The sequence below is a fragment of the Cetorhinus maximus genome, chromosome 15 (assembly GCF_964194155.1).
Source record: "Cetorhinus maximus chromosome 15, sCetMax3.hap1.1, whole genome shotgun sequence".
Classification (NCBI taxonomy): domain Eukaryota; kingdom Metazoa; phylum Chordata; class Chondrichthyes; order Lamniformes; family Cetorhinidae; genus Cetorhinus; species Cetorhinus maximus.
In genome coordinates this window covers 70681150-70733589 of record NC_135893.1, presented here as the reverse complement: position 1 = coordinate 70733589, position 52440 = coordinate 70681150, and the positions used below count along the sequence as shown (strand labels likewise).

Here is a 52440-nt window from a genome sequence, read left to right as displayed (position 1 = left end):
CTATTTTTTTTAGAATGTTATGGATTGTTTTATTTAGAATGTTGCTAATTGCTCTAGAATATTGTGGACGTCTCAGCTGCTTTAGTAGAATTTTCACAATTGTCAAAATGTGAGCAGAGTTTTCAGAGCAGATTGTTGGATGTAGATTGGCCTGAAGTCTCCTCAGCGAGATGGAAGCTCTTAATAAAAAAAAATCTTTTTTCAGCTTTGTAGCTATGGAGTGTCAGCCAGGCAGGGAAAAGCCTCAGGGAAGAGCTGCGTCATTACGTTGAGTTAACACAGCTTGGTGAGTTATGCGCTCTAATGAGTCCCCTCTTCATTTGTGATTTATGCGTCCATAGAATACTTTACTATTTCTTGTAATAGTCCTCTATAATTTAATTTTATAATTCCTCCTTGCTCCCTTAATTGTTTTTGATTTCTTTCCTAACATCTTCGTATTCCCAACTTTTCTAATCATCATTCCTTAACCTATCATTTTTAGTGATTTTCTTTTTTATTATGTATCTACTTTTCAGATCCAATTTTGCACTTATCTTTTATTCAACCATGTTTCATTATTGCTTAATGTGTTTTTGTTTTTTTTTAGCAGTATATGTTTCTCTCAAACCATATTGACCACATTTTAATTAATTCTCAGTGCTATCTCTTTGTCAGCCATTTTTTTCCAGTTTATCTTCCTCAGTTCCATACTTATCCCTGCAAAGTGAGAAATCTTTCCAATCTATTTCTTTGGTCTTTGTCTTACTTGTGTCTTTCTCAATCATCACTTTAAAGATTATGTTGTCATCACTATTGTTGAGGTGCTCCCCACGCACTTATTTATTTTATCCATTCTGGTTAATTTCTATTACTGAATCCACAAGTGATTTTTCTGTCATTGGGCTTATGTTATGGTAAAAAATAGATCCCTGAGTGCAACAATAATATTACATTTCCTTTTCTCTTTACTTATATTTAGAAAAGATTGGGAAGGAAGAATCCAGGGAAGTGAGGGTAGGGGAGTTGTTAGATCTATTTTAATGGTGGTAGAAAATAGGGACATTACTAAAATTGAGATTGAATTTTGTGAGATGGCATCAGAAATAATTACCATGGTCATGAAAACTCAACTTGTTTGACAACGTCCTTAAAGAAATTTGGCATTGATTATCCACTTAGATTCTCAATTGGTGGTGGGGCAGGAAGGCCATCCAGAGGCCTTCCCACCACGGACTTAATCAGGATGAAGGCAGGAAGGTGGTGGGGTTCCCATCCATCACCCTCCTGCCTGATTAAATGCCCCTGTGCCACAGAGGAGGAGGACATTAAATTCTGCTCATTGTTTCTGAAGGCTTTCCCACCACTGAGGTTAAACATACAAACTGGCCTGTAGTTGCTAGGCTTATCCTTACACCCTTTTTTAACAGGGTGTAATATTTGCAATTCTCCAACCCTCTGTACCTAAGGAGAATTGGAAGATTATGGTCACTGCCTCCTCAATTTCCACCCATACTCCCTTCAGCATCCTTGGATGCATCTCATCTGATCTTGGTGACTTGTCCACTTTAAGTACAGCCAGCCTATCCAATAATTTTTGTCCCATCCAGTGTCTCAATTATCTCCTCTTTCACTATGGCCTGAATCTTCCGTTGCGGGGGACACGTTGACGTGTAAAATGACACGCGGTGACGTCAGGCATGCGTCCCGATGTCACCGTGCGTCATTCCAATCTTCAGTCCGGCGGGCGCACACCAGATTTGGCTGCGCATCCACCAAACTGTCAAAGGCCTATTAAGGCTATTATTAAACTAATTGAGGTACTTGCCTGGGCTGCCCATCCAACCTTAAGGTTGGCGGGCAGCGAAGAGCCCTGGCGGCCTTCGCATTTATCATGGAACCTCATCCACGGGCGGGATGAGGCTTCATGAAGGGTTCATAAGCTTAATAAAAATTTTTTATTAAAATTCATTGGCATGTCCCAGCTCATGTGACACTGTCACATGAGGGGACGTCTGAAATTTAAAAAAGATTCTTTTATCCAACTTTTCATAATCAAAGTAATCTACCTGAGGCAGTCATGCGTGAAAGAGTGCAGGCCCTGAATCTCCCTCCTCCCCCTGCCCACACAGGTAGCGCTAAGCGCTTCTGGGTAAACGCCACGCTGGGCGGGCCTTAATTGGCTCGCCCACCCAAAATGGCAGCGCGCAGCCGATCGCCGCCCACCCGCACCCACGCCCAAAACACCCACCCGACGGGGAGAAAATTCTCCCCTATGATTTGCACAGTATCTTCTTCCTTGATTGTACATCAACATCTAAATAATTAATATGGCCTTGACAGCATTATCTACATCGTGAGTGCAGTTAGAAAAGATTAATTATTCCTATTTTCATAATCACATGTTGGAGAACAGAAGGTCCTCACCTCAACAACATTGAGTATTTTCAGGTTGTATATGGATGGCTGACCAGATTAATATCTGTAGTACATTTATATTTTTATTGATTTTTTTTTACACAAAGGAACAAGGCACAATAAATCAATAGGTGCATATTACAATAAATTTAATAAATATGTTATGTAAGAAAGCTGCAAGGTAGGACATCAAGTGACGTAAACATCCAATAATAATGGCACTGGATACTGTTTAACATAGAGAATATACAAACAAGGCAACTGCTTAACCTAATATATCTTTTTCACCAAATTTATTCGTTTTCACTCTTGGAGGTGCCAACTCTGACTGGAATATTGTGCTGGCAACCTTTGCCCAATGGCTGTTCTGTATCATGAATGTTATCAATTCCATGACTGAGCAGGACACTGTTTTAAGTTTGCTAGAGACAGACAATGACACTGTTCAATTGTGAAGCACACCACAGCTCAGTCTGAGGCTGGAGATGGCAACAAGCACTTTGGTAACGAGGTAAAGATCAGGGGCAGGAACTCTAAATGTATTTTCTATTCCTTTCAGTTCCAAATCACTAAGATAAACCTTCACACCCCAACTGCTGTTGCATTGAGATGAGCAGAGTTAACAAAGACCAGCTCTGAACTACAGGCTGCATCAAGAGCCACAGCCTTTACTTAAGAGGCCTCTGGCAGTGCACAAAATGTGACAATATTCAAACAATTTTGTGATATATAAATAGATATATAAACCTTGAGCCTTAAAAATAAACCTACATTTTTATGACCAACAGGCTTCCTTGGGCCTCCAGAGCTGGTGAACCAGCAGATGCAGGTAGTGGTGGCGATGTCATGATAAAACAGTGACACGCCACAGAATCAGAGAATTGTTACAATGTAGAAGGATTCAGCCCATCATGTCTGCACCAGCTCTCCAAATGAGCATTCTCCTGTCTTTTCCTCATAACCCTGCACATTGTTTTGATTTAAATAATTACCTAATGCCCTCTTGAATGCCTCGATTGAACCTGCCTCTGCCACACTTCCAGGCAGTGCATTCAGACCCGAACAACTCGCTGTGTGAAAATGTTTTTTCTCACATCACATTTACTCCTTTTGCAAATCACTTTAAATCTGTGCCCTCTCGTTCTCAATCCTTTTACAAGCAGGAACAGTTTCTCCCTTTCTACTCTATCCAGCTCCCTGTAATTTTGAACATCTCTATCAAATCTCCTCTAAGCCTGCTCCTCACCAAGGAGAACAGGCCCAACCTCTCCAATCAATCGTCATAACTCAAGTTTCTCATCCCGAAACCATTCTTGTAAAGCCCTTCTGCACTCTCTCCAATGTGTTCACATCCTTCCTATAGTGTGGCACCCAGAACTGTACACAGTACTCCAGCTGAGGTCTAACCAGTGTCTTAAATAAGCTGATCATAACCTCCCTGCTCATGAACTCTATGCCCCTATTAATAAAGCTCAGGATGCTATATGCTTTATTAACTGCTTTCTCCACCTGTCCTGCCACCTTCAATGATCTATGCATATATACACCCAGATTCTACATCTGCACTGATGGAGACTCACAACACTACCTTACAGGAGAACTGTGCATACAAAGATAAGTGTGTAAGATTGCTTCCTCTCGCAATATCCAGAACATGTTAGAAATACAGCTCAAGGTACTAGTTACAAGTCTGTACAATCAAGTTGGAATTTTATTCATTCTATAAAGATTCTGTGAAAACAAAAATTAAGAAAGGTTATACTGCAAAATTTGGTAAATAGTAAAAGTGTAACACTTTACCCACTGCTACTAGGTTGTCATCATTCTGGTGGCAAACCAATTCAGTCACTATAATATTACGTTTCACACTTGAGCAGAACATTGTCTAGAATCTGGCTTAAAGTCGGTCCAAAATGGATCATTACAAGCAGATTTCACTTTGCATGTACTGAGCTTATTAAACCTTCATTAATATCCATCAGGGAACTCTGATGCTTTCCATTTAACAGCAAAAAGCACAGACTGGCTGACAGTTTATCAGAGGTATTGCAATGTGATTCCCATCACAGCGATGCAGGTGGAAAGCAGCAGGCTGTAGCTGTTGACTGAAGCAGAATCTGGCACTGGAAAATAAAATGAAATAAAGAAAATCATTGTGAATTATTTTCCTCGACAGCATCCTTTAAACATTTACAAGCCAGAATTGGTTTTAGTTTTTAAACAGCTTTTTTTTTACAAAATCACTTCACACTGAAGTGCAGAGAATTCACTTTTCAAATTGTGATCTTTATTACACTTTATTTTGTTACGTTCTTCTAGTTGTGCACAATAACCTATGTTGCTGGTTGATTCTGTGCACCATTCTATGTGATTATGTGTGGATGGAAGTGATTATGATTCTGTGTAGGTTAACCGCTATGTCAGTTTTGAGGCTGTATGTTCGGACATATGTATAAACCTCTGGACAACACAGCTTTCAAATAAAATATTTCCGCCTTGCTCCCATGATGGTGTCAACCAGTCCTAGATACTATCCAATGTTCTTGTCATTGTGGAGAATAACAGATGTAAAATGCCACTTACGTTCCTTAAAGGAAAAGATTCCAAGTCCAGCAGGTGATATTCCTCCTTGAAGTCCAATTCCTAGACTCATAACCTCACCTACTGTGTGTGAGTTAACCCAACGCCGCACTAGTTTGTGATTTTCATTTTCTTTAAGAGAATTCAGGTTTATTCCAAGCAGATCTCGTATGTTCTGAGCAGTGAGTTTCTGAGAGAGATAAAATGGTCACAATACAATGATAACATTATCCTCACTCTTGGTTCCACGTTGTTCACAAAAACAGGCCGAAATGGCCTGAACGTGTTATGTTGCCCGTGACCATACATGCAAGTAATCATAATCACCATCCCTGTTTGCAGGTCCCTTCAACCCATCTTCTTCAGCGATCTACCCAATTGAATCATGAGTGTTAACGTAGTTTCTGCCTCAACATTTTCAGTTTCTTATATCTGCTAATAACACGACTCAGATGGATTTAACTCCAATATTGACCTCACTCCCTTCCATTAAGCAGAACTGTGAAGCTCTAGCTGAGCGATTCCATAAATTGTCTCTTTAAATGGAAATGGTGTTGAGCATTAACACAATTGGGCAATAGTGAATTAGCTGTCTGTTGTTCACTTCCATTATGGACATAGAAATGAATGACAGCTGAAAATCTATAATGACATCCTTTGCTTAATAACAGGCAAGAAGTCTGAGTTCATACAGTCCGACTTTAAACCTGCTTCAAATACAAAGAACTTCTTGTTATCCTCACTTCTTCACAACTGAGAACATGATTATTCCCCTTGCAGTTTCTAGTCTAGGTAAGCTGTATTAAATATAGCAGTTGTGTGACAATGATGGTGATTAATGCGCAATGGATTGAATTAATGACTGTTTTCGGGCACTGTATCTAATATCTGGTTCATACGTATTGCAGTAAAACACTGAATGGCATTGCAATCCTGCACTGATACCTACTTCTACTTCCACTGGATTGAGTCTGCTGAATGTCTGGAAGTCCATGTTGATGTTGCCAGCAGCTAAACTCTGTAAATCAGCTGCTCGTGCACCACCTTTTAGAGAGTAGAAAAAACTGTCTGTTTAACACAGAAATTGCAATGTTCTGAAAACAAACTGTGTCTTTGAATAACTCTTCAAATAATCATCAAACCAGATTGGCATATTACTTACCAACATACGGCTTGAGTTGATTAAAATAGGCTTTGGGATCACCAGCTTGATCCTGGAATGCAACTTTAGCGATCCCAAAAATTATGTCTTTCTTTGCCTGAATACATGTGGCAATATTAAGTGGCTTGGCTTTTCTGTAACATAATAGTTGTGCTGTTATACTGTAGGTAACATTAACACTTTTAGGACTTTGATGGTCTGTATTCATTGACAAGATTGTCATTCCACTTTGCCTTATTTAAACAGAAAATCCCTGTTCACAAAGTAGTCCCTTGGACTGTTAGAGGCTTCCTGGACCATTACTGAGGCAGTTTAACTGCAGGTTTGGATACTGTCTGGGTTGCACTGAAGATGGTGCCCTCAAATTGTTTTCTTCTTTCAGTTTTGCCTTTCAAATCCAACATCTGTGGACAAGCAGCTTGAACACATATTGTTCAATTTACATAGCACAGACCGCAATGGACGCTCAGCTAGTTTTGCTGCCTCTGCCCAGCAGATTGTTCAATTGTTTTCTTCAGAAAGTACCTGCATTTGCAATACATGCAAAAATATTTGTCTCTACACCATGCGCCACATTTATCTTTATAGACATGAGTGTATGAAATGTCATACATGTAACTGAAAGACTAGATTAACAGAGTGGTCCTTGGGATTTCTGTATGTTTGCTGGGTCACTGCTGAGGCAACTAGAATGTCATACATTTAAATAAAACAATAGATTCGCAGAGTGGCTTCAGGGAATCTGACACTCACTTAAGTTCACTGGGAAGGATGGTTCTAAGGTTCTCTTCACTCAGACTACACAATATTGGACTACCAATAGCATCCAATGCAGCGGCATTTAGTGACCCAGATCTCTGCAGGTAATTTGCAATAATTGTATTGGTCTGAAATGAAAGAAAACAGTGAAAGCTCGCTTTATTAACTATTGCTTCACACACATATAAACTCAGAATATTTTCTAATGGCATATCATTTTTGAACTACTTGAAAAAATATGTGAGGGTCTAACTATTGAAATAACAGAAATTACACATGATAAGGTGAGCTTACTGGAAATCTGGAATCGAAACAGAAAACAATAAAGTGTCAAAACAGAACACAAAGCTCCTTCAGCTATTGATCTTCATTTCCAACACTCTCGATTGTCACCACCGTCCAAGTAGGTTTTGCCAGAATCACGTTTTGGATGCATTTTATTCTCTAATAAAAATCTTCCCTTATTTAGTAATCTTGCTGTCACCAGGAAGCATCAATCAGAAACAGGGGCTCCCTTTGCCTCAGAGAAGATATTTAATGGAGAATATTTTACCAAGTCTTCTGAAGCAAACTAATTCCAGTTTATTCCTAGCTCTTGTCATCACTCAACACAGCACAAACAACACTTAGCAGGAAGGTATAACACATGATCTTTAAGAAAGTCATAGGCCGGAATTTTCCAGCACCCACCCCCACCCCCCACAACCACACGGCGGGTTTCCCTGCAGCGGGGCCAGCAGCCATTGTAATCCCCATTCATCTCAGTGGGACCAGGAGATCCCACTGGTGTGAGGGGCTGGAAAATTCCGGCCACAGAGTCAGAAGCCTGCTGCTGATCCATACCGTGTTGATACTTGGGCTATTCTCTATAACAAGTGCAAGGGTATCTGCACTTGTTATGTTCCAAGTGCTGATTTCCTCAGGGCCGTACACCGTAATAATGAATCCCAACTGTTGTATCTGTTCTTCTGGCAGTCCATTTGTGTAGATCTGTTCCAAAATAACAAAAATATATATTCAGTCAGGTTACAGAGCACAAGTTCCAAAAACTACATTTTCAACATTTCCCTGTAACTCCTGGTTCTCTTATATGGCTGTGTAATGGGATTTCTCTTTCTTCTGTCTTTTCTACAAGAGAAATTAACGGTGGAACTTCCCAAGACTGCACGCTACTAAGTGGGGCTTTTTAGTGGGTCACTCTCCTGGTGTCAATTTTAATATTGTTGACCCCATGTCTTCCCCATTCAGTCTATTCAAACCCTTCATTGCTTCTTATTGTGTCTTTCTGGAGTAACTCAATGTAGGAAACTTGACTGGTTAAAATCTCTCAAAGTCCAACCACTCCCCTCACCACCGAGAGAAAAAACATGACATCCTAGGTGTGTAACTGAATGGAGCAATTAACCCAGCGCTAAAGCTGCAATCTAATGTTCTTTAAGGTGCACCAGGATTTTAAAGACAGCTTTTATTTGGGATCCATGGACCATTAGGCTTTACAAAGTGAGCTGCCAGTAATACATGGATGGTCAGCAGGTCTGATAGCATCAGTAGAGAGAGAAACAGAGCTGATGTTTCGAGTCCCTATGACCTTTCTTCAGAGCTAAAGAGCGGAACTCAACTCTCTTTACCTCTGAAGAAGGCCATATGGACTCGAAACGTCAACTCTGTTTCTCTCTCCACAGATGCTGTCAGACCTGCTGAGTTTTTCCAGCATTTTCTGTTTTTGTTTCAGATTTCCGGCATTCGCAATATTTTGCTTTTATTATAATGCATAGATGGTTCCTGGTAGTCAGTTGCTTTGGGTACTGGAGGTATTCTGCAAGAAAACCTTATCCTCAAATCTTACAGGCTTACCTCTCCCAGTTTCCTTTTCAGAATAAGAAGTTGGTCTCTGCTAAAAGCTATATGCCCCAGTTCAGTGAGGTTTGCCATTAGCACACTATTGTTCAAACAGGCGTCTAACTGGGCAGCAGAATAAAATGCAGGCAACAATGAATTCTTGGTCATTTCTCTTGTAATGAAGCCCTCGGTACAACCTGTGAACATAAACACATTTGTTGTGTGAAAATCGTGCAAATGCCAATTTTCTAAAAAATGAAGAATGAAACCAATATATGTTAGTAACGCACAAAGTATACCTGAACTTTGAGCACGCTGCAGGGAAAGGAACACTCTTGAACCAATGTTACTTTACATTGGATATCAAAATGCTGCCATGTTCACCTGATAATCAGCACTTTGTTCAGAATGAAAGGACCGAGGGAAAACAGAATAAGAAAAGGTCATTCAACCCATCACTCTCACCTCATCTAATGTCTATTTATTATTGTTCTGTGATGAGTATGTTAGTGAGGATGTGTCCTTAAAACTGCAGTTTTATTACTCATTGCATTAGCATTCACTTGCTAAGAATAAATGGTGGGAACTGGTTATAAACCTTTCGTAAGGCACTTAGAAGGAGGAAATCTAAAAGCTGAATGCTAAAGCAATATCTCCCTATCTATATCATGTTATAGGCATATATTCCTGTAATTCCCATTGGGTTTCTTCTTTTTTCTCACAGTAACTTCAACGGAAATCAATGGAAAGGTCAATTGGGCAGTTATCAATTTAAATGATACGCAAGAAATAGATAGGATAATCCAGCCAGTAATTAATCACTGGAAGAATGGATATGAATGGAACTCAACTATTCCAAGCCTCAAAAAGGAATTGAATTTGCTCACATCATATAATTCTATTGTATTTTTATATTGATATTAAACATCACAAATAATAGGGACAGCCTTCATCCCACCTCCCTGTATTGCATGAAACATCAAGGGCTGAATTTTGCCGTCGGCGAGCAGGGGGCGGAATCCCCGACGTCTTCCTGCCCCATTTAAATTTTCAGGAAGGCAGAGGCACAGCCAAATCAGTTTTGCACCCGCCGACCTGTCAATGGCCAATTGAGGCCATTGACAGGATCATTAAAACAATTAAAGGTCCTGCCCGTCCAACCTTAAGGTTGCCAGGCAGGTCAGGAGTCCCGGCGGGCAATAGAAAAAACATGAAACCTCTTCCAGTGGCGGGATGAGGTTTCATGCAGGGTTATAAACATTTTAATAAAGTTAGTATGTATATTATGAACATGTCCCATCTCATGTGATATTGTCACATGAGAGGGACATGTTAGGGAATTTTTTTCTTTCTATTTTTAACATTTTTCAGAGTGTAAGCGATCTCCCTGAGGCAGCACTTAGCCTCAGGGAGATGTGCACTCTTTCGTGTGCATGCGCGAAAGAGCGCACTCTCGCTTTTGGTGAATCCCCCCCCCACCAGCACAGGAAGCGCATAGCGCTTCCCACCGGATGTCACGTTGGGCGGGCCTTAATTGGCCAGCTCACGTAAAATGACAGCGGGGTCCGCTTCTCCGGTGAGGATCAGCTCCCCGCCCGCCAGAGATTGGGTCGGGCCTGCCCACCCAGCAGGCAGAAAATTCTGCCCCAAGTAACAGAGCACTATCTTCATAAGTTAAGTGTTTGGCAATTTTTTCCTCAGAAAGGTTAGAAGCGTTATATAACTTTTGAGCTATTCTAATTTCAAAGATTATATAACTCTTTTAACCTTTCTGCGGAAAAAAAAATTGCCAACCACTTACTTCATGAAGATAGTGTTTTGTCACTTTATGTGTTAAGCAACACAGGGCGATGAGGTGAACGTTGTAGTGTTCAATGGTTTGACTGATCCAGGTTTGACTATGTTAGTCAGGTAACTTGTAACTATACTTGATTGCTCAAGCCTGTGGGTAGAGCTAGATAACCAAGAAATCTGAGAATGTTCCAGAAAGGATCTGGGCTCTGAGCTGTGAACACGTGTGTACAAATCTTGTAAGTTTTGAGATGTGTTGAAGTTCTCTAAATAAACCTGTTTGGATTTACAACTAGAGTAATTTCTACAATAAGTGCAACTCATGCTTAAAGTGGAAACATTTTGCAAAGATCTGTAGGTCGTTGGAGAAGAAAACGTCATCGGTTTGAAAATGGAAGATGCTCCTCCTGTCAGTGAGGTATGACATGCATATATCATCACAAAAGGCAAAGGACCAGGTAATTTTAAGGAGTGCTGAGTTGAGATCGTGGGCATCTCAGTGTCACTTCTTATTTATGTTGACATGAAAGTATCTATGTTGAGTAACAAACTATACCATCAGTATTTTTTGCAATTCTCTCTCACTGCTGTGACAGACACTCTCCCAGCCTAAGACGGCTCTGTCGTTCCAGTTTTGGGAACAATCACAGTTCCAGTCCACTACAAAGTATCACCCTAGGCAGGTTCACATTCTTCGTAGTCAAAGACTGAAGCCTAATAGGAGTAAACCTTTTTGATAGGCTTGGATTCAAACTTGAAGACCCCTCCAGTGCATGCATTAATGTGATTGATGATGTAGACTATACACGTCGGTATCCTTCCTTATTTACTGGATTTGAGAAGATGAAGGAGTAATGTAATGCCCTTTGCATTTACACATCAATTCCATCAGCTTCACAAAATTTGAGATGTTTGACATTTGCAATCTGTGCCAAAGTGTCACAGGAGCTGGAACAACTAGAAGCAGATGGTGTAATTGAGCAAATCAACTCATTGCTATGGATATCAAATCTAGTCATTGCACAGTGAAAAATGGCAAGCTTAGTCTATGTGTCGACCTTAAGGTGGTCAATGAAAGCTCTCATTAGAGTCAAGTATCCATTCCTTACAATCCAAGAACTGTCAGCATCATTTCATGACTCCACAGTCTTCACAAAGCTCAATATCTTACCCCTGGAAGAGCAAACCCAATATTTTACAGCTTTTGTTACTCATGAAAGTGTGATTCAGTACCGCAGAATGCCCTTTGGACTAAGTTCAACACCTACCACATTCCGGAAGATTGTTTCTTCAGTCGTCAGACATTGAGGGGAAGCTCAACCTACTTTATGACGTCATTGTCCATGGAATGGACAAATCAGAACATGATCAGTGATTCTCAGCAATGCTCACTCAATTTACAAAACACAATATGATGTTCAACAAGGACAAGTGCACATTTGCGGCACCCAGTGTTGACTTTCTAGGGTACAGAGTGACAGCAGCTGGAGTAAAGCCTACACATGACAGCGCCAAAGCCATTCATGTGCTTCTGATACCAACTAATGTGAAAGAGTTGGCACATTTCTCGGTACTACCAACTTTTATCACAAATTTGGGTCTAAGTATGCAGAAATTGAGATCCTCTTTGGAAAGGTGCACAATGGGAATGGACGCTTGCATAGCAAACAGTGTTTGAAACCTTAAAGGCGAAGGTAACATCCCTGCCAGTCCTCATGCATTTCAGCCCACATGTGGAAATGTATGTCATAACTGCTGCATCGGGAACTGCAATCAGAGCTATACTCTCACAGCATATTGAAGGAAGCAAATGACCTGTTGTTGGAAATTGAATGAAAATACTCTACCAGAGATTTGAGATGCACTAGCCAACATCTACGCATGTGAACATTGGCACATGTATAGGAAGTTCACTCTCCGCACCAATCAACAAGCACTAACTACATTGTTAGCTACATCAGGACCTGAGCATTGATCTCTACACATCTACAGATGGTGAGGTCATCATCTTCTTTGAGGTTGAGTATTTTGTAGGTTCGCACAACCAAGTAGATGATATGCTGAGCCATACTACAATCACAGATAGCGTTGGCGATAGCGAAGCAGCTTGTGACGTTGAAGACTATCCTAGTGATTTTGCTTGCAACTGCCAATCTGTTACACAAGAGGAGTGGGAGGCAGAATCATGATGGACAGCACACTGAAGGAAGTAAACCAGTACCTAATAACTGAGTGGCCTCATGACATAGGGAAAGAACTGATCCTGTACTACAGAGTACACAATGAACTCACATTGTTTGGTGATGACTATATTGCATGAGGAACTCTAACAGTTATTCCAAAAGTGCTACAGCAACGTGTAAAAGCCAACCACATTGCTGTGAGTCTGGAGCCAGATGTAGGCCAGATCAGGTAAGGACGGCAGATTTCCTTCCCAAAAGGGGCATTAATGTTTTTACAACAATCAACAATGGTTTCATGGTCAACATTGCTGAGACTAGGGGGGAATTTTCTCCCCGTCGCGGGGGTTGTGCGGGAACAGCACGTGGGCGTGCGTGCAGCCAATCGCCACCTGCAATCGGCTGGGCGTCGCCATTTTACGTGGGCGGGCCAATTAAGCGCGCCCGGAAGTGCTGAGCACTACTTGTGTGGGTGGGAGGGGTTGCCTGAGTCAGGGCACAAAGCTGCCTCAGGGAGGTTAGTTTAAGTTTAAAAAATTTTAATAAAAGGGAAAAAAAAATTTTTTAGGACATGTCCCGTCATGTGAAACTGTCACACGAGCTGGGATATGTCTATGAATGTTATGAAAAATTTTTTCAAACCTTTAAAAACCTTCATGAAACCTCATCCCACATAAAAAATGCGAAGGCCGCCTGGGCTCTTTGCCTGCCCACCAACCTTAAGGTTGGACAGGCAGATCAGTTTATTGTTTTAATTGATAGTTAACCGGCCTTAATAGGCCTTTGACAGTTCGGCGGGCACGCAGCCGACTCAAGTGCGCACCCGCTGAACTGAAAATCTGAATAACACACGGTGACGTCGGGATGCATGCCCGATGTCACCCTTGTCATTTCATGCCTCAGTGAGAGGGCCCCACCCGCACTCGCCAAGCCAAAGATTCTGCCCTAGCTTTTAATTCCAGATTTAATCACAAAGGGCATACGAAATAGGAACAGAAGTAGGTCATTCGGCCCCTCAAGCTTGCTCCACCATTCAATAGAATCAAGGCTGATCTGTTTGTGTTTCGAATTCCACAGTCCTATCTAACCCCGATAACCTTTGATTCCCTTGCCTAACAAGACTCTATCTACCTCCACCTTAAAAATATTCATTGACCCCACCCCCCACCACCTTCGGAGGCAGAGAGTTCCAAAATCGCACAACCCTATGAGAGAAAAAATATCTCTTCATCTCTGTCCTAAAAGGGAGACCCCTAATTTTAAAACAGTGCCCCCTAGCTTTGGACTCACCCAAAAGAGGAAACATCCTTTCCACGTCCACCTTGTCAATACCATTTAGGATCTCATATACTTCCATCTGTCACAGATGCACGTGTCCATGACAGTATTGGTAGGAATGACAACCGTGCGATGTCCCATCTTCACAATGGCGATATCCTCCATTGTGTTGAGTTGTACTGTCACCATGCTAACTGGGATAGATTTTGAATAGACCTGGCAACTCAAAACTGGGGTCATCAGCAGTAGCAGAATTGTACTGAACCACAATCTGTGACTTCATGGCCCAGCTTATCCCCAATCCACCATTACCATCAAGTCAGGGGATCAACCCTGGGTCAATAAAGAGTGCAGGAGGGCATGCCAGGAGCAGCACCAGGCATACCTGAATATGAAATGTCAACTTGGTGAAGGTATACACAGGATTACTTGCATGCCAAACAGTGGAAGCAGGATATGATAGACAGAGCTAAGAAATTCCACAACCAACGGATCAGATCTAAGCTCTGTAGTCCTGCCACGTCCAGCCATGAATGGTGTTTGACAATTAAACAACTAACTAGAGGAGGAAGCTTCACAAATATCCCCATTCTCAATGATGGTGGAGCCCAGCACATGAGAGGGTACAGAGAGATCTGGGTGTCCTGGTATATGAATCACAATAAGTTAGCATGCAGGTCCAACAAGTGATTAGGAAGGCAAATGGAATATTGCTGTTTATTGCAAGGGGAATGGAACATAGGAACATAGAAGTAAGAGTAGGCCTTTTGACCCTTCGAGCCTGCTCCGTCATTCAATAAGATCATGGCTGATCTGGTTGGGGTCTCAGCTCCACTTTCCTGTCTGACCCCCCCATAACCCTTGACTCCATCGCCTAACAAAAATCTATCTAACTCAACCTTGAATACATTTCAAGGCCCAGCCTCCACTACTTTCTGCAAAGAGGATTCCACACACCGACAACTCTTTGGGAGAAAAAATTTCTCCTCATCTCTGTCTTAAAGGGAGTTATCTTATTTTTAAACTATGTCCCCTATTTTAATCTCCCCCATAAAAGGAAACATCCTCCCTATCAAGTCCCCTCAGGATCTTATACGTTTCAATAAATAATATAAAAATGCTAATATTATATTATAATATTAGTTTTGGTCTCATTATTTGAAAAAAGATTAAAATGCATTAAAAGTCATTCAGAGAAGGTTCACTCAACTCATTCCTGGGATGAGGGGCTTATTTTATGAAGAAAGATTGAACAGATTAGGCCTATAGCAATTGGAGTTTAGAAGAGTGAAAGGTGATCATATTAAAACAGATAAGATCCTGAGGGGACTGGATAAAGTGGATACTGGAAAGATGTTTCCTCTTGTAGGAGAGGCTAGAAATAGAGGACACTGCTTAAAAATAAGAGGTCTTCCTTTTAATCTGGAGATGAGGAGAAAATTTTTCTCTCAGAGGGTCATTAGCCTGTGGAATTCTCTTCCTCAGGATGCAGTGGAGGCTGAGTTTTTGAATTTATTCAAGGGGGAGTTGGAAGGATCTTGGATAGACAAGAAAGTCGAGGGTTATGAGGAGTAAACAGGAAAGCGGAGTTGAGACCACAATCAGATCAGCCATGATCTTATCGAATGCCAGAGTGAGCTCGAAGGATTGAATGGCCTACTCCTGCTCCTAAATCCTCTGTTCATATGTTCCTATAAGTGCAAAAGACAAGGCTGAAGCATTTGCAACCATCTTCAGCCAGAAATGTCGAGTGGATGATCCATCTCAGCCTCCTCCTGAGGTCCCTAGGTCACAGATGCCAGTCTTCAGCCAATTTGATTCATTCCACATGATATCAAGAAAGGCACTGGATACTGCAAAGGCTATGAGCCCTGACAACATCCTGGCAATAATAGTGAAGACTTATGCTTCAGAACTTGCCGCGCCCCTAGCCAAGCTGTTCCAGCACAGCTACAACACTGGCATCAACCCAGCAATGTGGAAAATTGTCCAGATATGTCCTGTACACAAAAAGCAGGACAAGTCCAACCCAGCCAAATATCGCCCCATCAATCTACTCTCGATCATCAGTAAAGTAATGGAAGGGGATGTCGACAGTGCTATCAAGCGGTACATACTCAGTGACAACCTGCTCACTGACGCTTAGTTTGGGTTCTGCCAGGGCCACTCAGCTCCTGACCTCATTACAGCCTTGGTTCAAACATGGACAAAAGAGCTGAACTCCAGAGTGGAAGTGTGAGTGACTGCCCTTGACATCAAGGCAGCATTTGGCCGAGTGTGGCATCAAGAAGATGATATGGAATCAGGGGAAAGCTCTCCACTGGTTGGAGTCATACCTAGCACAAAAGAAGATGGTTGTGGTTGTTGGAGGCCAATCATCTCAGTTCCAGGGCATCACTGCAGGAGTTCCTCAGGGTAGTGTCCTAGGCCCAACCATCTTCAGCTGCTTCATCAATGACCCTCCTTCCATCATAAGGCCAGAAGTGAGGATGCTCATGGATGATTACGCAATGTTCAGCATCATTTGCAATTCCTCAGATACTGAGCAGTCTATGTCCAAATGCAGCAAGACCTGGACAACATTCAGGCTTGGCTGATAAGTGGCAAGTAACATTCATGCCACAAAAGTGCCAGGCAATGACCATCTGCAATAAGAGAGAATCCAACCATCACCCCTTGACATTTAATGGCATTACCATCCACGAATCCCCCACTATCAACATCCTGGGGGTTACTATTGAGAAGAAACTGAACTGGACTAGCCATATAAATACTGTAGTTACAAGAGCAGGTCAGAGGCTAGGGATCTGGTGGTGAGTAACTCACCTCCTCATTCCCCAAAGCCTGTTCACCACCTACAAGGCACAAGTCAGGAGTGTGGCTCTCCATTTGCCTATACAAGTACAGGTCCAACAACAATCAAGAAGCTGGACACCATCCAGGACAAAACAGCCCGCTTGATTGGCCACCAATCCACCACCTTAAACATTTACTCCCTCCACCACCGACACACAGTTGCAGAAGTATGTACCAAGAAGTGCTGCAACAACTCACTAATGCTACTTTGACTGTCCTTCCAAACCCCCATGACCTCTAACACCTAGAAGGACAAGGGCAGCAGATGCATGGGAACAACACTACCTGCAATTTCCCCTTCAAGCCACACACCATCGTGACTTGGAAATATATCGCCATTCCTTCCCTGTCACTGGGTCAAGGTCCTGGAACTCCCTCCCTAACAGCACTGTGGGTATATCTACACCACATGGACTGCCATAGTTCAAGAAGGCAGCTCACCACCACCTACTCAAGGGCAATAAATGTTGGCCCAGCCAATGACATCCACATCCCGTGAACAAATGAAAAAAAATCACAAATAGACAAGGCAAAGCAAAAGCATACTTTGACAAACAACCAGGCGCAAGGGAACCACAATTTGAGGTTGGAGATTAGGTTTGAATCAAATGGCCAAATTGCGACCACAAATTTGCAGCATCTCTACCAAATCCAAAGCAGATCAAAGCAGTTGCTTGGTACCAATGCTTATCCATTGGATGGCAACACCAAGTGGAATACAAGGCACTTGATAATGAGCAGGCCAGGATATTTCAAGGACAATGATTATGAGGTTACATTTCCTTTTCCTATGAGTGATGTTGATCATCTGCCTTATCATGTCGATCACACAGAACCATAACATCAGATATGTAGATCTAATCGCAGATTGAACTGACCTTTGTATCTCAAAGGCTATTTCCATACTTAGAGAAAACAGACAAGTTGAACTCTAAGAAACGACTTGATGTGTATATATTTGTTGTTTCAAATGATTTAATTCAGAAGAAGATCTTTAATTAAAAAGGGGTAAATATGTCGTGTTCAATGGTTTGATTGATTTGCATTTGATTATGTTAGTTTGCTAACAGATCCTTGTAACTATACTTGATTGCTTAAGCCTGTGGGTGGAGTTAGAGAGCCGAGAAATCTGAGAAAATTCCAGAAAGGATCTGGGCTCTGAGCTGTAAACATGTGAGTACAAATCCTGTAAGTTCTGAGACGTTTTAAAGTTCTTTTAGTAAACCTGTTTGGATATAGAGCTAGAGTAATCTCTGCATTGTTCTGAGATAAATCAGATACCTAAGATATACATCAAACCAGTGAATTATATTACAAGCCAGTTACTATAACATCTGTGAAGGGTTGTAGACTCTCGGTAGAGTGGAACTATGCCCGATGTGTAGGGCTGACTAACTCTTACTCAGCAATTTGACTTGGAGAGCACCAAAATGTGGAGCAGCAATCTTGTAATTAATTGTTAAAATCTTGTGAACTGCTCAAGGGATGTTAATATTTGCCCTGTTGCCTCACTTGGACATCCAGTCAGGTATACATCAATAGATACTTGGTTTCATTGTGTGTTACTTACCAGTGGCACGTCTCACTCTTTTAAATAACAATTGGCTGGGTCTTTGTGATTCTTCCTTGCCAAGAACCTGTAGAGTGGGAAATAATGTTCGAAATCTGTTTCTGTGATACAATTTAAATGAACAATTAACTCAAAAAGTAGCTAACAGTAAACATTTATCAAGTAGATTATACACAGCCAGTCAACATTTGGTACAAATGAGTTTGATGTTTTAATTGGATTCTGTTGCTTTTATAAACACTATGAGGGCAACATTGTTTTAGGCCCAATATCAGGTGCAGGGATTGCAAATAACCCACCCACGGTCCCATTGAAATGGGCAGCATCTAAATTTTGTGCTGCCTGCTCATTTAAATGATTTATCGTGCAGCCCACTGAACCATGGCCACACCTCAGCAGGTGTCCCAGTTATATGTCTGGCTAGCACATTGCGCAGCTAGTCTCAGTCTCTTAAGGGCAGCCTCCTCTTAAAGAGGAGCTGCACTCATTAAATAGAAGCTGCTGTGGCCTTCTCTAGAAGGCTGGGTTAGAAGGTAAAATATAGAAAATTGAGCAATAGGCCAGTGTGAGGCCTCCCTGGTTTTTCAGATGTGGTGCTGGAGGCAGTAGTGATGGAGGTGCGATTTCCACAGAGGAAAACAAGCCTAAGGCTCACCCTGAGAAGGGAAGGGGAGCATATGGTCAGGGAAGTCAGTTCTCAGAGTCTGGCCCTGAGGACCTGGCTGCAGTGCTTGAAAAAGTTCACACAAGTGGTCAAAGTCAGTGATCCAACTTCAAAGAACATCTCCGAACCTCCACATCACTAATTTCTCACACTGCTCAATGCACCACACTTTCATTGCTTTAGATTCTCCACCTCACTATCACACACCTTCTAATGTTGCCAGCCTGGCACCCACCTCTCACCGCTTCCACAGAACTCCGGCTATTCTGCTGTGGCAGGCACATTACCCAAACACATTGCAACGCACTCACTGATGTTCTACCCCTTTTTCCTGCCAGACAAGGTGGCCCACAACTGAAAGGATCAGCATAAAACCACGAAGAGACAGGCATACCTGCCCCACCTGAGCCCTCAGGAGGAGACTGTGCTCCACATTGTGAAGCTGGCTATGACTGAAGCCATTGCACCTGGTGTCATTGAGAACGTTCAGGATTATGGTATGTTTCTGCCTTACACATCTTCTCAAATCCCACTTCACACTCATCCCGCTCTATGGCACGAAGTGCAAATTGCAGATGGTGTGACCTTGGACCTCTTGCTTTCCACCCCACCCTCCCCCTTTGCTTTTCTGCTTTCAGATAACGAAGAAAGCCACCTAGCCAATCAGCACAGCCTCAGTATGAGGCCTGAGAACAGCACTCAACGTCTGGTGAAGAAGCACCACAAGTTGATCTGATACTGACGGTCACCAGCACAGATTGGCACTGCACAAACTTTAGAGAGTAATATTAAATCAGGTTCAGCATGTTGTGAGTCACGGGGCACAAGCGAGCTTCGGCTGACCAGGGGGAATGGATAGTTTATGGTGCCAGAGGACCGGAGGATGAGATCACAGACGTATTCTGAAGCTGCAGACTCAATGGTACAGGAGGAGTTTGATAGAAATGCACGTCGAGGTGCTTATTACATTGGCAGGCCTGCCACAGAGCCTCGTGTCACTGTCAAGGAGCTGGGAGGATTTAGCTCCAATTTGGCTAGGGCTCTGCTCAGAACTTGGAACTCATCCTTTTCAACATAGAAATGATGGCTGACTCCAGGACAGCAGCTACGGATCCACCCGTGATGCAACGTCTTGTGGCTGATGTCTCAGCTTCCACTGCAGCACAGGCAGCGGCCACTCAGTGCTACATAGGAAACTCTGTCTGAGGTCATGAGAACCATATTTATTTCCATGCAGGTCCAGCTTGCTGCCATGCAGGCTCAGACTGCTTTTGTCATAGCTACGGATACCAGTGTTCAAAGGGGCAGTCGGGCTTTTACCATGGCCCAGATCGTTGTGCTCTAGCACATTGGTAGGATTGCTGAAGCATCGCACTAGGGGAGTGACAGTAGCTCCATGGTTCACGACTGCTGTCCTCTCTCAGGATGACAATGTTCATGCTTCTAGCACTGCCACTCTGCCAGTGCCTTTGCTGTCAGCCAGCCAGCCCAGACTACTACTGCCCCTGTCGAGGAGGAACAGTCTGAAGCCAGGCCCTCAAGGCCAAGAGCAGCTTGAGCTGATCCTGAAAGTTCATCTGCTAGACTCCCCCAGTGAAAGCCAGCAGCCTTCCACCAGCCATGCTGCAGCCACTGAGCTAGCACTGGGTAGGAGCACTAGGCCAGCCATGGGCACACGTAAGACAGACACTGAGGGAAAGCATCAAGTTCAGTTTTGCATGTATTATTGGAAGTATTGGTGTATAAAGTTGTTGTTAAATGTTTTTTGGGGTTTCTTTCACTTACCGGCTGAGCATTCAAAATGGTCAGAAAAAATCCTAAAAGAAAATATCAGAACAATATATTAAAGGAAATTCCCACAAATTGTTTGTTAATAAAAACACACACACTTCATAAATCAATACAGTGTCTAATTGCTCGTACTTTGACAAGTCAAAAAGGAAGATTCAGGTTCCCTAACCCAGCAATTGGCAAATAAACGTTGCACAACATCAGTGATGGAGAAAAGTAATGGATCAACCTCCTATGAAAGGAGAGTTATTTAGCTATATAAATATCTGGTATTACACGGCGGGTGCTATTGCGATACTCAGAGTGAATCACGTGACGCCACTACAAAGCCATGTAAATGCTTCAGCAACTTTTAAGTGCAAGACATTGGAGGCATGACATTTTATGTTTAGTACATTATTCCTGCCAAATTTTCCAGTGATGTTTTTTGTAACAGACACAAGTGAAAGAATTTTGGACCAGTGAACTCTTCAATATATTCAAGAATCTCAGGTATCGAATTCCACAAATTAAATTCCTCTGATGGTAGTTTTGAATTACAATGCTTTTATTTGTGCCAGTTGTACCAAGTTCTAAGCGCAGGATTTTCCAAGCCAGCTGAAAACTAAATATAAAAACTGTCAGGACTCATTGAGCCTGGCTGCTGAGACGGCCCTTTCCCACTGAGTTTTCGCAGGGCTCTTGGCCTGTCCAGCAGCTGTTATTTGGACTGTAAGCGGCTGCACAATGTTCTCTGCTCAGGGAAGCCGGTATTACGAACGCAATCTAAAAATGCGTTTCTTTTATTTCACTGGCTTTTCACATTTGTAACCTGCATTAGGTTACGGGTATTTCTGGAGTTGAACAACAATAAAACAATAACCATGTCAATAAAAGAATTGACTTACCAATGACAATGACTGTCAGAAGTTTCATTGACATGGTGCACTTGGACAATGCTGTATTTCTCATCTTTGCTGGTCAAACGTGACACTTTCCAAACCTAAAACAACTTAGACTTTTCCTGCCAAAACAGAGCAAGGATCATAAATATCATAGGCAAGTAAAATGTAATGTCCTTGGTTTTCAAAGACCCAAAAAAACATGATTGAGAAGCCAGTGGACCATGAGTGGGTGCAGCATTTTGTGTTTCTATTTCTTTTTGCCCTATTATGACTATCCGAAGGCTATGTTAAGAAAAGGTGCTGTCAATCTTGAATCCTAACACCACTTCCAGCTTTGTTGGCCAATACAACTTTCAAAAAACCATTGGAATTTCCGGCTTTCTTTACTGAATACTCTTGAATGAAGATTTGTTTCTAAGTTAACAATCATAATGCAATTGATTGGTTCTGACTTCCTCCACCTCCACTGAGGTTTTAGCACTCACTAGGTCAGGCTAATTTGATATAGACTGAATCAGCTCCATCACTGTATACCAGGTGCTCTTTCATTAAGAGGTGTTCATAACAATTCGACTGAAAACAATAACTGGAACTGAAAGAACAACATGACCCAAGTAGTTCGCTGCCAGTCAGTTTATTGCCAAAATATTTTTTTTAAAACTTTACAGGGATAAAATCAAAACACTGATGGAAATGCACAACAGAACAGGCAACTTCAGTGAGGAGAGAGGACAAACTGACATTTTGAGCCTGGTTTAAAATGTGTTCAAGTGGGTGAAATTTGAATAAATTAAAATCTCACCATTCGTGTGTACCTTTCATCTGGTCTCATAAATATTTAACATCCAAAATGGAAACTTGTTATTTATCTGGGATTATTATTAATTTAATATGGTGTTATGACTAGGTCATAGTAATGAGTAATGAGCTGGCTCTTCTTTTTATTCAACTCCCCTTGGTTGGTCACAACAAAGGTTTGTTTAAAATTCTTTCCCTGTGGATACCTTTACCCAGTCCAAATGTATTTACTTTTTAACAAGGAGCCAATCAAACCAGGTTTTCCTGAGTCAAAGAAAGAGTAAGTTTATTAGTCACTAAAACCCGAGGAAAAATAATAAGAGGCAGCACACATTCACACAGATCAGAAAAGAAAGTTAAGAGCCCAAATAAAAGTTAAGAATATACAAATAAGTTCTTGGCTTCTCCGTGAGGCATAGATGGTGGTACGTTGTAGCCATTAGTTAGTTGCTTTCGGTGGAACTCTGGAGCTGACTTAGCAGTTTCGTGGTCTGTTGGAGACCCTTGTTGGTTCCTCCCCAGAGGGAGAGATAACCTGCTCGTCTCTGCAAGGGTGACTGAGGAGGCTGTCCTGTTTCTTCCTGCTTGCTGCCTCTTTCTGCTAAACAACTTCTCTCCAACAAGTGACCGAGAGCGATCCTGTTGTTGTTCTTTCCTCTGCCACTGCCTACACTAGTCTTCAGAGCCAGTTTTAACCCATTTCTTTCTGTATTCCCAGGAGGAGGAATAGGCAGGTCTTGCATTCAATGGCCATTTTGTTTTCATCTTGGAAACTTTTGGACATTCTGAGATATAGCTCAACAGGAGATGGGTTTTTGTATGTCTGATGGGATGTAATGGCTAGGGAGAGTTTCCATAATCTTCACCAACACAGGAGATTAAAGTCCAGCCTTTTGCATTTTCCATGCCTTCCTTTCAAAAGTCTCTGTTTGAAATGGGCCTTGACACCTCTTCAGCTGCGAAATTCCATGTCCCCTCAGGACAGGTCTGTCCGTGTAACCCCCATGGGAATTTTCTAGAAAGTGGTCACTTTACAGTGTCAGCCATCTTTTGATCAGTGTCTTTACTTGTATTTTTTAAAAAACATATCTCCTTTAAACAGTTCAATATGCCCATAATTAGTTGGTGAAGCTGTAGGTGGCTCTCACTCTGCTATCATATCCATTTCATGATATTGGATCAAGTATTTCATACCAACGTTAAAAGCAAACATTTCAAAACATCAGACTCCCAATCTTTAAGCTTTCTTAACAGTGTAAGGCGATAAGTATGTTGGAGCCATGATAACCTCCATGTGGGAGATTTACTTAATGCTTGTTTATTTAATAATTGCAAAACTATGTGGTACAGAATGTTCTGTTCTGGGTGTTCTGGTGCATGAATCTCAAAATGTTAGTCTGCAGGTACAGCAAGTGATTAGGAAGACAAATGGAATGTTGCCGTTTATTGCAAAGGGAATGGAATATAAAAGTAGGGAAGTTTTGCTACAATTGTATACTGTGTTGGTAGACCACATCTGGGGTATTGTGTACAATTTTGGTCTCCTTACTTGAGTAAGAATATAATTTCGTTACAAGCAGTTCAGAGAAGGTTCACTCAACTGGTGCCTGGAGTGAAGGGGTTACCTTATGAGGAAAGGTTGGACAGGTTGGGCCGATATCCAGCGGAGTTTAGAAGAATGAGAGGTGATCTTATGGAAATATATAAGATCCTGAGGGGATTTGACAGGATGGACGCTGAAAAGATGTTTCCCTTGGGGGAAGAGACTAGAAGTAGGGTACACAGTTTAAATATAAGGGGTGTCCCATTTAAGATGGAGATGAGGAAAAATTGTTTTTCTCAGAGGGTCATTGATCTGTGGAATTCTCTTCCCCAGAGAGCAGTGGAGGCTGGGTCACTGAATATTTTTAAGGCTGAGTTAGATAGGTTCTTGATTAACAATGGAGTCAAAAGGTATAGGAGGTAGATAGGAAAGAGTCGAGACCACAATTAGATCAGCCATGATCTTATCAAATGGCGGAGCAGGCTCATGGGACAGAATGGCCTACTCCTGCTCCTAATTCATATGTTTGTATGCTTGCACATTGAGCATCCCATCATGCACTGGCTGATGTTCCTTCCAATAAAATTAATGGAGGTAAAATCAGCCAGTTCTATAAGAGATGTGCAAAACCCCGACCAGATTTTCGATTCTGTGCTTGGTTAATGCGATGCTTAGTGCCCAGATGATAAAAAGGAACATTCACCCCTTTATATACTGCAGCCCAGTGTCCTAGATCAATATAGGGCAATTGAAGCCCTCACATAAGCACTTTAACACTCACTGTAACTTCTCAAACTAACTAAGGTTATCTTTTCCACGCTTTGTGCTGAATATGTTTTAACCATACACGAAAAATAATAATGATTCATTGTGCAGTTCTGCAAGCATGAGTTTGCAGCAAATAACTATCTTTGGAGAGGCATAATCATACAAGTGGAGATTGACAAGGGAGTATTGGTGGAGATTAAGTTTCCACTTGCTCCAGTCAGTGGGAGATCTGTGCTAGTACACTGAGGTGCATGTGAACCACCTGAAAAATGTTGAAGTTCAGCTCCATTTAAGTCATATCAAAGTCAGCCTGAAAATGAAATAATATGCGTCTGACGCCAATGCGATGTGAACATTTTCTCATTAATTTCAAAATATTTTCCCAAAGTAAATTCTGCATTTATTAACTTTTTAAAAAATTAAAATAGTCTTAAATAGATAGAAAGTAAATCAAATCTTGAAAACTTACCTCCTGTCTTGTGAGCACCCTGCTGAGCACTGTATAGAGAGAGAGCGAAAAGAACACTGAGGACTTGTAATTATAGCTGCCCTCTTACAGCTTCTCTTTGTGCTAAAATCCAGGTGTGGCTCCTACGTCTTTACTCACGCAGTCTAAACTTTAGAGCACTCGAGATAGCAGTGATGTTCACATTGACATCTAAAGGGATGGTTTATGCTCTGAGGCTATTTGGCATTTTTAGCGTCCAGAGTAGAACAGGCCTAATAATTTCAATTTGAGGTAAGTAAATGTCACATTTTATTCTCTGTAGTCACTCTATTTTGTTACTTTTCTCATCTTTAGTTCCCATGGCAACGAACATGCACAATGCCAAGGGCACAGCTGACCTTCTATCAGATCACCTCTAAAAACACTCCCTTCAGTCCCTTAAGTTTCCATTGCATTTAGTGCACCGAGTTACATCAACTCTAAGACACACAAGCAGGCCATTTGGTCCAACTGGCCTATGTAAGTACTTATGCTGTGCATGACCCACCTTCCCCCTCCCTGACCCCATTGACATATCCTTCTATTCCTTCCCCCCTCATGTGTTTATCTAGCTTCCCTTTAAACATGTCTACGCTACTTACCTCAGTGACTCCTTGCGACAGCAAGTTTTGAATTTTTTGTGTAAATTAGTTTTTGTTTAATTCAATATTTAATTTATTAGTGACTATCTTATATTTATGACACACTGAGGATCATTGTGTTGGGACATTAATTCATTAGCTCCAAAACTGAGGATCATTCTGTTGTGACATTAATGCTCTAACTTCCAAACTGGGAGTTATTGGGCTACAAATTGGACGGTGTCAGTTTTTGGGCCTGGAGTTTGTGATGTCTGCTCATCACCATGATTGCAGCTTGCACCCCAGACTGGATACAATCTCAGCGAGAGGCCAAGTGTGTGCAGTCTGTGTGTGCAGTCTGTGTGGTTAGCACAAGTTAAAGCCACCCTGCCCTTAAAGCTAGCCTGCATCTCTTAAAGGAGAGGAGCAAGTGTGGAACTATCTCCAAAAGTGTTTCTGAGAAAGAATAAAGAGTATCAATGGAGCAGCAGGCCAGGGCGAGAGCTACCAAATTCTCTGATAGGGTGCAGGAAGCCTTGGTCCAGGAGATGGAAAGGAGGAGAGTCCATCATGGGTTGAATTTTTAAATGGACCTGGAGGCGGGACTGGGGGCAGATGAAGCCGCAATGTCCTGATGTTAGCTCATGTGCCGGTCTCCTGCCAAGGTCCTGCCTCTGGGCCATTTTCGTTCTAGGACAAGTGGGAGGTGACGGTATCATCACTTGACCTCTCATATTTGCAGCCACCAGTGGCACTGTGCAAACTTTAGAGGGTAACATGGAGGCAGAATCTGTATATGATGAATCGCCAGGCACAAGCGGGGTGTAGCTAGGCTAGGGGTAAAGATAACATGTGTCAGTTCATTGGAGGATGAGGCCACAGACGGGGGTTCTAGAGGGTTCAGATGAGGATTCTGATGCACAGAAAAAAGCACACGTAGATACTTGGTACATTGGCAGGCCTGCCAGAGAGCCTGTTTCACTGTCGAGTTGTATGGTGAAGTCGAAACCAGCAGATTATTAAGATTGCTGAGGCCCTGCCCAGGGGTGTGGTTGTGGCTCCAGTAGTGCACAAACCCTCTGCCTGGCAGTGCCGTTGCTGTTGCCAGCCAGTCCAGAATGCTGCCACCAACGACAAGTGGTGCACCCTGAAGCCAGGCCCTCAAGGCCCAGAGCTGCTCGAGATCAACCTGCAAGGCCATCTGCAGAAAGTCAGCAGCCATGCTGCAGTCAGTGGAGTAGCACAGTGTAGGAGCACTAGGCCAGGCAAGGTCATACAGCCACAAGGATAAAATTGTTATGGAATAGTTTTCCGATGGTGTCTTTTGTCTCAGGACTTTGGCCAAGAGGACTCTGGGATGTAACAGAGGGATGGAAAGCAATAGAAAGGTGGGGAATTGTTGGGAAACAGTGATTTGGGGATGACATTTTAGGGCAATCAGAGTCTGAATAGCTTCTCATGACAGCCCTTCTGAAATAAAGGGATCCCTTCTTCTTCCCCTGGATATTTTAAGTGAATTTTAAATGTCTACAGAATGCTGATTCACCGGAATGATACCGGGGCTGGAAGACAGGAGTTATGAGGATGTGGCAAGTGCTTATATACACTTTACATAAGCATGGAAAGTTCTTTTACTGTGGGGAATTTGGGGGATTTGTGGTTGGGATATGCTCTTTATTTTTATTCTTTCACAGGACATGGACATCACTGGCTAGGCCAGCACTTTTATTGACCATCCCTAATTGCCCTTGAGAAGGTGGTGGTGAGCTGCCTTCTTGAACTGCTGCAGTCCATGTGGTGTAGGCCCCACAGTGCTGTTAGGGAGGGTGTTCCAGGATTTTGACCCAGCAACAGTGAAGGAACGGCAATATATTTCCAAGTCAGGATCGTGAGTGACCTGGAGGGGAACTTCCAGGTGATGGTGTTCCTATCAATCTGCTGCCCTTGTCCTTCTAGTGATAGAGGTCATGTGTTTGGAAGGTGTTGTTGAAGGAAGTGTGATGGCAACAGAGGAAGCATAAGCAAAGATTAGGGGAAAGGAATCACTGAGCAAGATCCAAGTATGGCACTATCAGACCAGCGGGAACACAATCATTTTCCTTTTGCCTTTTGTGTCAGTGGAGCAGCTCAACTCCATAACTTGGATGGCTCCATGCAGAAGGCACCAGCTTCAGCTGTTTAATCTGTGTTACCAGTGTGTAGCATTCATTTTACAAGCAAAAGAACTTACTTCCTTATGCTTTCAAGGTGAAAGAGAATTAATCCAACAACAACAGCAACTGCATTTGTATAGCACCTTGAACATAGCAAAACGTCCCAAGATGCTTAACAAGAACGTTATCAATAAACTTTTTGACACCGCACCTCATATGGAGCTCCCAGACAAGATAATTAAAAGCTTGGCTAAAAAGGTAAGTTTTAAGGAGCATCTTAAAGGAAGAGAGACAGGTAGCGGGGAAAGAGATTTTAAGAGAGGGAATTTGCAAGCTTATAGGGCCAAGGCAACTGACTGACTGCATGGCCACCAATTGTGGAGTGATTAATGTCAGGGATGTGCAAGCTGTCAGGATTGGAGGAATGCAGACATTTTGCTAAACTGGAGAAGATTATAGAGATGGGTGGAGAGTAGGAGTGGTTGCGAGGGCCACAGGGAGATTTGAAAACAGTTGAGAATTATAAAACTGAGCTCGTGCCTACTGGCGAATTTCACTAAATTGTTCCAAGCCAGCATGTCAATTGGATGACTTGGGAGAATTTAAATGCGAGTTTCAGAGGAATTTCGTGCACTGTGACAAATAGAAAGATGAGCTGGCCTCGAATCATCCTTGATCACAAAGAAGAGATAGTGAAAGTAAATGTGGGTTGCTTGGAGGCATAGACAGGAGAAATTAATTGGGAAAAGGAAATGGCAGAGACATTAGACAAGTTTCTTGTGCCTGTCTTCACAGTAGAAGACACTAAAAACATACCAGGAATTATGGGGAAGCTTAAGTGTTTAATGAGAGTGAGGAACCTAAAATAATTAATATTAGTAAAGTAAAAGTGCTGAAGAAACTAATGGGGCTAAAGGTTGACACATTCCCTGGGCCCCATTTTGAAAGAGGTGGCTGCAGAGAAAGTAGTTTGATCTTCCAGAATTCCCTAGAGTCTATAATGGTCTCTGTGGATCGGAAGGTAGTAAATGAAACCTTGTTATTCAAGAAAGGAGGGAGAGAGAAAACAGGGAACAATCGGCCAGTTAGCCTGAAATCAGTAGTAGAGAAAGTGCTAGAACCTATTATTAAGCACTTAATAGTAGAGCAGTTGAAAAATTAATATATGATCAGGCAGAATCAATGTGCTCTTATGAAAGGGAACTCACATTTGACAGATCTATTAAAGTTTTTTTTGAGGGTGGAACTAACAGAAGAGTCCGTGGTTGCCAAAGCCCCCTTGGAGCACATGATACCTGGAGGAGGAGGAGGAAACTAGAAGACATTCATTAAGGTGCCACACAAGAGATCATTACACAAATTAAGGGTTCATTGGATTGGGGATTAAGGATATATCAGCGTGGATTGAGGCCAGGTTAACAGACAGATAAGAGAGTAGGAATAAACGGGGCATTTTCAGGATGGCAAGATACAACCAAAGTGGAATAATGCACGAATCCATGCTTGGGCCTCAACTATTTCCAATACATGTCAATGGCTTAGATGAGGGCACTGAGTGTAATATATCCAAGATTGCTAATGTTACCAAGCTAGGTGTGAGGGTCCTTCTACATGAATCGCAAAATATTAACATGAAGGTACAGCAAGCGATTAAGAAGGCAAATAGTATAAACATTGGTTTATAAGAGTAATGAAATGTTGATAGAATTATATAGGGCTTTGTTGATACCACAGCTGGAGTACAGTATACAGATTTGGTCTCCCTACCTAAGGAAGAATATGTTTGCTTTAGAGGAGATGCAACAAAGGTTCACTAGATTGATTTCTGGGATGGGAGAGCTGTCCTTATGAGGACATAGTGAGTAAGTAAATAGTAATAGTAAATAGTAAGCCCATTAACCTACATTCTCTTAAGTTTAGAAGAATAAAAGGTTATCTCACTAAAAATGTATGAAATTCTTTAGAGGACTTGACAGAGTAAAAGCTGAAAGGCTGTTTCCCCTGGCTAAAGAATCTATAACTTGGGGTCATAGTCTCAGGATAAGGGGCCAGTCATTTAGGAGGAGATGAGAAGAGCTTGGTTCATTCAGAGGGTTGTGAATCTTTGGGATCCTCCACCCCAGAGGACTGTGGATGATCAGTCAATGTGTATATTTAGGACTCAGATTCTTAGACTTTTGAGCACTAAGGTATCAGGAGATATGGAGAGAAGGGCAGGAAAGTGGATTTGATGTAAAAGTGTTAACCATGTTCAAAGGCCATATCGCCTACTCCTACTTCTATTTCTTATATTCATATGTTATTGTAACAACTGCAAATCTCAGCAGGGAGCCTCATGCCCCTACACTGTCTGACCTACATTGTCTCTGCCCAGATTTTCAGTACAATGGAGACCCTCTCCATCATGGTGAAAATCCAGGAAATGGCTGAAGTTTCTAAATCCTGCCCCTGAACCCGGATTCTCCCACCTTCATGGGGTGCGTGGTGGAGGTGGTGGGGCGAGAGTGGAGTTGGGCCGGTGTTTATGCATGCATGAATTGCAGAGGCAGCTTGTCATTTAAATTAGCAGATGCCTCCACAAGTTGGATTTTTGAACTCTAACTATGTGAATCTGGGAGTGCACAGATTAAACCAGGTAACAGGAGATCTGAACCTAGTGGATTCTTCGATTAACCATGGTACCTCTTTGGAGAGGTAAGGCACCCCTTTGGATAGGGTGCTAGGACACCTTTAGGATTATTAAAATTAAATATGATTATGTACTTTTTGCACACAAACTCATTGAAACTGTCAAGGAACTGTCCAGCTGTCAAAGAACTGTCCACTTGTCAAAGCTGTCAAGAAACTGTGCAAGGATACTAGGTGAGTTGGCAAAGGCTGGTGGGTGGGGGTCATGAGTGGGCATGAGTTGGCATTAAGTTGGCATGGGTATGAGGAGCCATGAGGGGCGGGTGGAGGCATGTGTTGGCATGGATGGGGCCTAGGTAGTGTATTGGGGGAGTGGTTGAGGGGTGTGCGCTGAGGGATGTTTTTGTGTTTTTTTGTTTAAACGTTTCTGGAGGCCAGAGGCAGGCCTTGCACCCTTCCCACCTCTGCACCTGGCAGCCTTCACGTTTGTTCAGGGTTGTTCACCCGACTCCTGTTTGAGCCCATCCACCCCCACCCAACCCCCACCAAAAATCCGACCTGTGAGCAGCGATTTTTAAAGGTCAGTTGCACAGAGCCAGGAAATGTTCCAACTCTGTGCACCCGACCCCAGGACAAAAATCTGGGCCTCTGAGTCTACCCCAATTTTCATTGACTCTGAATGCCCTTTGAAACGGGCCAGTTGTATAAACAAATGTTACTTGAAAGCTCACCATCCCCTAAATAATCAATGTGAAATTGTCAGCACTAGCTACCTCCTGAGAGAAATTTGTTTCTGCAAAATATGACTGATTCCTGTTTTCCACAATTACATCTTGGAGAACAGAATTTAAGACTCTCGCCTCAACACTGACTATGTATTTTTACATTATGTATTTGTGTTCGACAGGAATGACCAAGCTCATGTACAATTCATTAGATCTTTTTTATTGAAAATATAAATATAATTTGTATTTTGAACACGTTAAGACAAACAATGCAAAATAAATCAGGTGTGTATTATATAAATACATTGGCAAGCAGCAAGATATATACATATATAATGATAATGGGACTGTTGACTGTTTAATATAGAGAACATACAAGTAATGTGACTGCTTAAAATCTAATATATGTTGTGTCCCAGATTCCTCCCTTCAGTCTTGCTGATTTTGGATGAAATATAGTGCAGGCAGCACTGCCCATCAGTGCCTTTCCCCATTAGCCATTCTGTACCATGGCTGTTATCAGGTCCATGACTGTGGGGAGGTTGGTTAAGTTAGTCAGAATCAGAGAAAAGCACTCCAGCCCAGCCCGAGGCTGAAATCTGGCCGGGCAATTGCCAAAATACTAACAGTGCTTTTCCCACTTCCTGCCCCAAAACACTGAGACAAACTGTTGTACTGTATTTGCTGATGCACTGAGATGAGCTAATTTGCACTGTGGCCCACTTTCAATTAACCAGACATTGGGTGCGTGCAATGCATACTCCATCCACTCGCACCTCACAAATGATTTGGGGTTCTGGAACAGGAGAAAGATCCCAAAATGCTTATAAGTAAGGCTCTCACCTGATAAAAGTTGGCATCAGCTCAGCACATGTACAGGCTCCAAAGAAAATGCCGACCAGTACATCAGGAGTGGGAAAAGGATGGCAAGTGAGTTTTGGGGCACTGCTGCTCTGTTCTTGGTCAAAAATGGGGACAGAAATCTTGCCCGTCATTTCTCTGCTCCCAAGCTCTCTTTGGATTTTGTCTTCCATTTTGTGGGTTTTGCACAGCCAATGGCTGCATCAAAATCAAGCTAACTAGCACCAGGCCCCTGTTATAAAATTAGCTCAAGTTACGAACAGTGCCTGTAAAAGTAAGTTGGAATTTTATTCCCATCTTCATTAGGAACATAGGATTATGGGTACAGGAGGCAGCCCAATGAGCTCGTTCCATCATTCAACGAGATTGTGGTTAATCTGTAACATTACTCCATGGACCCACCTTTGTCTCCTATCCCTTAATATCTTTGGCAAATAAAAATTTATCAACCTCAGTTTCAAAATTAACAATTGATCTAGCATTAATTTGTGCGAGAGTTCCAAGTTTGTATCGCTTTCATTCTACAAGGAGTCAGTGAACGGAAAATTAATAAATATTGCTGTGCAAGATTTGGTAGGCAGCAAAAAGATAATTCTTTACTAACTGCTATTAGATTTGTCAGCATTCCAGTGACAAACCAAAGTTGTTCCTAAATTATTGTTTTACACTTGATCAGCACAATGTCTAGAAAGCTAGTTTAAAGTCAGTCCAAAGTAGATTGTTGGAAGCAGATATCAGTCTAAAAGCGCTGAGTTTGTTAAACTTTTAATATCCATCATTTGATACCGGGATCTCTGGTTCTTTCCACTTAATATGACAGACGGCTGGCTGAATCCTAATTTATCAAAAGTATTGCAATGTGATTCCCATCACAGAGATGCAGATGGAAAGCAACAGACTGTAGCTGTTGAGTGAAGCAGAATCGTGCACTGGAAAATAAAATGAAATAAAGAAACACATTGTTTATAGTTATCCTCCTGAATTAACCTTTCACAAATGGGCATCTTTCACAAATGCTACTTCATACGGGAGGGCTGCACTTTCATTTTTCAAACAGTCATTTCCTTTAAAACTACATTGTTAAATTTGTCTAGTTGTGCACAATAACATGCTGTTAGCTGGTTTTGGTGCACCATTATGTCTGAATGGAAGTGATTGTGACTCTAGAGTAACCACATTGTTAGTTTTGAGTCTTTTTATATAAAGTATATATATGCATCCTCAAGGACGGCCTAGCTTTCAAAGAAACAGATGTAAAATGCCACTTACATTCCTTAAAGGAAAAGATTCCAAGTCCAGCAGGTGATATTCCCCCTTGAAGTCCAATTCCTAGACTCATAACCTCACCTACTGTGTGTGAGTTAACCCAACGCCGCACTAGTTCATGATTTTCATTTTCTTTAAGAGAATTCAGGTTTATTCCAAGTAGGTCTCGTATGTTTTGAGCAGTGAGTTTCTGAAAGATAAGTTGGTTGTAATGTAACAACAGGATAACGCTCGTTCTTGCTTCCATGTAGTTCTATAATAATATGTCCGAAAGAGCAACACACCATTGAAGCAGTAACATATATAGAAAAAACATAAAAAGACAACACAGAAACAGGTCGATCAATCCAAATTGTTTGTGTTGTCATTTGCAATCTGTGCAAGTAAATAATCTTAATCATGAATTTACCAGCCCTGTTCCCAGATCCCTTCAACCCCATCTCCTATCTACATATTCAATTTGATCTTGAGTCTTCGCATGGTCTCTGTCTCAACCTTTTCAGTCTCTTACATCTGCTAACAACACAACTCAGATGGATTTAACTCCAGCCCTGGTCTGACTCCCTCCCATCAATTGGGGATTGGTGGGAGAGAGATGGTGATGTAATGGTAATGTCAGTAGATTAATAATCCAGAGGCACAGGCTAATACTGTAGGGAGATGGGTTCAAATCACACCATGGCAGCTGGTGGAATTTAAATTCAATTAAATAAATCTGGAATATAAAGCTAGTCTCAATAATGTTTCCCATGGAACCACCCTCTATTGTTATAAAAAAAAATCTGATTCACTAATGTCTTTTTTGTCCTTACCTGGTCTGGCTTACAAGTGACTCCAGATCCACAGTAATGTGGTTGACTCTGAAATGGCTTAGCAAGCCACTCAGTTCAGTTACCAATGGGCAACAAATGCTGGCCTTGCCAGTGATACCCGTATCTCATGAAATAATAAATACAAAGAAAAATCGGAACTGTGAAACTCTAGCTGAATGGTTCTATAAATTGTCTCTTGAAATGGAAATATTGAGAGTGAAATGGTGTTGAACATTAACACAATAAAGCAATAGTGAATCGGCTGTCTGTTGTTGATCCCGCACCATTTCATTTTCATTATGGACATGGACATGGAAATGAACAGCTCAAAATCTATTATGACATCCTTTGCTTAATAACAGGCAAGAAGTCTGAGTCCATACAGTCCGACTTTAAGCTTGCTTCAAATACGAAGAACTTCTTGTTATTCTCTTTTCCTCACAGCTGAGAACATAATGTTCTCCTTGCAGTTTCTAGTCTAGGTAAGCTGTATTAAATATAGCAGTTGTGTGACAATGATGGTAATTAATGCACAATAGATTTGACTGTTTTCGGGCACTGTATCTAATATCTGGGTTCAGACGTATTGCAGTAAAACACTGAATGGCATTGCAATCCTCCATTGATACCTACTTCTACTTCCACTGGATTGAGTCCGCTGAATGTCTGGAAGTCCATGTTGATGTTGCCAGCAGCTAAACTCTGTAAATCAGCTGCTCGTGCACCACCTTTTAGAGAATATAAAAAACTGTCTGTTTAACACAGAAATTGCAATGTTCTGAAAACAAACTGTGTCTTTGAATAACTCTTCAAATAATCATCAAACCAGTTTGTCATATTACTTACCAACATACGGCGTGAGTTGATTAAAATAGGCTTTGGGATCACCAGCTTGATCCTGGAATGCAACTTTAGCGATCCCAAAAATTATGTCTTTCTTTGCCTGAGTACATGTGGCAATATTAAGTGGCTTGGCTTTTCTGTAACAGAATAGTTCTGCTGTTACGTTTTAGTTAATATTAACACTTTTAGGACTTTATATTCTGTGTTGATTGACAAGGTCATCATTTCACTTTGCCTTTATTTAAACAGAAAATCCCTGTTCACAAAGTGGTCCTCGGGATTTCCGTATGTTTGCTGGGTCACTGCTGAGGCAACTAGAATGTTATACACTTAAATAAAACAATAGATTCGCAGAGTGGCTTCAGGGAATCTGACACTCACTTTAGTTCACTGGGAAGGATGGTTCTAAGGTTCTCTTCACTCAGACTACACAATATTGGACTACCAATAGCATCCAATGCAACGGCATTTAGTGGCCCAGATCTCTGCAGGTAATTTGCAAAAATTGTATTGGTCTGAAATGAAAGGAAAAGTTCAGTTTATTAACTTTTGCTCTACACACAGTATAAACTCAATATTTTCAAATTATATATTCATTCCATTCACATTTTTGAACTGCTTTAATAATATGTGAGGGCCTAACTATTGAAATAGGAGAGAACGCAACATTAGCTTGCTGGAAATCCATATCTGTGCCAATAACATGGGCGGAAAGGGATCCTGGAGGCAGATATTAGGAGCTAAGAAAGAATGAGCAAAAGGGCCTCAATGGTAGTAATCTCCAAATTACTCTCGGAGCCACACACTAGTGAGTATAAGTAGAAGGAGATAATAGATGAATATGTGACTGGAGAAATGATGCAAGGAGGATGACTTTAGCTTTCTAGGACTTTGAGAGCTGTTCTAGGGGAGATGGAACCTGTACAGGCCAGACAGGTTGCAGCTCAACAGAGTGTTACCGAATTACCAAATCACTGGAAGCAATAAAGTTCCATCTTATTTCTAGCTCGCTATCTTTCATCACAGCACAAACAGCATTTACTGAGAGGATATAACATAAGATCTTTAAGAAAGACACATGTTAAAGCTTTTTGTCTTGCACTCATCAGGACAATCGCAAGACTAGCAAATGTAAAGGGAGTAGCAATTTATACTTCAAGAAGAGAATGCTGGGTTGGTTGGCAAGCAATCTCATGAAGTACAAGTTGTTGTTCCATTTACATTTCCTGCAAGACAAAAAGCTTCAACATGTGTCTTTTTTCAGTGATTCTCAAGTCCTGTACTACCAAATTACTATCTTTAATGGTCAGAAGCCTGCTGCTAATCCATACCATGTTAATATTTGGGCTATTCTGTATAACAAGTGCAAGAGTATCCGAGTTTGTTATGTTCCATGTGCTGATTTCCTCAGGGCCGTATACCGTAATAATGAATCCCAGCTGTTGTATCTGTTCTTCTGGCAGTCCATTTGTGTAGATCTGTTCCAAAATATATATTCAGTTAGACTAAAGTGCACAAGTTCCAAAAGCTACATTTTCAACATTTCCCTGTAACCCCTGGTTCTCTTGTATGGTTGTGTAATGGGATTTCTCTTTCTTTTGTCATATCTACAAGAGAATTTAATGGTAAAACTTCCCAAGACTGCACGCCACTAAGTGGGGCTTTGTAGTAGATCATTCTCTTAGTGATAATTTGGTGACCCCTTGCCTTGTTCAGTCACTCAATTCAAACCCTTCATTGCTTGTTATTGGTTCTACCTGGAGTATATCAAGGTCAGGAATGTGACAGGTTAAAGTCACTGAAGAGCCAGCCATCCACTTCACCACTGAGAGGGGAAAAGTGACAATGTAGAACCACAGAACCATAGAAAAGTTACAGCACAGAAAGAGGCCATTCAGCCCGTCATGTCTACGCTGCCCAAAAAAAGAAAACTAGCTGCCCGTAAAATCCCGCCTTCCAGCGTCTGACTGTAGCCTTGCAGGTTACAGCACTTTAGCTGCAGATCCAGGTACCTTTTAAAAAAGAGTTGAGGGTTTCTGCCTCCACCACCGAGCCAGGCAACGAATTCCAAACACGCACCACCCTCTAGGTGAAGACGTTTTTCCTCATGACCTTGCTAATCTTCACCTTAAATCTATGCCCCATGGTAATTGACCTCTCCGCTAGGGGAAACAGGACATCCCTGTCTACTCCATCTAGGCCCCTCATAATCGTGTACCCATCAATCAGGTCACCCCTCAACCTCCTCAGTTCCAAGGAAAACAACCCCAGCCGACTCAACATTTCCTCATAGCTGCAATTTTCAAGCCCTAGCAACTTCTTGTAAATCTCCTAGGTGTGTAACTGAATCAAGCAATTCCCACAGCACTAAAACAACATTCTTTAAGGTGCACCAGGATTTTAAAGACAGCATTTATTTGGTGTGCATTGATAATTAACCTTTACAAAATGAGCTGCCAGCATTACATTTGGAACTCACTACCAGAGGGAGTGGTTAAAATGAATAATATAGATGCATCTAAGGGGAAGCTAGACTAGCATTTGAGGGAGAATGGACTAGGGAATAATTTTGATAGATTTAGACAAGGAATATTGAGAGGAAGGCTGGGTGGAGTATGAATATTAGAATGGACTGGTTGGGCCAAATGGGAAAAGCTTATCCTCAGATCTTGCAGACTTACCTCTTCCAGTTTCCTTTTTAGAATAAGAAGCTGGTCTCTGCTAAAAGCTATGTGTCCCAGTTCAGTGAGGTTTGCCTTCAGCACACTATTGTTCAAACATGCATCTAACTGGGCAACAGAATAAAGTGCAGGCAACAATGAATTCTTGGTCATTCCTTGTTCAATAAAGCCCTTGGTACAATCTGTGAACACAAAACACATTTGTACTAGAATCGTGCAGAGGCCAATTTTCCAAAGAATGTAGAATGAAACCAATGTAACATTCAACGTACACCTGAAGTTTACTGGGAATGGAACACTCTGATCCTGAGTTATGTTTACATAGGACACAAAAATGCTTCAGTGTTCACTGCTAATCAGCACTTTGATCACAACATAAGGACACATGAAAATCCTGTGAGAAAAGGCCATTCTGCCCATCACACTCATCCCATTTGGAGTCCATGTATCATTATTTTGTGATGGGCTTGTATCTCTAAATGTAGATCTCAGTACATCTTACTCATTGCATCCAGGAGTGAATGGAGGAAAATCATTATAAACCTTGCAAGGCATCTATAGGAAAGAAATCCAAATAGTGATTGCTATGGCAATTTCTCCCTATCTAAGTTGTGTTGCCTGAAATTTCCTGTCTACTAGCTACAAATTCAGTAGAAATTAATGGAATTTATAATAGGGCAGCTTTAATTGTTTTAAATGACTTAAAGATAATACATTGGATAATTCAATACAAGATTAAATATAGGAGAATGGGTATGAATGGCATTTAACTTTTCCAAACCTCCAAAGGAACTCTATTTACCCACATCATATAATCCTCTTAGAGGCAGACGCCACAAGACCTCCGAGCCTGAAGCTCCAGGTTCAAATCCCACTCCAGGACTTGATTCCTAAGGAAGGTGCTTTCATAATGTGGCCAGATGAGTTGATTGTCAACCTACAAACCCTTCCAACATGCCAATGGGAGGTGGTAAGAGAGGAGGGACTCCTGATCAATCATGCTTGACATGGAGTGGTGCCCATCAAGCTATAGCCTCTGGTTTCAGGCCAGAGACCTGTACCAGGGAAAACAAGCTATGGAAACAGACATAAGCAATTGCTTTGTCTGTCTCGTGTGTCTCTAGATGTGTGAAGTCGTCTTTGTCTAAATTCTGTCACATTATTGATACTAAATATCACAAAAAGAGGCACAATGGGATTGTTTCACATCACTGGAACTGTTTTTAAAAGTTACACAACTCTTTTCTGTGCTTTCGGAGGCAAAGAATTGACATGCTTTAATGTTCTGTTAGATGCTGTCTTAAACAGAGAGAGATGGGGTGAAGGCTGTCTCTATATCATTTGACGAAAGGCCATAGTCTGTTGGCAGAGTGCAACACTGCCTGATTTGTAGAGCTGCCTAGCTCTTATTCAGTGCTTCAATTGAGGAGACACAGAAGTGTGGAGCAGCGATATTGTAGCTAAGGGTTAATGTCTACTGAACTGCTCAAGGGGTGTTCATAACTTTCATGAAGTTTAAAGACCCTCATTTGCATATGCAGTCTGGTTTCTAACACCAAAAACTTGCATTTAGATAGCACCTTTACCATAGGAAATGTCCCAAGGCACAGGGGTGTTATCCAAGGAAGTTTGACATTGTGTCACCTAAGGTGATAGGGAAGATGACCTAAAGTTTGGTCATAGAGGTGGGTTATAAAGGCTATCTTAAAGGAGAAAAGAGATAGCGAGGCAGAGAAATTTAGGGAGGAAATTCCAAAACTTAGGGCCTTGGTAGCTGAAGGCATGATTGCCCATGGTGGAGGGATTGAAACTGGGAATGCTGAAGATGCCATAATTCGGGGTGCACAGATCACTCAGAGGGTTGTAGGCTAGAGGAGACTACAGAGATCGGGAGGGGTGAGGCTATTGAGGGATTTGAAAATAAGGAAAAGGGTTTTAAAATGGAGGCAGAACCCAACCTTGACTACGTATGGTCAGTGAGCACAAGGTTGATGCATGAACAGGACCTGGTGCAAATTAGGATATGAGCAGCAGAGTTTTGGATGAGCATATGGTGAGTGGAAGATGGGATGCTGACCAGAAGTGGATTGAAATGGTCAAGTCAACAGAAAATAAAAGGCATGGATGAGGGTTTCAACAGCCGATGAGCTGTTGCAGGGACAGAGTCAGGCAATGTAACAGAGTTAGAAGTCTACATCAATAAATACTTTGCCTCGTTGCTCATTACTTACCAGCGGCACGTCTCACTCTTCTTTTAGTTAACATCTGTCTGAGTCTTTGTGAGCCTTTCTCACCAAGAGCCTGTCGAGGGTCAGATAATACACTAATTCTTTTATTTATTTACATCATACAGTTTAAACAAATAATTAACTAAATGGCCATACAGCTCAATGTAAATGCTTATTGACTGAGTTACACACAAGTGGGCATGTGGCTTGAAATGTCTTTGCTATTATTTGATGGTTCCTGCTGTTTTTTTAAACATTATATCATTATTCATGTACAGGGACACAGGGGCCACTTTCTCAGGTTCTTTCACCGCCCTGTGCTGCACTTATCAAATTGCCCATTAATTATTATATAATAAGTTTAATCAGACTGATTGGAATTGCTATGAACTTTTTAATTTATCACTGAATTATATTTACAATTGAACCATGATATGCAAAAGATGTCAAATTTCTCTTACCCACTGAGCATTCAAAATGGTCAGAAAGAGACCTAAAGGAAAATACCAGAATGATCTGTTAAAAACAAGTCCTAGAAATCATTTGTTAATCAAAATGCACACACATGCCTCAATACAGTGCCTGAGTTGGAACAAGCCAAAGGGGAAAAGACACTGAATCAGGTCCTCTAATCCTACACACTGACAATGGAACATTGAGCACCACCGATGATGGAGAAGGTCACCTTGTGGATGAACCTCCTACTAACGGAGAGCTATTTAGTAAAAGAAGTATCTGGTATTAGGATATGGGCAGCAGAGTTTCGGATGAGCATATGGTGGGTGGAAGATGGGAGGCTAACAAGAAGTGTATTGAAATCTGGCGGGTGCTATTGCACTGCTCAGAGTGAATCAGTTGAAGACAATACAAAGCCATGTAAATGCTTCAGCAACCTCAAGTGCAAGACATTGGAGGCATGACACCACTTTATATTTAGTACATTCATTCTCCAAAATTTTCCACTGATGTATTTTGTAACAGTCACAAGTGAAAGAATCTTGCACCAGTGAACTCTTCAGTATGTTCAAGAAATCTGAGGTATCGAATTCCACAAATTAAATTGTTCTGATGACAGTTTTGAATTACAATGCTTTTAATTATACCGAGTGCTAAGCATAGGATTTGTTCAGGCAGTTGAAAAGCAAATATAAAAATACTGCCAGGAATAAGGACTCATTCCGGCTGCTGAGAAGACCCTTTTCTATCAGGGCTCTTGGTCTGTCCAGCAGTTGTACATTTGGCCTGTAGGCGGCTGCAAAATGTCCTCAACTCGGGGAAGCTGGTACCACAAGTGCAATCATTGCTTTTACTTCACTGGCTTTTCCCATTTGTAACCTGCATTCGGCTACAGATAGTTTCTGGAGTTAAATAACAACAATTATGAGGATTGACTTACCAATGATGATGAGTGTTATGAGCTTCACTGAAAAGCTGCAATTGGCTAAGGCTGCGTTCGCCATCATTGGTGGTGAAATATGAAACTTTACAAACCAGAAACAGCTTAAACGTATCTGTAAAGAAGGAACAAGGATCATGATTAGCATACTGACCAGTGAGATCAATGTCCTTGTTTTTCACGGACCAATAAAACATTACTGAGAAGCAAGTGGACCTCAGCTGCACTGCAGCATATTCTGTTTCCTCTTATTGTACCCCAAGGCCACAAGAAAAGGTGCTGTCAATCATGAGCTTTGTTGATTCAGCTTTTTTTAACTTTGTAAATTGAGCGGGTATCTCCTGATTCCTTCATTGAATAATTTTCTTACACAAAGATCCGTTTAAAGTTGACAATCATAATGTGATCCATTGCTTCTACCTGCCATCGCTCCCCAGTGGTTTTAACACTCACTAGGTCAGGATAATTTGACATGGACTGAACCAGTTATTCAGTTTTATTAAGAGGGATTTGAGGCTGTTTACAGTTCAATTCAAGAAGAAAGCCTGCAAATGTGAGATATAAATTAAAAGGAAACTACCTGAACTGTACAGCAGGGCAGTCAACATCTATGAGGAGATGATCTTAAAATAAACTTTTCAATTGAGCTTTTGACAGTGAAAGGTGGATAAACACCCTGGAGCTTTGGGAAACTCCCTAGGCTCCCTCGACAGCACCTTCCAAACTCGTGACCTCTGTCATCTAGAAGAACAAGGACAGCAGATAAATGGGAACACTACCACCTGGAAGTTCCCCTCCAAGTCGTTTACCATCCTGACTTGGAAATATATCGCCGTTCCTTCACTGTCACTGGGTCAAAATCCTGGAACTCCCTTCCTAACAGCACTGTGGATGTACCTACACCACATGGACTGCAGCGGTTCAAGAAGGCAGCTCACCACCACCTTCTCAAGGGCAATTAGGATGGGCAATAAATACTGGTCCAGCCAGCAATGCCCACATCTCAATAAAGAACAAAAGAAACTTTTACATGGGAGGTTTACATCTTTGCTGCTTTACACATTAAGCAACTTCTGAAACAAGTGCAAGAAGGAAATCTGGCGTTCAGCTACCTAGCAAATTATTCCCTCTGTACCCTGCCAAATAAAATGCCTAATGCCCAGGCTGGAAAGTCGAACATAATCGGACTCTGGTCAGACAAGGCAGATATATGTGCTTTTTTTTTCATTTGTTCATGAGATGTGGGCGTCGCTGGTTAGGCCAGCATTTATTGCCCATCCCTAGTTGCTCTCAAGAAGGTGGTGGTGAGCTGCCTTCTTGAACCGCTGCAACCCATCTGGTGTAGGTACATCCACAGTGCTGTTAGGGAGGGAGTTCCAGGATTTTGACCCAGTGACAGTGAAGGAACATATATATATATATAGCGATATATTTCCAAGTCAGGATGGTGAGTGACTTGGAGGGGAACTCCCCGGTGGTGGTGTTCCCATCTATCTGCTCCCCTTGCCCTTCTAGATGGAAGTGGAAGGTGCTGGCTAAGGAGGCACATAAAGGTGCATGTAGACTACCTGAAAAGTTTCAGTGGGTAAAATTGGCCTATGCCAGTGTGACAAACAGGCTCAAAAGTCAATCAGAAGCCAATTTTTTTTCACTGTGCTTGTTCTCCTTTTCACTGAAGTTCACAGAATTCAAATTATTTTTGAAGACCCGTTTCCTTGTCTCATGGCCACATTAATGTGGATTGAAATTAAAAACCTTGGCAATATTTTCCAAGCCAATGGAAAATAAAAAGCTGTTGTGCTAAAAACATCAGCAACGATTCACTACAAACCTATTTCACTCTGCTGGCATAGACCAATTTCACCCACTCACAGTTTGGCTTCGCAAGCCTTCTTAAAGCCTGCCTGAAACTGAAATAATATTGCACCGTGAGAATCAATATAATGTGAACATTTCTCTATTCATCTGGAAACATTTTCTCAAAGTAAATTCTGTATTTATCATTTGCATTCAGAATTGTTAATCGTATAAAGATAGACTAAATCAAATCCTGAAAACCTACCTCCGGTCTTGTGTGAAAGCTGCTCAGCACTAGTGAATGAATGAATGAGTCACTGAGAACTTATAGCTGTAGATATCCTCCTACAGCTACTCTTTATACTCAAAACCAGGTGTGGCTCCTACGTCTTTACTAACGTAATCTGCACTCTCAAGGACTCATCATCAGCAATGCAGACATTGACATCTAAAGGGATAGCTCATGTTTTGAAGCTATTTGGTATATTTAGCACCAAGAGTTTTTTTTTAATTCATTTGTGGAATGTGGGCGTCACTGGCTAGGCCAGCATTTATTTCCCATCCCTAGTTGCCCTTGTTCAGAGGGCATTTAAGACCCAACCACATTGCTGTTGGTCTGGAGTCACATGTAGGCCAGACCAGCTAAGGATGACAGACTTCCTTCCCTATAGGAAGGAAATTAGTGAACCAGATGGGTTTTCACAACAATCAATTAGAGATTTTTTTTATTGAATTCAAATTCCACCAACTGCCATGGTGGGATTCAACCCCAGGTCTCCGGTGCATTACCCTGGGTCTCTGGGTTACTAGTCCGGCGACAATACCACTACACCATCGCCTCCCCCCTCAATTCAAAGAATGTAAATATATGGTTTTATTTAGTGTGTAATTTCACCTTTAAGAATAATACTTGTTAGACAAGATCATATGATCTGTAGTAACCAATAGGAGAGTAGTGTGGGCTACCTCAGCAGTCAATGTAGAGAGAGTTGGAGTTAAAAACACACTTTTTAATCATTCATGGGATGTGGGCATTGCTGGCTAGGCCAGCATTTATTGCCCATCCCTAATTACCCTTGTTCAGAGGGCATTTTAAGAGCCAACCACATTGCTGTGGGTCTGGAGTCATGTAGGCCAGACCAGGTAAGGACAGCAGATCTCCTTCCCTAAAGGACATTAGTGTAGTGGCTGCTGAGTACATTGTAAATAAAAATGTTTCCACCCAAGAAGTGTCTGCAGATCAACTCTATCACTAATTGTACAACTCAGCCACCCTATAACAAACTGGCAATGAGGATAAAACTGGATTGAACAGAAGAAATCAAGTTAGAAAGAAATCGGCACTATACCTTGCCCGGTGGTTGAAAGTAGTAAGAACTGAAGAAGTTATCCCCTTTCAAAATATCACAATTTGGGAGAATTGATCCTTTTGAACCTGCCACAGATAATTGATCACAATACATAGAATGCCTCACATTCTTTTCTCGAGTGAACGAGATTATGGGGGAACGGAGGAGGCGAGCGATCCTCTTGAGTACTTGGAACAAAACCTACAGTCTGATTCGAAGTTTGACGGCACTCAGTGCCCCAGATTCGAAGAATTTCAATGAATTGGTGGACCTCATAAAGGATCACTTTCAACCCAAGCCCTCGGTCACAATGTTGAGGTTCAGGTTTAATTCACAAAATAGAGCCCTGGGTGCGACAGTTGCATGCTACGTGGCAAATTTGAAGCAGCTGATGGAACATTGAGTTCGGTACGACTCTGAACGACATGTTCAGGGATCATTTAGCCTGTGGTGTGAAAGAGGACTCTATCCAGGAAAGATTATTGTCCAAAGTGAATCTGGATTTCAAGAAGGTGCTAGAGATAGCACTGGCCATGGAAAGCGCGGTAAGAAATTCAAAAGCAATACAGGGTGCACAAAATGGTGTCGTCCTTCACATCGGGTGGGAAACCTCAGCCGAAAGTGGCGCAAAAAAGCGAGACTCTGCCGAGAAGCGGGAAACGGCCCCCGCTAGCCGAAGAATGAAGAAAAATAACTTAGTAGCGAAATCAAAGAATGATTTTAGTAGAGGTGGAAACAAGCAGTCTTTGAGCAATTTGGCAGTTTAAAAAAATCGAATGCTACTATTGTCACAGAAAAGGACATAAGATGAGGCAGTGCAAGGAAAGATTCAAGCAGTCTTGTAAACAAAAGAAGAAGCCCAATGAAATCTACATAGAAGAGCCTGAAATAAGAAATGCTGACATTTACTCATTGTTTAATCTGAAAGTTGGAAAGACAGAACCAATATTTGTCACAGTGAAAGTAGATGGCAGACCTGTTAGAATGGAAGTGGACACGGGAGCTTCCAGTACAGTAATCGGGGAACATACCTTCAGATATCTGAATAATGGGGAACATCAATTAAGTTTAGAAGAAACAGCCGCCAAGCTGGTGAAGAAATTCAAGTAAAAGGCATAAGCAGAGTAATTGTCCATTATGGAAACCAATCAGCAAAGCTACGCTTGATGGTGGTAGCAAGTGGAGGGCCAAGCCTCCTGGGGCGAAATTGGTTAAAGGAGATTACATTAGAATGGTCTGAAATTTTCCAATTGAGAGTAAGTAGGCTACCAGATCTACTTAGAAAGTACGTGACCGTCTTTAAGGACGAACTGGGGAAAATCCAGGGCCTGCAGGCCAAGATCCAAAAGCAAGGCCAAGATCCAAAAGCAAGCCCTCGCTGCATGAAGGCGAGACCAGTGCCATATGCCCTGCGAGAAAAAGTCGACATTGAACTGAACAGGCTAGAGAAACTGGGCATTATACAAGCTGTTCAGTTCTCAGAATGGGCAGCTCCTATAGACCCCGCCCTTAAACCCGACCAAAGCACTCAAATTTGTGGAGACTACAAACTGATAGTTAATGAAGTAGCTAAGCTAGACAGGCACCCCATTCCAAAAATCAAAGACCTGTATGCCAAGCTGGCAGGAGTGACAACATACACAAAGCTTGACATGAGTCATGCTTATTAACAACTAGGGTTGGATAATGCCTCCTGGGAACTTGTCACAATTAATACCCACAAAGGCTTGTACCAATTTACACGATTGCCTTTCGGTATCTCCTCCACTTGTGTCATCTATCAGAGAACAATGGAAAGCTTACTGCAGGGACTGCCCTAGGTTGTAGTCTATTTAGACAATGTATTGGTGACAGGATTCACTGAAAAAGAGCATTTTGCAAACTTAGAAGAAGTCTCAAAATGTTTCTTGCAGGCTGGAGTGTGTTTAAAAAAAAAAGAAAAGTGCAAGTTCCAAGCGAGGGGAAATAATCTATTTGGGCTACCAGGTAGATTCACAGGGCCTCTATCTGGTTAAGGAGAAAGTAAGAGCCATTAGAGAGGCACCTGCGCCAAATAACTCAGAGCTCAAACCATTCCTAGGAATGATCAATTATTATGGGTGGTTCTTACCCAATTTGTCTACAGTGCTGCCCCCCACCCCCCCCCCCCCCCACCCCCACCTCCCCCTGCATTCTCTACTCAAAAAGAACCAACATTGGTCTTGGGAGGCGCCCCAGAAAGAAGCTTTCATAAATGTGAAGCAATTGTTGCACTCGTCCAATCCATTAGTGCATTATGACCAGTCAAAAGAATTGGTGCTGACATGTGAGGCATCTCCCTCGCGGTGCTCCCTCATTGAATGGACAACGGCACGGAATGGCAAATAGGTTACGTATCAGCAATGCTCACCACAGCAGAAAAGGGATACTCGCAGATAGAAAAAAAGTCCTGTCCATCATCTTTAGTGACAAGAAATTTCACCAGTACATACACAGCTGCCATTTTACAATCATTTCAGACAACAAACCATTGTTAGGTTTACTTAATGAGGACAAGGCTATGCCACCCATAACCTCAGCAAGAATACAATGATGGGCTTTAATTCTGGCAGCATTCAAGTACACTTTCGTAGGCCTATCAATCAAATCGCAAACGCCGATGCCCTTAGTCATTTGCCTTTACAAGAAAATGATGAGCACATCCCGGTTCCACAGGAACTTGTTTCACTGTTGAATTTTTTTAGGCTCCTTGTCAGTATGCACTCGACAGATCAGAGACTGGACAAGTCGGAACCCAGTCCTATTTCAAGTATGAGAACAAGTGCTACGTGGTCACAGGAGCCCGTATCTGATGAAATGAAACCATACTTCAACAGGAGACATTGGCATCTTATTGTGGGGAGCATGAGTAATAGTTCCTCCAAAGGGAAGGGAGCCACTTTTAATTGAACTACATGGTGCCCATCCAGGAATTTCCGGAATGAAGACCATAGCATGCAGCTATCTATGGTGGCCTGGGGTGGATGGTGAAATAGAGTGTTTAGTAAAACGTTGTGCAATGTCAGCAACTGCAAAAGTTGTCAGTGACAGCTCCGTTACACCCATGGGAGTGGCCAGGTAGACCCTGGATACAGTTACACATTGACTATATTGGAACTTTCCTGGGAACAATGTTTCTGCTCATTGTCGATGCCCATTCAAAATGGTTGGACATGTCTGAGGTGAAGTCACAAATGTCGGCCGCTACAGTTGAGAAACTACGTCAAAGTTTTGCCATTCACGGACTACAGTTCAGAATAGTCGTTCCCGATAATGGCACGGCATTTACGAGTGCTGAGTTTCAACGGTTTATCAGCCTCGACAGTATAACTTGTGAAAACTGCACCGTACCACCCTTCCTCAAATGGACTGGCCGAAAGGGCGGTTCCAGCGTTCAAGGCAGGCATGAAAAAGCTAACTGGCGATTCCTTAGCAACCAAACTAGCACACTTTCTTTTTCATTACAGGACTACCCCTCACACAACAACAGGTGTCACACCTGCGGAGTTATTATTGAAACACCGTCTCAGGACAAGATTGAGCTTAATGTCGAATTTAGAGGGGAACGTGGAAAGGAGTCGGGGAAGCCAGAAAACTAGACATGATTGGCATAGTTGTGAGAGGAAATTTACCATGGGGGAGCCTGTATGTGTGAAAAACTTTGGGGAAGGACCAAAGTGGTTACCAGGTGAAATAAGTGCGGTAACTGGACCTCTATCTTACCACGTGGAGGTGGAAGGCCAGATCATCTGTCAACATGCAGACCATTTATGGAAGAGAGAGACAAATCATCAAGATTTGGTTCCACCAGTGATCACGACTGGGTCTGTGTTTCCTATTGAAGATACTCAACCCAGGACTGACATGTCTGATGTTCCTGTAAGATTTGAGGATACAGAACTGCAAGTGCCCACCGAAGCACCTGATGTTCAGGCAACTCCAGAAAATAATCTGAAGGTGTGGAGCTGCGATGTTCCACACGTACCAGGAAACCACCTGACTAAACTTGTAAATTCCTCACCCAGTGTAAACATTATGTTGTCTTGAAAAATATGTACTTGTAAATATGGTACATATAGCCGAGTTAAAGGGGGAGGAATGTACTAATTATTTAGTGTGTAATTTACCTTCAAGAGTAATACTTGTTAGGCAAGATCACATGATCTATAGTAACCAATAGGAGAGTAGCACGGGCTACCTCAGCCATCAGTGTAGGGATAGAGTTGGAGTTGAAAGCACATGTGTAGTTGCTGCTGAGTATATTGTAAATGAGCTTGATGGGCTGAATCTTTGGCTCGGTGAGCGGGGCGGGGCCCACTCACCGAGGTGTAAAATGACGCATGGTGACATCGAGCATGCGTCCCGAAGTCACGGCACGTCAGTCAGACTTTCAGTTCAGCGGGCGCGCTCCCGCCGAACTGTCAAAGTCCTGTTAAGGCCATGTAAATTAAAATAATGAACAGAGCTGCCCATCCAACCTTAAGGTTGGTGGGCAGGCGAAGAGCCCAGGCGGCCTTCACATTTTTCATGGAACCTCATCCACGGGCGGGATGAGGTTTCATGAATGATTTTAAATTTTGAAAAAATTTTTTATTGTAAGTAATGCACCTATCCCAGCTCATATGACAGTTTCACATGAGGGGACATGTCCGAATATTTTTTAAAATCCTTTTTTTCCATTATTCACACTCAAATTAACCTCCCTGAGGCAGCTCCATGCCTCAGGGAGATTTCTGCACTCTTTCATGCGCATGCATGCGAAAGAGCGCGCTCCCGACTCAGGGAACGCCCCCCCACCTGCCTGCACAAGGAGCGCACAGCACTTCAGGTCGTGCGTCACACTGGGCGGGGCAAAATGGCGGTGCAGCCCCAATCAGGTCCATGCCCACCCCCACACAACCCCCAACTCTCCCCACCCCCAAGGGTGGAAAATCCTACCCAATGTTTCCACCCAATAGGTGCCTGCAGATTAACTCTATCACTAATAGCACAACTCAGCCAACCTACAACACCTGGGTCTCTGGATTACTGGTCCAGCAACAATACCACTACATCATCGCCTCCCCCTCAGTTCAAAGAATGTAAATAAATATTCTCCACATTCTTTTTTCTCTAGTCACTCTTTCTTTTGTTACTGTTCTCTTCTTTAGTTCCCATGACAACTAAAATGCACCATAACCAGGTGTCATGTTCAGGCAGCTCTCCTTCTACCAGGTGAGCAAGGACATTTCTGAAAACACTCACTAGTTCTTCAATGAATTTGCCTTACCTCCATTACATTGAGTTACATCAAGTTGACAGCACAGAAACAGGCCATCTGGATCAATAGATCTATGCTGTCATTTAAGTTTTACATTCTTCACCCACTCGTACCCCATTAATCCTGTTAATTATTTTTAAGGCTTCTATCAAATTGCCTCTCAGCTTTCTCTTCCAGAGTAAAGAGCCCCAAACCTTTTAAGTCTTCCCTGATAGTAATGTAGTAACTCCATCACTGAGGTTCATTGTGATGGGAAATGAATTAAATAACTTCTGTTAATGCTCTAACTCCCACATTGAGTTTATTGTGTTGTCTTGCTAATGCTCTATCTTTCACGTTGTGGGTCAGAATTAATGCACTAATGCTTATTCTATGGAACAGTGCATTGGGTCATCAACCCACTAAAACTCCACTGCCCTAACACACCCTCATATTAGTCATGAGTGAGCCTCCTGGACATATAGGGAGGCGCTACATCATCACCAAACGTTTCCTGCCCTAGTTCCCATTAACATAAGATTTATTGAGAGCACAAATTGTTCAAATTTATATTTCACTTGTAAATATTTCACATTGCATAGGTTTTACTTTATTTATGGGCAGGATTTTCCACTCGGCCTGCGGGCGTGCACCTGACACACTCGAGCGTGAAATAGTGCGCAATAATGTCAGGCGAGCGTCTCGACGACATCACGCATGCGCGCGATATTTTGGTCGGTGGGTGCGTGCGTGAGTCAGCAGCGTGCCTGTTGACGATTCAAAGGCCTCTTAAGGCCATTAATCAATTAATTAAGCTGTACTTTTCACTGCCCGTCCGTTACAGTTGGCACACGGGCGAATCGGCCAGGCAGCCTTTGGATTTTTGAGGAATCCTCATCCCTGGGCAGGATGATGTTTCCTTAATTAAATTTTTAAAAATAAAAACGTTTGGGCAGAATTTTTCAAATCGACATGTTAAGGTGAGTGAGTCCGCTGCGTGGACACTTTTTCTGGAATTTTTAAAACCTTAATCATTGGTTTATAATTCTTCAGCTCCCTGAGACTGTTTTCTGCCTTCAGGGGGCTTTCATTGTGCGCTCCCCCACGCCTGCCCTGACTTCAGCACTCACCCTCTTCCTGCCCGCACCCCAGCAGCGCTGTGCCTTTCACGCTGGCTGGCCGTTAATTGACCATCCAGTGTGAAATCGCGGGTGACCAGCTGTTTCCCGGCCGGTCCCGAGCCCACCGCTGCGCCCGACTGACAACCTGAAAATCCTGCCCTATGTGTGTGTCATCCTTATCTGTTGAGACTAGCTTTGTCAGAGATCTAAACATACTGGCACAGCTCATGTTTGGCACCAAGGCCCAGGAGAGGCAGGTGCACAAGATGCAAAATGCTGGGGCCCATGCCCAGGGGGCCCTGGATGAACTCTCAGCTTTTGTCTTTGCCTTTATGGCAGCACTGCACCCCCCTCCATCTCAAGTGGCCGCTTCATGCTTCAATGTGCTTGCACACAAGCAAGGGATGGGTGCTCTGCTCCAGGACAAAGTTCCAGTGCTCAGGATCCAAATGTCCTGGAGCGAGAACCCAAGTCCATGCAGCTATTTGTTTTGACAAACAAGGTGCATCCTGAGCCTTGCCCTCCCGCACAGGCGTGGGTCCACTAAAGGACTACAGGAGTCACCCTCACATCAAGATGGCTGAGCAGGGAGGCCAGGAGGAATGGCGGCTGCAGCAACAGTGAGGCCCAGAGCAGCTGGAGCGTTAGACAAGGTGAAGAGGAAGCGCATCTTGCCACCTTCATAGCTGTCCCAAACTCCTCTTCAGTTTTATTAATCTCCAAACCTACCAGGGAGACAGAGAGAGAACCCTGAGACTGGGAGTGAGCTGGACACAAACACACACGTAGACTGCTCATTGCGGGGGGAGACACACTTACACCCCACCCCTCCTCCTCCTCCCTCCCTAAAAATCTATTCACATACCAGGCCAGGGGAGGGAAAGGAGGAAAGCCCAGGCTGAAATTCAACCCGCTCCTGACCCCCAGTTTTGTATGAATTCTGCCAAGCTAATTAGAAGTGTGTGCCACCAGAGGTGAAGGCAAGGTCGGTGTTAGTTAAACCCAACTCCTTAGCTCAGCCCCAGTCCCCTCCCACTTCCATGGTGACCAGGACTGTCTCTCTCTCTCTCTCTCTAGCTCAGCTTCTTAAGTGAAAAGGCAAGAAATGCTTTACTAGTTAGTTTTGCTGCTTGGCACTTTTTAATGGCCATTTTTATTAGTTACTCATTTTTAAAATTATCAATCTATTGCTTTGACATTGATTGTTTTGTGCGCAGCAAGTTGTTTTTTTTTTTCTTGCCTTAACTTTTTATTGAAATTCATGTTTAATGTTCTGCCGAACCAGATCTCAGGCAGCTGCTGCTGGGTTTCTTGCTGAAGAGGAATAAGGGACTCTCAAGAATCTGATTGCATTTTGGAGGGCTGGCAAAAGGGGTTACTTTTGCTCCAACAGAA

At 42.3% G+C, this 52440-nt stretch overlaps 2 protein-coding genes across 2 annotated transcripts; both read right to left on the bottom strand.

Moving 5' to 3' along the window:
• Positions 1–2529: 2529 nt before the first annotated feature.
• LOC144690795 (mesothelin-like protein) lies at positions 2530–22000 on the bottom strand. Its single transcript, XM_078558612.1, has 10 exons — positions 21755–22000; positions 20862–20893; positions 18413–18479; positions 8753–8934; positions 7742–7888; positions 6893–7026; positions 6140–6273; positions 5927–6021; positions 4981–5167; positions 2530–4520 (listed from the first exon to the last, which is right to left on the bottom strand). Exons 1-10 carry the CDS (start codon positions 21816–21818, stop codon positions 4435–4437), a joined length of 1128 nt encoding a protein of 375 aa, XP_078414738.1. The 5' UTR covers positions 21819–22000; the 3' UTR covers positions 2530–4434.
• A 9633-nt stretch (positions 22001–31633) lies between these two features.
• On the bottom strand, positions 31634–43651 carry LOC144690794 (mesothelin-like protein). Its single transcript, XM_078558611.1, has 11 exons — positions 43584–43651; positions 41522–41636; positions 40587–40618; positions 40129–40198; positions 37898–38079; positions 36548–36694; positions 35598–35731; positions 35220–35353; positions 35007–35101; positions 33565–33751; positions 31634–33224 (listed from the first exon to the last, which is right to left on the bottom strand). Exons 2-11 carry the CDS (start codon positions 41586–41588, stop codon positions 33139–33141), a joined length of 1134 nt encoding a protein of 377 aa, XP_078414737.1. The 5' UTR covers positions 41589–41636; positions 43584–43651; the 3' UTR covers positions 31634–33138.
• Positions 43652–52440: the final 8789 nt, after the last annotated feature.

Bases quoted from the DNA above. Each gene is read 5' to 3' on its own strand.
- LOC144690795 (XM_078558612.1), bottom strand. From the start codon at position 21,818: ATGAGAAATACAGCATTGTCCAAGTGCACCATGTCAATGAAACTTCTG. The intron at 7,027-7,741 runs GTATGGATCAGC...CTTTCATTTCAG, and splicing joins ATAGCCCAAGTATCAACACG to ACCAATACAATTATTGCAAA. The intron at 4,521-4,980 runs GTAAGTGGCATT...TTTATTTTCCAG, and splicing joins AATCTTTTCCTTTAAGGAAC to TGCCAGATTCTGCTTCAGTC.
- LOC144690794 (XM_078558611.1), bottom strand. From the start codon at position 41,588: ATGATGGCGAACGCAGCCTTAGCCAATTGCAGCTTTTCAGTGAAGCTC. The intron at 36,695-37,897 runs GTAAGTCTGCAA...ATTTTGGAACAG, and splicing joins TAAAAAGGAAACTGGAAGAG to ATCTACACAAATGGACTGCC. The intron at 35,354-35,597 runs GTGAGTGTCAGA...ATTCTGTTACAG, and splicing joins ATCCTTCCCAGTGAACTAAA to AAAAGCCAAGCCACTTAATA.